Source organism: Hirundo rustica, chromosome 3 (genome assembly GCF_015227805.2).
Source record: "Hirundo rustica isolate bHirRus1 chromosome 3, bHirRus1.pri.v3, whole genome shotgun sequence".
In the NCBI taxonomy this organism is placed as follows: Eukaryota; Metazoa; Chordata; class Aves; order Passeriformes; family Hirundinidae; genus Hirundo; species Hirundo rustica.
The window spans coordinates 2,305,671-2,366,618 of NC_053452.1; the positions used below are offsets into that span (position 1 = coordinate 2,305,671).

The 60,948-nt window shown below is 42.1% G+C and overlaps 1 protein-coding gene across 4 annotated transcripts; it reads left to right on the forward strand.

Annotated features, from left to right (window-relative positions):
* Window positions 1-14,805: 14,805 nt before the first annotated feature.
* AFTPH (aftiphilin) lies at window positions 14,806-55,222 on the forward strand. Of its 4 annotated transcripts, none has more exons than XM_040058599.2 (10): window positions 14,806-14,922; window positions 23,977-25,753; window positions 33,975-34,126; window positions 34,594-34,720; window positions 35,023-35,079; window positions 36,630-36,752; window positions 42,504-42,564; window positions 44,210-44,293; window positions 48,132-48,255; window positions 53,950-55,216. In XM_040058599.2, the coding sequence occupies exons 2-10, from the start codon at window positions 23,987-23,989 to the stop codon at window positions 54,092-54,094; spliced, it is 2,640 nt and encodes an 879-aa protein (XP_039914533.1). In that variant the 5' UTR covers window positions 14,806-14,922; window positions 23,977-23,986; the 3' UTR covers window positions 54,095-55,216. The 4 variants fall into 4 exon arrangements, with proteins under 4 accessions (XP_039914533.1, XP_039914534.1, XP_039914532.1 ...); XM_040058598.2 differs by lacking the exon at window positions 14,806-14,922 and adding an exon at window positions 15,015-15,169; XM_040058600.2 differs by lacking the exons at window positions 14,806-14,922; window positions 44,210-44,293 and adding an exon at window positions 14,997-15,169 and having other exon boundaries at window positions 53,950-55,222.
* The last annotated feature ends 5,726 nt before the right edge of the window (window positions 55,223-60,948 follow it).

Here is a 60,948-nt window from a genome sequence, read left to right on the forward strand (position 1 = left end):
CACAGGAGCATGGTGACTATTGCGCTTGATAAAACTGGCAGAGCAAATAGCTCCCAGGCTTTGGCTGTGTTAACTGGAATGTGCTCTGGAGGACAGCACAAGGAATGCTGTGACTGACAGCTATAGCATAGCTGACCTCAGAAGCCCATTCAACAGTCTTGAAATTTATACTTTTGTCACTGCTATTCCAATTGGTGTTGGAGGCTATTTAATGCCTGACCTTTTGCAGGATCCTGTTACGTTTATGCATGTGGATATTGTTCAGGAATGGCAACATACTACACGCAAAGAAAATCCCTGTCTGCCTTCCATGTACCACTCTTCTGTCTCATTATAAGCCCTTTCATCCCCTAATAGCTGGATGAATAAAGAGAAGACCAGAACCTAACTTCTTAGTATCACTTAGTTTTCTTTCCACTTTCATCATGTTTATTATCACCTTTCTCAAGGTACGCAGACCTTTTCAACTTAACGACCAAATAACAGACTGGAAGCTTTGCTGAAAGGTGTCTTCAATCCACGCTGCAAGAATTAACAGTCACCAAAGTAAATTGCAGGTGGTGGTGAATTGCCTAACATCCCGATGTAAAGGTAAGATAAAGGCCAAATCTGGGGGTGTAGCGCAACACGAAATCCAGGTGTACAGACTTTGCATATCAGGTTTTATCTTCATGTCAGAAAAGCCTCTAATTATGCTGAAATGTGTGCTTTCAAGCTTTCCTACGCCTGGCCTTAAGAAAACTCCCCCCAACCCAAACTGGCTGTAGCCAATGACTCCTTCCATGACTTTCTCTGCCCACAAGGGATTTTAGACAGTGAATCTGCATAGCCATGTCACCAGACCAAACAGACCTCCACCTCCTCAGCCTGTTCCCACCTGCCTCTGGCCAGCCTCCAGATAATTTTTGTGTCTTCCTTTATGTTAAAGCCATTCTCTTCTACCTGCAGTGCTGGAAGGGAGTAGCCAGACCTGGCCTTTCAGAGGATACTGCTCCACAGAGAACATCTTGTTCTGGGGAGGGCATGGCAGGAAGAAACATCCTTCATAACATTGGGGGTGATGTGAGCCAGGTTTCAAACAGGAGGTCACAGGTTTCACTGCCAGGGACTGCCACCCATCTCAGGCACGTAGCAGCTCCATTTGCCATCTTCTAAGCTGCTTAGTTTAGAGCTCAGAGAGATTCAGAGGGAGATCCTGGTTACCTTCACAGGTGAGCTGCCATATAGGGCCACGAAGCCACAGGCTGTGCTGCCTAGATCAGCATGCCAACACCTCCACAGCAACGTGTAACCATAGACACAAACAATTACAGACGCATTTAGTGGGAGAGGGTGGTGGAGTGACTCCAACATGTGTCAACAGCTTCCTGGGGTGAGGATTTAAAAGTGCTATTTGGTGCAATAAAGACTGGTGCTTCATACACAATTTTCTGCAAAGACGCTTTTTAAAAAAATTTTTTTGCTTAGGTGAGCAGGGTGACTACATTTATGGGAAAACTGGAAGCCTTTCAAGCTTTTCAGTGGGTGAGTAGTAGCTCAAAGTCCAGGGGTATTTATGCCACCTCCTGCAGCATCTTATTTCATCTGTGGTAATTCAGTCTGGTCTCTGTGGGTTCTGTGCGAGATGCTTCTCCAGAGGATGATTTAGCAGGGATGATTTTGATGTCCTGAATGGTTTTCCAGAGGCCTTAGCTCCAGAGATTATAAAGGAACCTTGAAGACACTCACTTCCTACCAAATACCTAAATGTAGATGCTTTTTTCCACACATACACATCCTGTGTTTGAAGTTTAAAAAAAGAAATAAACCAGGTATGGAAACAGTAGTCCAGAGATAGGTGACTCCAGGTGTTTCCTTAAGTACCTAATAGGAAAGAAACTACCACCCTAAGAAAGCGAAAACCAGCAAAAGCTTTCAGTGCTGAAGGCAGAGGGAGGGTGATGCATAACTAACAAAATAAAGAAGACACTTGGCAATTTTGCTTCCACAGAGGTTCACCTGTCTTGCCAGGCTTGGAAAAAAATCTGAACCAAAGGCCCTTGAAGAAGCCAAGGCACTTAAAGAGCGGCTGCACAACATCCCTCGTTAGCATTCCACAGGCAGTGCAAGCATCTTCTACACAACAGAACAACTCAATCAACTAGAAATGCTAATGACGTGGGAAGGGCTCTGTAAAAGTGTGACCTTTATTTACTTTTAATTCTTTTTCATACTGCTGAGAGCAGTTTCTTATTAGTGGGACCCAAAGTAATTATTGGCTAATAATTAACCAATTAATTGGCTTTCAAGCAGGTCCTGCATTGCCAGGAACAGGTGGCAGTAGGAAAGTACTGTCTCCCCTTCCACTGAAAGTAAAGCCAAATAAAGCAGAACTGTGTTTCAAGAGAATAGATGTATCACTTTTCTTAGACTGAACAGGGTAATTATTTTTCCTTCATTGTCCTTTTGGAACTGTTCAGTACCAGCACATGTAGGAAGACACAGAACGTTGCCTTCTTGGAATGCAAAATATGCAATAGCTCTTGGCTGGGGTGTTTATTTACAAACAACACCAGAAATGACAAATGTCTCAGGATTGAGCCTTCATTCCTTGGTGGTCTCCTGCACTTGAATTTAGAGGAAACAAGGCTGGTACTCCACAGATATTGGGGAGGTTACAGCAGCAAACAAATCTGACCCGAGCTGCTTTGGGTCGCCACTTTTGTGTGTAGCTTACCATTTTGTCATAGAAACATAGAACCATAGAATATGCTGAGTTGGAAGGGGCACATCAGGATCATCGAGTTCAACTCCTGGCCCTGGACAGGTCACCCCCAAGAGTCACATCCTGTTGATGCCTTGAGAGGCTGCCTAGAACAGAGGCTGGACTGTGTTAAAGGAATAAAGTAGGTAGTTATTAAAAAGGCCTTCAAAGGACACACCTTGGGCAGTACAAGAGCCTGGTTGAGGCTACACCCAAGATGGATGATGGATCACACGTTTTCACACTTTTATAACTTTTGGTCCATTTGCATTTTGGGGTTAAATGTCCAATTACAGCTTCAGGTTATGAAGTCCCATCCTCCCAGATTGCTCTCCTCAATTCACTGTTGTTTGCACTTCTTGGGCCTGAAGCTGTAACAGTGTCCTTGGTTTTTGGGCTGGAAAAAGATTGTTTTGTCTGTCTGAACTGTGAGGAGAACTTGCTAATGCTTTATATGAAGTTCAGAGTTAGTGCAGTACAGAATCTGCAAAATATAAAAGCTAAAACTTAAGGCATCACTGCACCTGAGAGCATTGTACAAACACTTCTTGAACTCTGTCAGGCTTGGTGCTGTGACCACTGCCCTGGGGAGCCTGTTCCAGTGCCCAACCACTCTCTGGATGAAGAACCTTCTCCTGATATCCAGCCTAAACCTCTCCCAACCCAGCTTCAGGCCATTTCCTCAAGTCCTGTCACTGGTCACGAGAGTGAAGAGATCAGTGCTTTCCCCTCTGCTTCCCCTTGTGAGGATGTTGAAGACCCCAGTGAGGTTTCCCCTCAGTCTCCTCTTCTCCAGGCTGAACAGAACAAATGACCTCAGCCATTCCTCTTTTGGCTTCCCCTCTAGGCCCTTCGTCACCCTCACAGCCCTCCTTTGGAGACACTGTAATGGATTCATGTCTTTTTTTATATTGTGGTGCCCCAAATTACATGCAGGGCTCGAGTTGAGGCAGGACAATCCCCTCCCTCAATTCCAAAAAGGGCTGAACGCCAGGGATGGGTGAAGGATCACTACCTACACCAAGTCTGATTCAGCCTGACAGGTGTTTCAGAGTGCTTTGCCAAAATACACGCACACCAGAGATAAAGTGACGAGCTCTGGGTGAGTGAGACAGAAAACACTCGCTGGGCTCAGTCTCAGCTCTCACCAATGCTGTGTGTGAGCGTGCTCACCCTCCTGCAAGGCTGGAGCCTTTACAAAGGATGGGGAACAGGGCAGAGTGCCTGCAAAGAGAAAGGGACAGGCCTGTGGCTCTGCACAGAGACAACACCCCTCCAGCTGTTTATTTAGCTGCAGCCAGAATGCACCCTCTTTTGTGAACCTGCCAGCACACAGGAAAAAAAACATGGGACCGAAACTCCTTGCTCAGCAGATGCAGGACACAGCCTTTTTACTTTCTAAGACAATATTATTTTTATATGCAGTCTCAGCTAGACTCAGGAGTCCTGATGTGTTCTAACCCACTTTAAGTTCCTTGTCCACTTCATCCGGCTAAAGACTGAGCAAAGATTTGAGACTATGGACTCTCAACTGAGGGACAGTGACATTTTGTTAAACCTGAAGATTTCAGATGTACAGCACTTTGCATTTTCAAACTTTTTTAATTGCTAGTGGGGTTCAAGATGGCAAGGTCTTTGGTACATAGAGAATCAATCAGAGCTTGAATTTTTAATTTTTTTTTTTTTTTTTGCCTATTTTATAGTCTCCATACCCATAGTATCCCCCAGTGAAATGAGGAGAAAACCCTCAGATTCCTAATCAGGAAGAGCTATAAGAGCTATAGTACACCATGGGCAAAGATCTAGGCAAGGATGATCCTACTTTGACAGAGTGACAGCACTAAAGATGTAATTTAAAGATAAAGGAAGTCAAAGAATTAGAAGTCAAAGGGCTTGGACATTGTCTTCTCAGTTTTAATAGCAGCTGGCTGTTCTGCAGTATCCTCTGGAAGAGTCTTACAGGGGAGCTGCCCAGCAGCTGTAAAAGACCATGCATCAAAACCTCAGAGAAAGCAATCTTCAGGCAGACAAACAATATTAATCACCAAAAACCAGGCATCTCTTTTCTTTTTGTCCTTTGCACAAAAAGTGTAAGTAAATGCAGGCAGCCACACACAGATTTATTCCTGATCTTCAAAATTATTTTAACACCAAAGAGTCCAGAGCCTATATATGTGTTAGGCAGATATCAACACAACTTGTTGCTTTCTACCAATAGAGCAACTTACCCCCTACAGTCCCTTGGGACACCCCTCTCTTCTAGCAACCATTTTCTTGTTAAGAACAGTGATTCTGCTTTTTGTTAAGAACAGTGATTCTGCTTTTTCATAGCTGAGCACTACCAGTGCAATGGGAAGCACAATGGAGGTGCTGTGGTGGTCAGGCTTGCTTCCTGGGAGGTGAGATGGTTGAACTCAACACCAAGGTGCTAGATCAGCCTAAAAGATTTCACTGGAATACGGCTGGTACTCCAAAGTTCACACAAATGCTGCAGCTTTCCCACACGCTAGCTGCCACAACTGCAGAGATTATTTCCTGCTCTTCATGAAACTCACTCGTTCAGTATTATAATTTTTGACTTCCAAGAGGAACTTGGAGACCACTGCAGAGGCTCACCCAGGCCCAGCATTAGGCTGGGGTCCAATACAGCTCTGACCTACTCCTATCTGCTCCTTCTTCCCAGTTGTAGTGCAGAAAAAGAAACGCCAAGATGCAGCTTGGGGTGTAACAGTCCGCCCTATCCCAAAAGGAACCTGGCTCTTTTCACACATGAAGCTTTCCCACAGGCAGAAGTGAGCTTTGAAAACTACAGACATGAGTTTATAATGCAGTGATGAGTTGTTCCATACAATCAAGAGAGCAAAACACACCGAAGATACTTAATTGCACCAGGCCCTGGGGCACGCCTGCAGCTGTGCGAGGCAACCAGAACACTTTAGAAAGCAGAGCAATAACAAGGTAATAACTGTGAAAGGGGAAGAAACCTATCTGTTCCACTCTTAAAATGAATTCAAGGCAGCACAATAGTGTGCATATAACAGGATCTGACTCCGAAGAAACTGGTCTGGCTCTGTAAAAGCAAACCAGCTCCAAGGCAAAGCTGAGCATGCAGTGACTCTGTCATGTTTTGTAGGGGTTATCACCCTGGTTTTCTTCTATATGTCTGCCTGCATCCCTGTCAGCTCAAGAAAGGGGGACTCCCCAGAGAAGTGGCCTAGCTAGGGAGGGTGTATAAATTGTCAGTCAAACCCAGAGATGTGTAACTAACCCAGGCCTCTCTGAAGGCACGGCCTGTAGGATAATTTAAGCACGTCTTGATAATGTAGAGCTACAGAGTGGAAAGATCTGCTGAGTGTAACCTGCTGTCAAATTGCATCTGAAGACATTTATGCAGCAAAAAAATCAAAGATTCGTGGCTCAGCAGCCATGGAGTGGATACACCAACCATCCCTGACTGGCTGGCCACAAGCAAGAGAAGAATAGGCCAGATTGTGACAGCTACCCCAGCGTGTTCAGTCTACATCTTCCTCGCCCCTGAAGCAACTCTGCAAATGGCCATCTGATAGCAACTGGGTTCCATCAGCACAATTCAGCCAAAATGATCCCAGAAGGTACAAGAGGACATACTTTTGGGGGGCACTCGTGCTAAAATTCAGATGTTATTTTTGAACAAAAGCTGGTTCACATCCCACCGCCTCTTTGAATAAGAGGAACAAGCATTTGAGTGGTGGGAGATCTCTGCAGCCCTCCTGACACTCCTTCCTGCTCCACATGAGGATATGCAGAGGAGCCTTTACTCCTCACAAAACACCAGGCTATTGCCAACAGGTTCTGTACGATCTGGGAATGATCCCATGAACAGCAGCATTTGAGACAGGCTGCCAAGGAGCCAGAGGCCTGATCCTGGGACACAGCTGCATGCCTAGCAAGGGTCATGAGTCTTGGCCGCTACACAGAGGAGAACTTGCTGGAAACTCCACCCAGTATCAAACAGTGGTATACAGCCAGTACAAGAACAGTGAGTTGCTAAGGATATGTTCTCTGCCCATGAGATGTCTTGCCAAAGAAGACAAGGCAATTTGCAGCAAAATATGGATAAATATGGATAAAACATGGATTGTGGCCAAATTTGGAAATCTCCCCTGCTCCTTCAACATTCCACAACTGGGCAATTGGCCCAATGCCATCTCCATGCAAGCCAATAGGAGGTTGCCATCAGCCATTCATTTAAACCCGCTGAACTGCTGACCTACATCTGACCAAACAGGCAGAAAAGACCCTCTGGCTTACATTATAAACAACTTGATAAATGCAGGGAAATTGAGACAAAAGATTCTCCTTCAGAACTTTGGCTTGATGATAAGCTTGTGCTGGGAATCGAGGCTCCTTGCAAGAAACACTAGGCTCTATAAATTGAATTTTTTTTTAATATGTATTACACCCTTTTTTTCAGCTCAGTAATTAAAAACTGAAAACTGTGAGCCAAACTCACTGCTAATGCACATCCACTGAGTTCAGTAACTTTAGAGATAGGGTGACTGCAGCTCACTGCTCCCTCAAAATGCTTCAGGCTGCCCTTACACTGCATGTTTGGTGCAGAGATGAAGAGAATGGTGAGGAGACACATCCTGGCAAGGGCTCCTGCAGACCACATCAGTGACTGCTCCATGTAAGTGTGATGGGATCATATTTGCTTCCCAGAACCAAGAAGCTGCCTCAGAGATGGCAACCTTTTCCCACTGCTGAAACCCAGCTAGCCATGATTTAGAAAGAGGGGCCTGATGAGCTTAAACAGATTGCTCAGGTACTTGGATTTACCTAATCTCATCTTTCCTAGCTCTCTTCATGGGAACAGAGCTGGTTCAGCTGCTCTCCAGAGATCTCTGACTGATCCTGGATATAGAAGGGGTGGAGGTTGGACTTTTCATCTCCTCATCTGCCCCACAGTCTGTGCTTGTCTTTGCCATCCTGCTGTTTCCCCCTCTGTTCTCCACCCTCCACTCAGCCTGCTCTTGGTACAAATGTCAGGCATTCACCCTCTCTTCTTTCTGCCTGTGAGACAACAATGGGATGACAGAGACCAACAGATTCCTCCATCTGAGGGTCTCATCCCGACTGCTGGCGCAGCCAAAGGTTGTTGCATGCAGGACTCTGGCAGCAGGGGCTGACATTCTGTTGGCATTCAAACACATTTTGGAATTTCCTCTCCCGATTCTGTCTAGTTGTTTATGACAAAAAACTCGTCAGGTAGTTTAGGGTCAGGTACGGCAATTCTCACACATTTCTTGTGCAAGTGCTTTCAAGGAAGCAATGCTTTTTTTTTTTCCTGAGATCTAGCCTTCCTATGTGCCTACATCCCAGATGCTTTGCATCTCAATGAATGTAGATCAAGAAAGCAAAGCTATTACAGAAAAATATGAGAGAGGATAAAATTGGAATGTATGGCTCTGAAACAAGGCATCAGATATGAGTCTGAAAGACAATGAGGAGGTTTTTGACAAATAAACAAGGCAATAGATATGTGTCTGAAAGACATCGAGAAGGATTTTGACAAATACCCATAAAAAAAGCACTTTCCTTACATAGCAGTTGCATTTGAGGCATAAGTTGCATTAACCTAGAAAAACCTCTGCCATTTCCATTTTAAAACCTGGAATTGAATGCTACTATCACTTGTGTTTAATGAACACTTTGTCATTCACTGTGGAAATGAAAGAACATGACCTTTGCAGAGGTCATTGATTATTTTTATTTTAAGAGATTATTTCTGTTGATAAGTATCTCTGCCAGTCACACAACATCAGCTTATTAGGAAAACTTAATCAAAACATCTGAAATTGACACGTGAATTTCAGTGACTGTGTTGACATACAGAACTGAAATGAACTTGAGTGATTAAAACAGGATATTGCAGGTCTTCTTAAACATGTGTAAAAAACAAACAAACCAAAACAAACAGCGGCAGAGGCAAGTTTCAGCCATCCTAAACCTCCAAAAAACCCAACCAAACAAAATGTCCCCAAACCCTAAAATACTTTGGAAACGAAAATGCCTTGAAATAGATGTTAATGGAGAATACAGGAATGTATACTACTACCCTGCACAGGCTGGTATGCAAGAGACTGCTGTCACAGTGCCTATTACACACACAGAGTGCATAGTTTGTACCTTGGAATTTCCTATCAGCTGATCCTCAAGGGTGTTGGAGGCGCTTGACTCTTGCCTCGCAGTGACGCACCAGGGAGGAGGATGACTTTGGAAATCAGCTCACCTTTGCCCAATAAATAAATGAGACCATTAAAACAGAATAATTAACCACTTTTTTAAGCTCTTTTCATCTTAAACGTAAAAAGCTTGCGAGCCGTGCCTCTTAAAGGCAAGGGACTGTCTTGAAATGAATAATTTAGATTTCTTTTCTTATGGGCTTTCTGCATTTAGAGCCTGTACTAATAAAAACCAAAACAAAAATCAGCAAGGACCAAACCAAAACAATTAGTTGCACTGGAAAGCTTTGCTGCTGTAGGCACGAGAAATCTTGCTTTCCTGCTGACTCAATACCATCTTGTAGGAGAAGGAAGTATTGTCAGACCTTGGTTTGGTTATGGACTCTGCTGACAAGCCTTGTCACCATTAATATGTGCACACACTAAAATACACCTAGCACACCTTACTGATGAGTTATGTATGCAAAAATGTTGAGGCCAGGTGCACACGTAGCCTTGGCACACTGAAGTCATTAACTTGTGCCACTTGGAGGATGTGGTCTAGGCCACAGCAGGTAAAACAGGGCTCTTTAGACATTTGAGATCTGGTTAATCCACTGGGCAGCCCTCATAAGGCAAGAATGTGAGTCTTCATCTTCATCAGATGCTCCAAATCAGCTGCAAACGTGGCCAAGACTCAGAAACGACCTCTTTAAAAGAAACATATAACCAAACCAAAGAGCCAATCCCAAACAAAACACACACACACACAGAAAACCCCCAAACCAAAAACCAACCAAACAAACAAAAAAAACCCCAAAAAACCCATCAAAAATCAAACCCCATCACCAAAACAAAAAAAAAAACCCAGGCTGCTCTAGCAACAGTTCATTCTCTGCTCAGCTGCAGCTTTGTTTAACTCAGCTAACAGAATTTTTCTTTTATTGACTGATGCTTGTTTAGAAGCCAGCAGAAAGCACGTATTATTCATTCAGATGGTTTTCATAATGCCCACCTTATGAAACCACAGCCACACAAAACTTTCATATGAAGCTTTTGATGCGTATTGGTGAATTCAGTCAGAAAAGACCTTTCTGCTTGATAATGCAGTTGTAGGGGTTATTTCAGCTATGAGGGTCTAAGATAAATGCAGTTTTACTGAATTTAAAACATCCCAGAGAAATGCGCCAATTCAGTTTCATGTCAGAACGAGAAAAAGTCAAAACACTCTGTGAAGACGAAAGATGAATTGCAATGATTTCACAGAACATTAGAATCATAGAATATGCTGAGTTGGAAGGGACACGTCAGGATCATTGTGCTCCAGCACCTGGCCCTGGACATGACACCCCAACAATCACACCATGTGCCTGAGAGCCTTGTTCAAATCTTCCTTGAACTCTGCCAGGCTTGGTGCTCTGACCACTTTCTTGGGGAGCTGTTCCAGTGCCCAACCATCCTCTGGATGAAGAACCTTCTAAGATCCCATCTAAACCTCCCCCAATTCAGCTTCAGGCTGTTTCTTCCACTCATCACTGGTCACCAGCAGAGATTTGTGCTGCCCCTCTGCTGCCCCCAATGAGGATGTTGAAGATCCCAGTGAGGTTTCTCCTCAGTCTCCTCTTCTCCAGGCTGAACAGACCAAGTTCACTCAGCCACTCCTAATTTGGCTTCCCCTCCAGACATTTCACCTTCCTTGTGGCCTCCTTTGGACACTCTGTAACAGTGTGTCATATCATTTTTACATCGTGGCACCCAGAACTGCCCCCAGCACTCGGTGAGGCTGCCCCAGTGCAGAGCAGTGCAGAGCAGAGCAGGACAATCCCCTCCCTTGCCCAGCTGTCCCTGATGCCCCCCAGGACAGGGATGTCCCTCCTGGCTGCCAGGGCACTGCTGGCTCATGTCCAACTTGCCATCAACCAGGATCCCCAGGTCCCTTTCCATGGCACTGCTCTCCAGCCTCTCATTCCCCAGTCTGTACATCCAGGGTTGCCCCATCCCAGGTGCAGAATCTGGCACCTGCCCTTACTAAAATCCCTGTGGTTGGTGATCTCTAATTCATCAAGGTCTCTCTGCAGGGCCTCTCTGGCCTCAAGGGTGTCAACTGCTCATCCCAGTTTAGTGACACCAGCAAACTTGGTATTCCTTTGAGTCCTGCACCCAAGGTGTTAAAAAAGATGTTGAAGAGCACCTGGCCAAGGATGGAGCCAATAGCACAAATGCAAGCATCTGGCATTAATGAAATTAAACTATTTGGTGGGTTAAAAAAGACCATCTAAAATTCATTCTTCTATGGATAATATAAAATCTTTAAATGTCTGATTTGATTGTGAATTTAAAAAAAGAGAGAGGGAGAGAAAGAAAGGAAAACCAAGGATAATTTCCTCTCTAGTTTCTGATCAGCAGCATTGCCAGGCATAGCAGAGAGGGAAGAACACTGCCTGAATTTTGGAGACATATCTAGCCTTTGGTTATAGCAAGTTTCTTCCTCACCCAGTGGGGAAGCCAAAAAAGCTTGCACTGCCAGGAGCCATGTTGCACTGTATGTATTTTTGAAATTAAAAAGAAAAAGAACTGCACTCTCTACTACCAGCAGTATGACATCTTTCAGAAGATTTTCTGCCTCACACTACACATTAGAAGGTACAGCTTATATAAACCAAAATTTACATTCAAGAGCCATGTTGTCTTCAAAATGAGAAGTAAAACATAAAGTTCTTCTCTATAAATTACTACATACTCAATTTTTTTTTGAGAATTATGAATAAGTTTTACGAAAGACATGGATGTTGACCAGAGCAGATTCTTTCTGCAGTCCTTAATTCCCAAACCAGGAGGAGAGTCTGAGCCTCCAGACCACGCAGGGTTTTGGGAGAACCTTTCTGAATCATCCTGGGGCACCACAGTACCTTTTTCCATCTGAGACTTCTGGGAAGGCTGCGCCCTCTCCTGACAGTTCAGGACTCGGTAGCAGTGACTGATAAAGCCACTTTGCTGCAGTCGACAAGTCAAGGCTCAGCCTCGGAGCTACCAAGGCCAGACCAGCTGGACTTAAAACCTCTATTGCTCGGTGCAGAGGGGCTTCACGTTGAGATGTATAGATCAAAATTATAGTTTTTTTCACCGTGCTTTAAGAAAACAAATGGCTCGAAAGTATAAGCTTTAAAAACGCCTCCCTGTTTATTTGAAAATGGTTAGAACACCACACAATTCTGTAAAGGAAACTTTCATGTGTTAAAAATATAAGCTCGAAATTACTGTTGTAGCCCATGAATTCCGTTTCACAGAGCTAATACCTGATATGGCTAATGCTCTTATAAAGAGTCAGTCTGCCTTCACAAGCAAATGTAATCTCCTTCAGCCCGCAAAGCTCATGCAGGGACGACTGAAGAAATCCCACACATCTTGTCAATCATTCACACTATGCCCAAGTGAATGTTGCCTTCATTCCTTTATGTGACTTGCTTACCTCTCATCTGGTCTTGCATTCAAGTAAAGTGGATTTTACGGACTCAAAACTGCACTCTGATTAATGCTTCTGGTCCTGGGAACTTCTGAACGCCACCGAGAAAGAGAAGGAAATATTGTACCACGTCAGAGTGGCGGGGACTATTTGCAGGAATTTTCTGCCTTTCTTTCTAGCTTAGGATGTGAGTCACTTCTTCAAATCATCCGGATATTTTACTTAACAAATTTCCTTCTAATCTAGAAGCTGGTTACTGACATCCTTTTTCTTTTTGGTTCTTTTTCTGAGGCGCATGCTCGTGCTGTGACTCTGGGCTTTTGCACAAGAAGGGTTTTACTACTTTGTTTCTCTTTAGGGCTCCAGTGTTGCAAAACGTGTAACATGTAAAATTTTCTTAAGAAAGGATGTTCTTTAATGTTTGCTCGTCAAATACTTTCAAGCTCGATCAACAAGAAGGGAGATTTAATCCATTAAACAGAGATCAGCTAACAAGCTCTAAGTGACATACAAGTGTTAGAAAAACAAATTACCTGTGGGTAGAAGTGCCTCGTTAAGGTTTAGGGCTGGACATGCTTCAACGATCTCAGACCCAGGGGGAGGTTAACTAGGCTCGGGAGGAAGGATGTACCCCTGATGGTGGACACAAAGAATGCAGAATTTGTGGGCCCCAAGGACACTTAGCAGAAGTCCCAAGATAAGGAAGGAACTAATAAAGACAACTCAGCGACTGCTCTGAATCAGCTCTGCCTGGGTAAAAGGTAATTCCAGCAGGGACAGATCACAGCCACCAGCTGAGAACCCACGTCAGACCAAGAGAAAGCCTGAGCATGCAGACTAATTAGCATGAGAAGCGAGAGAGTTATTAAACAATAGAGGAGAGAATACTAATTAGTAAGAGAACTGTGTAACTTGTAGCCAGTGAACACTAATTCCTTTGTTTGCTAAAATGCATAAATAGTAAAAAGTTTTGAGAGTTGGTGTGCTTGGTTTGTGGAATACCACAGAGCACCCAGGCTTGTGCCACTCGGCTGGTTGCACTGGGTAAAAAATACGATTTTTTTCGGACAGCACTGGGGCGTTTACAGGTAGCACATTTACTTCATGTATCATTCAAATGTTTGATAAAGCAGATGTAAAAGAGAAGGTAATTATTATTCTACCTTCTCCAGTTGTATTATTTACAACAGGACGATAAACAGTCATAGCCAACGGCCACCAACTGAACACAGCTGGAAAATGATTCTTCAGGAAGTAGCAGAACACAGTAAGGGATACTTCGGGTCCCTGGAAATTAATGGCTACTGCCAGATATGGGGGGAAAGATCTCGTTTCTCTGTTGCTTTATAGCAAAGTGTTTCACCCTCAGGATTTGTAAATCACATTGTTGTACACTGGGGGGGAGGTCAAAGAGCACTGAGCGCTAAATTACCCTATTTCCTGTTCCCTCAGGCTTCTCCTTCTGTCCTGCCGGGTCAGCACAAGCTTCCCTCTGCGTTTCTGACACTGAGCTGGAAAAAGAGAACAGCCACCAGGAGGCGAAGTAATAGATCCTCATTAATAGTCACACAGACTCATTAATAGTCATCCATGATTATCCTCAGCTATTGTAACAGGATTCAGAACGTCACAGAAACATTGCATTAACAATATAAATCCTCCCGTGCTTCAAAAAAGCCTTCTATTGCTGATTCAATTAGCAGATTAATTGCAATTATCCTGAAACGCATTTAAGGTTATTTTTACTCCACGAACCTATCTGAAACGTGAAGAGTTCTATGAATGGCCTTGTTTTTTTGTTTTACGCCCTTCTCGGCCAAACTGCTGCGTGTTTAAGCATGGTGTGCATGTATCTCTGGAGGAACAAAGTCTCTGGGGTGATCTTACTGCTCTCTACATCTCCCTGACAGGAGGCTGTAGCCAGGTGGGGTCGGCCTCTTCACCCAGGCAACCAAGGACAGGACAAAGGCCGTAATCCTGAGGGGGAGAAGGTTTAGGCTGGACACTGGGAGAAGTTTCTTCACAGGAGAAGAGATCGAGCATGGGAATGGGCCGCCCGGGGAGGTGGTGGAGTCACCGTCCCCGGAGGCGTTTAAGGAAGGACTGGATGCGGCGCTCGGTGCCACGGCGCGGCTGACACAGCGCTGTGGGTCACGGCCTGGGCTCGCTGACCTCAGAGGTCTTTCCCAACCTAATTCTGCAACGAAGCTCTAACGTTACGCTCCGCTCGCCACTTCATTAGCGCAATTTGCCACCGCGCCGCTGTGACCGCTGTCCGGAGCCCCGTTAGCCACAGGACGAGCAGAGCGCGCTTTGCGCGCCGCTTAAAACGCCGCTCTTTTAAACGCCATTCTTTGCGATTTCAACACACGCTTGCTTAGGCTCGGGACTAGCTGACGCTTAGCGGCCTTTCCAAGCCCAAGCCGCTGCAGGATTCCGCGTTCAGCGGGACACACGGCGGCACCCCGCCGCTCCCTCACGGCGGGGCCGGACGTGACGCGGGCGGCGGCGCGGTGCGTGCCGGGAGCGCGGTGGGCGGTGGCGGCGGGCGGGAGGCGGCGGCCGGAGGGGGCCGGGCCGCAGCGACGCGGTTCCTGTCGCCCACGGGGGCTCCCCTCCATGGCGGTTGCCGCGGGAGGCCGCAGATAACCGGCCGCGGCCCCTCTCCCCTTCTTTCCCTCCTTCCCTTCCCCCCCCCCCCTCCTCCCCGCCCCGCCGCCATGCCCGCCCGGGCCCCGCCGCCCCCCGCGCAGCCCGCAGGTAAGAGACGGCGGCGGGCGGCTCGTTCTCGCCGGGCCTGGCCGAGGAAGGGCGCCGGGGACCCCTCGGCGATGCCCCCGGGGAGGCGGCGGCCGCCGGGGCCTGTGGGGGCAGCGCCGTCCTTCCCGTTGGCCCGCGGGGAGGGCGGCGGGGCCGGGCTCGGCCGGGCGGGGCGGGGGTGAAGCCCCGCGGCTCCCCGGGCTCGTCCCGGAGCGAGGGGGTTCGGCTTCGTCCTGCGGCGGGGCCCGCGTTTTCCTGGGGTTTTCAGCGGCTGGCAGAGGGGCTTAAGTGCAAGAAGTTAAGCTGTCCTGTGTGTTTGGCTTTTCCTGACGAGCTTTCTCTTCCGAGGGGCGTAAAGTGTGTCGGTTGCTAGATGCGTCCGGACGTGAGAGGCTGAACAGAGTTACGATGGTTTGAGTACGATTTGGTTGGGGTTTTTTTTTTTGTAGAAGAGGTAATGTAATTCTAAAATGGGGCGAAATTGCTCAGATGCTTTATTAGGTGCTGACTCTTCAGTCTGCCATGAAAAGTGTCTGCTTGATGAAGCAAAATAGAATCTGAGAAGAGAGTGCCTTAAAAACAACGATTAAACCTTGGGATTTCTTCAAAGTGTCGGTAAACTGGCCTTTTAATGGTGACAGCCCCTTCCTTCCAGCTTCAGCACAGAAATGGAAGCCTTCAGCAGCTTAATGCTCCTTTAGCAAACATCTGTTCATAAATGACTGGAGTGAGTAGGGAAACATTGTTGACAGGAGCTGTGCTGTGTCGGTTTTACAACTTTTGTTTCCATGCATGGTTTAGAGCCCAACATGGTTCATTAGAACGCACATTTCAGCTGTTGCATCCATTGTAAAGTGAGTTTGATGGATGCTGCTTTTTAGCTGGATTGGTCCTTGGAGGTTGAACAAAATTAAAAGTATTTCCTCCTTGTTTTATTCTCTGGACATATGAACTAGGCTTGGAAAGGCAATTAGCCTACTTTAAAAATAAAAACGTGCTGTTGTATTGTCAGCACGGGCAGAGATTTGCTCATGCAACACACAGGTAGCAGTTTCTCCTGAAGTTGGAGCTGTACCTGGAGGAGGGTAACATTAATTGTGAGAGCCTGGGGAAGAATTGGAGTACCTGTGACTGCTGAGAGCTTGTTCTGTTTGTTTTAAACACTCATGTCAGTGAAAATAAATAGCGTGAGTGTGAGAATGTGGCTTAAAAATATGTAGAAAAGCTAATGTAGCTCTGGTGTTTTCATTCTGCGTGATAGTTGCATAAAGTACACATTGACCTTTTAAGGTCATGTGAAAGTATGGCCTCTTGTTTTTACTTCCTTAATTTGTTTATAAGTAAGCAGTTGAAGGATCTCAGCCTCAGTTTTTTGGGTTTTTTTTAAAATGTACTTTGTTTTTGCTCAGTTTGCAGTTTTGTTTAGTAAAGGATTTAACAGACTATGAAATTTGGAGTTCACACAGTGAATCATATTTGTGTTACACACTGCTGGTGATGAAGGCTCTGTGTGATCTCTACATTTCTGCTTAAAAATCCCACCAGTAGCTTACCAAGCTAACAGGAGCTTTTTAACACCTTAATTACCCAAAGTGATACCCTGAAACTTTCAGCACTTGGAAATTACTTGTCTTTCGCAGTGGAAATAACAGAGCGGCTTAGATGGACCTCAAGTCAACTCTGCCTTTTCCTCTTGAAATATTCATTGAGCTGTCCTTGCAGATCTGCGGTGGTATCAGCTGGAGATCCAGCAGTACAGAAACTGATGCTCGATCGAGTTGTTTTCACTACACTCAGCAGCATAATCTTCCTGCAGATACCATTATCTACCTCGGCAAGAATGTTCATTCCTTTCTGTGCTATTGTGCTGTTTGACAACTTAAACTGCTTCTTTGTGAGCATTTCAGCGCAGTGACGTGCTAACCCTTTCACGGGGATTCAAAATACTTATAATTTTTCTGGATAGTCAGAGGAGTGTCTCAGATCCTGCTCATTCCTAAGTGCTGGAAATTTTGTCTGTTAGATTTTCTCCTTTGTGCAAAAAAAAACCCCACACTGAGTTAGCTGCTGCTGTTGCACACACAGACAGAGGAAAAAAAGCCTTGAAATATGCCTTGTTTGAAAACTGGCAGTCTCATTTTCAGTAGAATTTCTTTCATGCTAGTGTCTTCAGCAATTAAAAGGTTTCAATTGCGAGGTATATTTCTGTATTGGTGCCACTTGCAAGGTGAGCTCAGATATCTGCTCCTGTAAAGCAAATAATTTGGATTTTTCAAATCAAGCAGTCCTGTGTTGGGAGAGCCACAGGGAAGGGGAAATCCTCTCTTCACTTTAGTATGTTTGGAAGTAGGGTGAAGGAAATGTGAAACCTCAAGTTCATATGTCTATTGATAAGCGATGGAAAATAGATTTTATTCTTTGGAGTATTAGGTGTCCCTCCTGTATTGTGTTTTTAATATGAGGTAATGTCTGTAGGTGGGATAAATGATGAATAATGTAAGCCTGCTCACTGAAAAACAAGCAGTAAGTACGTTTGCAGTAATGGAAGGAAGACCCACGGCTCTTTTCCTTGTTCAGCTGTATTTCCGCTGCCAGACTGTGAGAGAACCTGTCACAGTTAGAGTGCAGCCCTGTAGATTAGTTCTGATCTCCTCTTTGCTGGAGTCTGTGTGAAGTTTGAAGGGTTTTTGTGTGATGGAGATCATACTGCTCTGTGAGGAACTCTCTGAGAACTGTTGACCCTAGGTAATCTAGTTCTAATACTTTCTAATCTACCATCTTTTTATCCTAATTTAGAACACATTCCCAGCTAGCATGTTTGAGGGTGACATCCAGAAATAGATTTCTTGCTGAGTTGAGCACTGTTTTAAGAGGAATTTAGGAAATGGTAAGAATGAAAACATCTCAGTTATTGTTACTTACGACATCTCTCTTTACACATTGTGTGGCTGCTGTATGTTGGGCACAAACACTGCATTCCACAGAGTCAGATTGTAACCTGACTGACTGTCCCAGCCAGTTGTGTTTGCCCATATGAATTTAAGATGTGCTCCCCCACTATCTGTTTACAGATTTAGGCACAGGCAGCATCTTCATCTGCAGCTGTTAAAGCACGTCAGTAGAATTTGAGTTTAAACATTTTTTTGCTTAAAGTAAATTTGGGGATAACCTGGTCTTTTAGGTTTCGGAAGTGATGCTATTCTTGGTTAAAAAAAAAAGAGTTTAATGAACCAACAGAACATTTAGATTCATATTTTCCAACAGCTCCTCTGATTCCTCAGCTAAGCCAAAATTAAACAGGGAGAAGTGAAGCAGCACATCTACTGAAAATACACGTTTGCTTCTTTATGTAGTTTAACAACATTTAAAATGAAAACGCTTATTTCCAAGATCTGTTTAAATTTCACATTTGTGCCACCTACCTTGGTCTTCCTGCATTGTCAGTGATGAGAGGAAGAGCAGCGCTGTCAAAGAGGTTTGAATATTGCATGGGCTGGGTTGTCTAGGGGTGCCTGGTGTTTAATGCCAGCCTGAGGAGCGCAGGGGAACAGGAAGAATGAGCTGCCTGAGATTAGTGACAGATCCCTGGTGAAACTCTCCTGAGTTCTGTTACTTTAATGTTCATTACACGTACAACACTTTGTAATAGAAGGTGGCCAGCAAATTCGGTGTTTGAAACCGCAGTAATGTACGGTGGAATTGATTAATTCCAAATGTTGGGTAGTGAGAAATAAGGCTTGGATATGTTTGCCTTACTGGAACTGGAGAACATTGTTTTCCTCAAATAATACCAAGAAGAGGTGCTCTGAAACTCTTGTTTTGGGTAATGGACCTTGTGGCTCTAACAGCATTAAGTTCAAAATCGAAAACATTGATTTCTTGGAGGCTTTATGAAGTAAACATTTTCTTGCTGTATTTTGTTTGCTGGTAACTATTTCCAAAAATAAAAGTAAGCTTATTAAACCAATTTAAGAACATATTGACTTCATCCTGGCCAGACTCCCTCTAGAGTGGATTTGGGTTGTAGAAATGCTGTTCTAACAGTCAGGCTCTCCTCATTTACAACCGCCATTCTAGAAATAGGTTCTCAGGTGCAGAGAGACTGGGACTCTGGTTTCCATTGTTCATAAGCCAAAGAAAAGGCAAAGGGATAAAGGAGAAAGACGGCTTTTCCTCCTGGAAGCCAACACTGTGCTGTAATAAGAAGTCTAAATCTGGTCATTACCGTGGTGTTTTTGGCATTTGCTAGAGGAATTCCCTTGCAGGAAGAGTTAAATGTTCTTGGAAAGACCAGATGCTAGCAGCTAATGCCTTGAATCCATCTCCTTGCCACTGCAGGGCTTTTGCTGTAAGGTATTTCAGTAGTGTTGTCATTTCTGTCGTGGAGATCTTGATTGTGCCATTTCTGATTATTGTGTTTCCTGTATGCTTTAAGGGGATGGTTTGCTTGACTCAGCTTTTCTTCAGAATAATCCACAGCTGAGAGGTTATTCACTGCTTTGCTTCCTCTCAAGTTGAAGGAAACATTCTGCTCTGCAAGGGGTTTCTTTTGAATTTGCGTGCCTCAAGGATTTCTTTAGAGAGACTCTTTGCGACCTCCTGATTTTTTAGGTCTTATGTAAGAGCCAACCGTGCTGTTTCAAGTTTTGCCTTAGAAGAAACACAGAGAAGGAACTATTTATACCTGCTTTTGTGTAGTGTAATTGCATTGTTCTCTTTGCCGCCTGCTCTTTGTTAGGCTGTTGCTATTACTCTGCAGAAAGGTAGTGAACAAGGATGTGATCTGTGTGTGAGGAAAGCACATATTGTTCCCTGTTTACTGCAAATAATAAGGTAGCCTGGTTTTGTTGTGAATGTTTTGGAAACCTAGTTAGTGATCATAGAAGAAGGATATGCATTTTCTCTTTCCAGTTCCTTGCCTATCAAAATTTTTCCAGCGTTACTGATTTCTGTTTTTTCTCTCCTTGTAATGTTTCAAATTAACTTGAATTGCATTCTTAAATGCTTGTGGCTTGAGAAAAAAGGTTTGAACATTGAATTGTAATAAATTAATCAGCAATTTTTTTCTTTGGAGTACAATGTCATTACGTACTTGTGAGTGTATTGGCGAATTGCATTTATAGTATGACTTAAACAGTGGTCTCCTGTTTGTGGAACTGAAACTTGTTTGAGAAATTCCTTGATAATGAATGTTATAATGTGAATATAAAGAAGCACGTGGGTGCAAGAACTAGCATTTCCAGTTAAAAAAGAAACCCAACAGGCAAATAGGTAAAAGACAGAAATGCAGAAAGTGGCATCCAAGAGAGAATACATTTTTTTCCCCCTAGAAAATGTTGGTACGACCTCATGCCATGAGCAAATGATGGAAATCTGTCTTCAGTCTAATCTTAAACTGTTGTGATCTGCAGCCATTACTGGCATTTGTCAACATCAATGTGTTTGTGACTAAAGGAATCCCCTAAACATGAACACTTTAACTGTGTCAGATTCCTCACCTCGAGGTGTAAGGTCTGATGCCAGAAACCTGGGTTGTTGCTTATTACAAATCACAGAAGTTAGACCTGTTATGCTCTGTTACACAAGCAAAAACTTATAATTTCCTTCAAATCACAGTCCTTATTATATAGCATACTGAAAAATGGGTGGTTTCTTTTTGTTTAAGAAATACATGTTTAGAGAATCTATGAGTGAACAGAGCATGTTAGCTTTATACTTGACTTTTGAATTTGGTAGCAAATTCCCTCAAAAATAAGATGATAAGTAAGTAATCCATATTATTGGTCATAGAACTTGTTCAAATTCTACTTTGGGTTAAATCACATTGTAAACATCACTTGAAATACCAGGTTTACAAAATAATGTAGAGGAATGTCTTGACCAAGAATATGTCTGAGTTGGGTAAAAGGACTACAAAAGATGAAGCCACAGTTCCAGCTCTATTTGAGATGCCAGACAAAGCAGGGATTAACTAAATGAAATAAGGAACAAAGCAGTTGTTCTGTCAGACCTGTGGGTTTTCACCGCAGGTTTCAATGAACAGTAACTACTTTGGTTTCTAGTTGGCATACAACCTTTTTGGAAGTCATGAAAGGGGGCCATAATGAAATTCTTTCTGAAGAGAACTACATTAAAGCTGTAAAATTCCCATGCTGTTTTATATTGTGAGGAGAATTTGGATTATGCCCATTTAAAAAATTTATCACTAATTAGTCAGGAGGAAGGGGAATACTAGTATGCCTTTTTTCCTTTTCTTAGAGTTCTGTAAACAAAATTAAATTGTGTCAACGTAGCCTTACCCTCATTTATAATGCAGATTCATACATTTTGGAGCTCTTCATATTTAGCTTCTAAAATGCAGCAGTAACATATCTGGAAATATCTAAATTAAAAAAAAAAAAGTATATACAAAAGCCTGTACAACTGGTTATGCAGTGGGTTCCTGTGGGTTAAACTGATTAAACATGTAGCAGACTATCAAACCTGTGATCAAATTTTTAAATGCACAGTTAGTGTTCCTTGCAGATCCTGTTTTTTGGCAACTGTGTTTGAAACTTAGCTGGAGCATTGTGCTGCTGGACTGCTGCTGTGTAAACGATCCCTGTGATGTTTTAAAAGTGCTTTGAAATGAAAAATTGAAGGAAGTTTCTTCTGCTCCATGTCAGAAGCTGCAGGAGAGAAAATTTTTAAGTGGTCAGACATCTTTCTACACGTTCAATAGGGCTTTGGTAGTTTGCTTCAGCTGCCATGCAGTTATCTTTGTCCTGTGCTTATCCTTATTATTCTTGTTCCTTGTCTCCCCTTTTTTATGTTAACTGGAAAGAAAAGGAGCCTTGTGGGTAAATTCCCTGTGATTGTGGTGCTTGCTCCTCTCACATTATTCAGTTTGTTTTCTGAAACTGCATATTCGGGTTATTTTAGATCATCCTTGCCTCCAAGGGTGTTCTCAACTCTATTGTGGTTTATTTTTGGCTGAGGTTAAAATAGTCATACAGTAAATGGTCAACAAGAAGAAAATGGGTTGAGTTGTTATGATGGATAGTATATGGATCTATGGCTGCTGTAGGTTAAGAATTGATTTTTCTTGGCAAAATAAAATCCACTAATGTAAGGTGGTGTAGTTACTAATACAGACCTGGATGTGATACTTCAAATAACTCAGGTGAAAAACCAACATATACGAGCCTATAAATCTGAAAAGATTCAATCTTTAAGCACATGGTTTTTGATGAACCATAGAGACAAATTTTTCTTTTAATGGGAAAGTTCAGAAGTTTAGAGCGAATGAAGCTCTTCTCTCAAATACCTTGTTAAGCAGCTGGTGCTGAGTAAGCCTATGTGGGAGCTTGTTGACAACTTAGGCTTTATTCTAAACAAAATTCCTTTGCAGTTCTCTTCAGTCTACATGTTATGTTGCAAATTACTTCATGGTTTCATCTGATAAGCATGATGTACTTTTGTAACTGCAAACTACCCCTTCAAAAAGAAATTGTAAGCGCGTTTGTCACCTCAAGGAAGCCAGTTTCCTGACAAATACCAAGTGCTTGGTATGTTGTGCTGGAGAAGAACTGCAGAGCTTTGTTTGTTGCTCTTTTATCCTTTGTTTGCTGCTCTTAAGGTGCTTTTACAGTGGACATAAGGATCACGTTTTTATCTGTGTCGCAGAACTAGTATTGTAAAGCCTGCACTTATTCTGGTGGTTACAAGTTCAAGTATTTGCTGATATGTATTAGGTTGTTTCCACTCTTTTTCTGTCGATGAGGCTTAGTGTTGTTACAGTTCATTCATGTCGAGTGTCAGTTGAAATGGAGAGAGCTTGGTGTGAGCTCTTCTTTGAAGGGTTTTAAGGTATGAGCTAGTTCAGTGATGGGTACAACGGTGACTCTATACACACTAGTAGTTATTGTTTCATTAATTGCACACAGCATTGAAAAAGTCAAGATCATTCATTAGGAAAGAAAATTTTCCATCCATACTTGGCTCGTTCCTGTAATGTTAAGACAGAGTGAGTCCTTAATCTGTTTCCTATCTAGGCCATGGGAATACTCTTTTGTTTTTTCTTTTCCCCCTGTGATTTAGTGATTTGTGTTTAAATATTTTGTGAATAATCGTGCTCAGCTCTCCTTTTGAGAAGAAGTTTTGATGAAGTGTGTTTGGCATCATGATGGCGTTTCTCAGCTGGCTCCCAAGTCAGAGGCAGGCTGGTGGCAGCAGCTCTGGAGGCAACATCTTGGTTTTGTGGAAATTCAGAGGACAGGGCAACCAAACAGAAACCTATGGACTGGTAGAAAGAGACTTAAACAGTAGGGCAGCAGATCCTAGCCAGTGGTTTTACCAGCAGTTCCTTCCTCCACGCCTTCACAATTTCAGAGCTTATGGAAACTCTTTTTGAAGTCTTTGATGCTGGTGAAGGTCCCTTATGTGGATGGCCTGAGCGCACGAAGGAGTGTGGCAAAACACAGACCAGGGTCACTGGCAGTTTTGTGAACTGCTGCTGATGGCAGGTAGAGAACTGATGAGAAAAACTGAATTTAGTTATGCCAGTTTGTTGCACAGCAGCTCAAGAGGATCATTTCAGCGCTGTCTGCTGACAGTTTGATCGTGTAGTAGATAGAGGAACTGTCCCAATAGATTCTTTGTCACTTGCAAAACAAATGGGTTTGGGGGATGTTTCTTTCTGATATCTTAATACAGATATTGACCCATATACGCACTTAAAAAATGAGGCATGATACTGCAAAAATGAAATACTTCAGAACACGAAAGCTAGCCAAGTTCTAATAAAGCTCTGTTTTCCCCTTGCACAGAAATACATTAATGTTGAAGCAGAACCAAACAATGGAACCAGACATTATTCGAATGTACTCCTCCTCCCCTCCACCACTTGACAATGGAGCTGATGATGACGATGAAGATGAGTTTGGAGGATTTTCTGGCGTGAGCACCGCTGGCGTGGCTTTTGCTGATTTTGATACTCCGGACTACAGTCATCCAAAGGAAGAGTTTATACCCACAAATCATTTCATCCCACTCTGTGATTATTCTGACAACGTAGCCAGCATTGCAACTTTCACATCTGTTAAAAATGGTAAAGATAAAGACTGCATTGCAGAGCTTCCTACTCATACGAAGGAGCTTTCTGATATGTCAGCCACTAGTACTATCAAAGAAAAATCTAAGTTTAGAACTTCAGGTGCTGCTTTAGAAGATGTAAACAGAAGGGGGGAACAAAGAGACAACACTGGAAAATCAGAGGGTTTTTCTTCTCATGTGGTTAGAACTGGTGTAACAGTCGAGAGCCAGGATGAGCAAATAGATGCTTGTAATGGTGAGAAGCTTCCATGTCTAGAGATTCTAACAAACGGATTTGCAGCATCAGACCCTGTAAATCCTCAGGGAACAGAAGATCTAGACAGTATTGGTGACTCAAAGGGACTGAAAACTGTTAGCACCCGTGGTACTGAGCAAAATTTGAACTCAATGCCCAGCTCAGGTGAAGATGTTGCAGATTTTGCTACTTTCTCAAACAGAACCCCAATCCATTTAGAGGGAACAGGGCCTACAATATGCAGTGTTCTTAATGAAAGAGACTCAGTGAGCATTCAGGAGAACAACAGAATAAACAGAGTAACCCATAGCGAAGAGGAGGTTTGCATTTCAGAAATTAGCTGTGAACAGGGTCCCTCAGCACTGGAATTTGCAATTTCTAGTACGTCTCAAACAACTGGAAGTTCAATATGTACTACAGAGAGTGGAGAGCACAGTGGGAGGAGAAGACAGCATCATATAGAGAATGGCAAAGATTTTAGAATGCCTGAGGATTCTTCAAAAGCAGCGGACATCAAGGTTGATAAGATCCAAAGCCTAAGCTGTGATCCTGCAGGAGAAAAGCTGGGCGGTTCCGAAGATCTCAAGAATGGTGGAAGCAGCACTGAAGCTTTAGCTTGCAGTGACAAACATGATGATGTGTTTGGGGACTTTGGTTCAGTCAGCAGTGCATCTCCCACCTTCAGGAATGCTCAAGACGCTCTAGATTCAGAAAGAACTTCTGAACAGCCTGCACATACTGGCGAACCTAAGGAGGAATTTGGTGAATTCAGGGACACGTGTACTTTTTCTCAGCAACCAGCAAATTTGGACCAAGCTGAACTAAATCAGGCTGCTGACACTTTAGAATGTGATGCTACCAGTAAAACTTCTGGACTAGACTTCCAGCGTACTACTGAGGTAGAAAATGGTGATGATACTGAATTTGGGGACTTTGATTCAGTGCCAAAACCTCAAGATGAGAGCGTCGCTTTCCAGGACTCGGACGACTTTGCGGACTTCAGTTCAGCAGGTTGTAACCAGGCTGCAGACTGGAATGCTTTTGGAGATGAACAAAAAGACAGCTGTTCTTGGGCTGCCTTTGGAGATGAGCAGGCCGGTGAATCTCATCACAGAAAAGAGACGTGGCAGTCACATAGGACAGACGTGTCCGCCGGGAGTGATGGCCCAGTGCTACACGAGACTGACAGTGTTGCTTTAGCATCTTGCCAGGGGACTATCAGTAAGCAATCCCAAGAGCTGTCACCTTCAGTTCAGGTAAGGCTTTGTTTGGTTTTCCTCGCTCTTGTTCTGCTCTTATGCTTACAGCTCTCTCTGGTTCCTGCTTCTGCGAACAACAAATATTTGAATAGTCCTTGTTTGCCTTTTAGGAGAGATTTAATGTGCTGTGTGAGACGGGCTGATAGGAAACATTATGCTGTGCTTGGATCTTGCAGATCTTTGCAGCGCTGTTACTTCCCACAGACAAACGAGCAGGGTGTGCTGGAACTTGTAGGAATTTGTTTGGATGATTACATGTGATCTTTACGTGAATTGATCAAAAGAATAAGCCGACATGAACGTTTCAGAGCCTGTGATCGTTTTTCCTTTTGTTTCATTGTTTACTGCCTTTTGGGGAGGCACTCTGTTGCCTTTTTGTAAAATTAATGATGTGACCGGAAGCTGGGATTACTGGTTCCCAAAATTTTCCATCACCATTCTCTATCAATGTTTTCAAAATCTGATTAAAAATGGTGATTTGATTTGTAAATAGCTGCAGTAATTCACTTAGAGCAGACAGCATGATAAAACACAAGCTGGGGAATTCCGTCTTGGGGATTCAAACTCCTGGGAAGTTAACTCTTTAAAAGTTCTTTAAAAATAAATCTCTGTTAGGTATTAATCATGGGATGCTGCACAGTATAGCAACATCACAAACAGAGGGCTGGTGATTTGTATAAACTGCTGCTATTTCTAATTAGAAGTTTCCAGGAGGGGGAAGTAAATAGGTTTACTTCGTACCTCCTCTCCTATGTTTTTTGCTTTCGTTGCTAAGTATTCATTAATTCCTAATTAGTTACTTCCTAAGCCTTTTTAACAGTCATTTTGAGATCTGTGGCTATTCATACAAAGACTTTTTTTTTTTTTTTGTTAAGCATTTAATAATACTTTTACATAATTCAGAACAACGATTTGAGTTGAGAATTTTCTTCAAAGCTTCTTTTTATTCACGTCATTCCATATGAGTAGTTTAGAGTGCGCTCTGTCCTTTTGAAGCGTGCAGCAACACCAGCAGTAAAGGATGTTAGTGGTAATATGTGTCTGAAAGGTTTGGATCTTCTCTGGCAATGAAAGGAAATGAGGTAAGTCCTTTCTTTCAGGGCCTTGCTCGGTGGCAGCCCTGCCTCTTCCCTTTTCCTACCAGTGACAGGTGAAATGGCATTTCAGAAGCTTGTGCCAGCTGGAGCTCTGCCAGCGTCAGCAAATGGAATGGAGCTTTTGGGACTTACCGCTGATTTCTTGTCACGTCAGAAGCTGTGAGCCTCAGGTCCTTACTCCTCCTGCTTGCTGTTCTCCAAACCTCAAAAGAGATTTCACCAGCCAAAAAAAAAAAAAAAAAGGGTTCCCAAGTAAACCTGTAGGTGGATTTTTGTGTCTGTGCAAGACCTTGCTTTACCACCTGAATGTGTTGGTCCATTTCTTAAGTTGAAAGCACAAATCTGCTGTTACCTGTTCACTCATCAAATTGGCCAGTACTAAGGTCATTAGTGCAGTTAATCTCAATTGTTTCTCTTGCCACTTGAAAGACTGTCCAGAATCTGAGAAAGAAATGTGGTGGGGAGATGATTCAAGTAAATCATCCCTTTTTTCTAGTAATTAATTAATTCTAGGGGATAGTCTGAAGGTTTCAAATAGTTATTTTCACTTCAAGTTTTCTGTAGTTTTATGATGGCTTTCAAATAGAAAACACTTCTGAATGTTGATGTTTATAAAAACAGAACCCTTAGAGGAAAATGAAGCTTTCCCTCCCCAAGTCTGCCTTAACAAAAGATAAAAGTCAAGTTCAATTGGAAGTTCCTTACTTAAAGTCTGCCATGAAGTTACACAGTAGTTTGATTAGATTGTAAAGCAAGTTTTAATACTTCAAGTTTTTTCATTCCTTCTCTTTATGCTACAGTCAGTTGTGACTGTTTAGATCTAAAGTGATGTTCTCCCTCCTCTGCCAGTGAGGAAGTACAGCTGAGAGAATGTTTTACACAAATAAACTGGAGAGGAAGTTGAGCTGGACGTGTTTTCTCTGCTGCAATAGTTTCCTTAGCCATGCAATGTCAATTGCTACATTTGTTTTTGAGTTAACTCTTAAAAACAGTAGTTATTTTGTAAGTGCTTTAAGCTTTGGAAGGATCCATTAAAAAAAATTCTTACATTAAAAAAAAACAAACAAACAAACAAAAAACCCAACAACTACTTATTTTAAGATGAAATAGTAATTCTGTTTATAATCCATTGAGCCACAGGTTGCCAAATTGCTGTTAGAAATAGAGATTAACTAATGAGTCAGAGTGAGCCAGCAGACAGTCCTGAGTGCAGAATCTTAGTAAAATTAAACTCAGATTTTGACCAGCTTCCTTGCTGTCATTTAAGAGCGTGTCACTGAGGTCAAAACACAAAATGTGGCATTTTAAAGTGGTTGCCAATCTTCTGTTTGCCATATATTAAACTTAGTTCTGCAGCTGTTCGATGCAAAAGCAGAAATACTGGCAGGCAAGATAAATCTGGTGAGAGGGAAGAGAACAAAGTTTTTATTACCCAGCCTCAAGGATAGGGAGGAGGGGATCACTTGCATCTATATATTGCTGGCAGATCTAAAAAGCTCTTGCTGTAGCAACACAAAGGCAGCAGGCTGTGTACAAGGGAGAAATACTGCATGTGTTAGACACTTGAGATAGATGGGAAAATTGAGATCTCAGCTTAGGCTAAAGGTGAGCTGGGATCGTTTACAAGATCCTGAATACACTTGATCAGTGATGGTGAGGCTGGGAGAGTCACTGTAGTGTAGTGGTGAAAGAATCCTGAATGGTTTGTAAACAGAATGATCCTAATGGAATTCTTTGCAAAAGCAGAAAATTGAAAAGAATCCTTAGCCAGCAGCACTGATGTTTAGATGTGGAAATGATGTATACAGCAATTTTCATCCATCAGAACGCTGCTTGAAAGCAAAGTTATTTATCAGTAGCTCAAGTTTCCATTGAAAAGGTCTCCGTGTATTTTCCTTTCAGTTTCTCAGTTTGTGTATTCTGAATATGGAGATGGCAGTAAAATATTTTGCTTTCTGAATGCAATCTTGATTGCACGATGCATGGTACAATGGGCAAACTGTTCAAAGACTCTGGGTTTGGTATCATCTTTAATTAAAAATGGGCTTTACATCAATTCAACTATTTCATCCAGTTTTTATTAGAAAATATACAATATAAAGGATGAAACTAAGGGGAGTGAAGTTCACAAAAATGACCTTATGCAGTGGCACAAAGATCACAAAGGTCTTTTCTTCCTCGCCTTTGGTGTCAGGCTCTCTGAGTCCTGCACACAGATGTACACTCATATTACTACCAGAACTCGTATTAATGCCACATATACCTTAATCCATTTAGTTTCTCTCTTCTGCAGAAAGGATGGAATGGCTGCAGTTTGCATTAGAGACGTGCCTTTGTGTTCATGAACAGATTTAGGATGCAGACGTGGGTGAACTGGTCGATCCAACCAGTCTTGAGCAAACCTGCTGGTGCATTAGTCCCTTTCATGCGGTCACATTGCACGCTACCAGGCTATGTTTGTGATGAATCTAAGGCCTGTAGCACAGCTTTTTCCATGAGGTAGTGCTGAACATTAGTCAGCTGAGGGGGTTACTCTGCTGCATTAAGATTATATATATAGGATTCAGCAGCGAGGCACAGGAGCAGTAATAATCCATGGTAATCGTGTGGGTGGGGAATGTGGCTGTGCCTGCCTGTGTGCAAGGAGCATGGGCATCTCCAGAGGAACAGGAGCTAAAGAAGGGCTTGGCTGGGAAGGCCAGACCTTACCTGATTTAGCTGAGAGTTAACAAATCCTGGAAAGGGATGAAGGAAAAGGTGAACAGTCCTCCAAGTGGGTTTTAAGGTTCTCCAGTTATTAGAGAGGCTGTGCTCGAAGGCTCTGCCTCTTCAGATTAATCAGCGTGGGCGAGGCACAGTTACTAAGCCACAAAAATGCACCGAGACAAAGAAAACCCTGGGATCACTGTCATTTGGAGTCTGCTCCATCTTGGGCAATGATCACCCTTTCGGAAAAAAAAGTAATTATGACCATAAAGACTTCAGCCCCTCAGTTTAGTGAGGTAAATTAAAATAGTATTGGTTAGTTATGTAAATATACCTTTCTGGAAAAGTTCGGGGGTTTTAAGTGTGCAGCACAGTTCTGAAGGATTTGCAGCAGAATAACAGTAAAAATCAGACTATTGAAAGTAGCCCATGATTGCTGTTTTTCAGAATAGACTGACTGAGGGGGAATCTTACAAAAGAAAATAGTTTGAGAGGGGTTTGTTTTAGCATTGCTATTTATGTATCCCAGGACAAAATTATTTCCCATTTTGTACACGTAAATGTCATCTGCCGTACTTCCTCTCAGAGTCTGACTGAAAAGTTAGTACAAGACCATAGATAATAACAACGTGACAAACTGAAATGGCCGGTGACTTCTGTGTAGTCACAAAAAAACCCTCTTAAACTGTACTTTGCCTGCATGGAAGATGCAATATTTGATGCATTCTTCAGCTGAGGGAGAATAAATGGTGAAGCTTCCAGCAGGAAGGAGAGAGACAGCTTCACATTTCTAGCCTGAACTTCCCTGCAGTTTCTAACTCTCTCAGATCAAGCAATAGAAAGAGCAGAGAAGTCTTAACCTTTTTTTTGTTTGTTTTCCTTAAGCCACTACATTTTCAGCTTTGCTTTGCAGCTGAGCTCAGAACTTCTCTAGTTACTCTTTAAAAATTGGCTTGGGACTAACATTGCCTTCTTTAATTCCTTAAATTATTTTTTAAAAAAAATCTGAGTCCTCATTTTATGTTGACGAAGGGGATTTTTTTTAGCAGAGTTGCTGTGGGATGTAGAAGATTTCCTAAGGGAAAATAAGGACTTGTGTTAAAAAATGGGGCTGTGCCCTCCCTCTGTGGAGAGAGGAGAGGGTGGGAGGACAAAGTGCCACTTCACTCTTTGAAGGGGAGCTCCCCTGGATGAGTTCTGGTGTCTGCTCCACTGGCCAGTGATCAGAACTGTGGAGAGAACCAAGGCTGTTTTTTATTTTCCACTCTTGCACTCAAGAGTTCCCCAAAACTTCCCCCACAGAAGCATTGCAGCAGTCATATGGTGAAAACTGCCACTTGTGTCCGCTGTTTGTGTAGTGGGGCTGTTTCTATGGCAGATTTTATTATCTGCTCTTTTCATGGCTCTGAAGAAAGGCAGTGACCTGTCACTGTTGGGTTCACGTGGGGGCAGCTGGGGAGGATTTGGTGTGCTGGGTGAACAGTGAAGGATCGCTGTGCCGAGGGAGATAATGGATTCTGTGGCCTTGTGGCGGAGAAAAAGAAAAAAACAAATGGTGTAAACCGAGTGCTTTGGGCTTTCAGCTCTGAGGGATGGATCTTGCCCCCTGTTTAATTGCCACAGAGATAAATTCTAATCCTGTGGTTATGCTTATTTAAAAATATCTCTGACATTTTCTTTTGTTCTGGCGGTGATTGCCACGTATCTTCTATGCCTTTGCAGAAACGATGGAGCTTTCAATTTATCAATAAATTCATTTATTTATTTATCAACTGGTTGGAGAATCGCAGTTAATGTTTAATGGCAGCTATAGCCTTTTGACATCTTCTGTAAGTGCCTTCAAGAATTATTCTTTTCAAATGGCCGTGGAGAAAATCAGGTATCAAATACTTTTAGTCACATGAAAAGTTGATAAAAGTTCTTGGTTTTCTGCCTTTTTTTTTTTTTTTCAGAAAGACATGACATTACTTCTGGCCATACACAGTATTTTCTTGCAGTCTGATTTATGCAATAATAGATTAAAGTTTGTAGGAGGTGGACATTTACAACTGCTTTAAAATCTCGGTGATGCCCTTTATACCTGGAAGCTGTGACCACAGGATTTCATCACCAATTAGAAGAACAAGTTCAGCTGCTTCCATTGCCACTGCCTGGAGATGTGTGTTTGTGCACTCATCCCTTTGTCCATTTGCACATACAGAATTAATTGCTGTGGTTTGCTATGGAAACCAGTCTTTGTCATATAGAAATAAGGGCTAAGCATTGCTGGAAATTTAGAAAAGATGACAGGAAGTGTAAAGAACGCTATAGTTAAACTGTTCCTGAAATTTTGGCACGATTCTTAAACTCAAATTTGAAATGTGACACTGACTGAGATGCTGCTTGGTTCTTAGAGATGTTGTGTTAATTCTTTCCTTACCTAAGCAAGCATATTTTTAGTCACTAGCATGTTCTCAAATGTTGATCCTTTTCAAGAAATGTGATGCCTTGCTGTTTCCATGATCCAGTGCCATTCATCTGCCTCTTGCTTTTCCCTGGGGATATGTACTCTTGCTGTATTACAGAAATGAAGAAAGCATCACCTGTTGATGTGGGATCACGGGAGGTGATAAATTGTAGGCAAAGTTAAGGTTTGAAATTGAAGCAGAGTATGCTTTTGTGTGCTGGAGCACTAGGCTAGAATCTGGAATACTGTTTCATTTTACTTCCTAAAAGTGTAAGTTAGTGTCTCAGTTCTGGTCAACAGACACAAAACAGCCTGCAAGTATTGCAACTCAGTGTATAGGCAGAATGACTGAGCGTTGAGAGATGACTGAAAGGAAAATTATATACTGTAGAACATGGCTCATTATGGTCAGAATTTACCTGAGAGGTAATGAAGAAGGAAGAAAAAAGGGTGAGTCAGGTATGCTCTGAATTCAGATCTTTGCACGTTTTTACATGATGGTTTGCAGGTGACTGTACCTGGTGGCTGTCCCTGTCAGGCATTTCTTTCTCAGGTAGAGAAACTGAAGAGCTGATGCTCTGAGCCAGTTCATTTTCCTGGTTTTTGCAGTTAGTGGCTGAATAGGAAGAATAGTCTGGACAGACTCAATCCCAATTCCTGACTCATCATCCCAGCTCCAATACAGAACCCAGATATCCTGATAACGTGTTTACCTCTGGTATGTTTGCTGGTGTACATGGTCAATGAGTTGCTTAGTTGAGATGAGAGACAAGGCAAATTTTCAGCTAAAAGGTGAAATGAGAAATGTTGTAGGTAACTCTTGGAATTGGGAAGCAGATATTTTGCCGCATGAAGCTTTATCCCAGCTGTATCGATTGGCCTAACTAAAATAGGTAAATTCCTCCTACAGCCTTGCTTTTCTGGACTTCGAATCATCTCAGTTGTAACAAAAAAACCCTCTGTTTTGAGTCTTATGTGTTTAAATTCAACATTGTTGCTGGAATATGCTGCATCTCCACAGGAGGGCTCTGCTGGCACAGCTAAAACAGCACAGGCCGTGGGATGCTCCTGGGATTTCCACCTACTCTGTTTCTTTTCCATTCTCCCCAGTAGAAAAGCAGGTGCTGGAGCTGCTGGATGCTGCCCTGTGTGTGTTGCAGCAGAGGACTGGGAAAGTTGTTGTTGAGGAACACTGAACTAGAAAGGTGGAAACGCTGCACCGAATGCCAGGCTTGTGCCTCCTTTCCTTAGCAAAGAAAAGAGAGTCAGGTGTTTCTGGCAGAAGTGATTAAAAAAGGCTTTAATTTTTACAAGCATACCTTGAAGTTGGTGTTTTAATAAATAATAAAAGCTTGATGCTTACCTGTTTTTAATGGGTTGAACTGGGGGGAAAAAAATTCCGTATCATTAGTACATCTGATGTCCAAGACCAATTAACAGAGCTACAAGAAGTTGAAATCCTGTCTGTATGGAAATACAAAAGACAAAAGAGGGAAGAACTTGAAAAGAAGGCAGCATACTATACTTGTCAGGAAAAAAAAAAAAAAAAAAAAAAGGAGGGGGGGAGATTTTTGTTTTAGTGAGGGCAGGAGATTGTTTGACTTTTGTTTCGTTTTTCGTGTTAGATCCACCTGCCAAGGCCCAGTGCATGCTTTGGAATTAAAATGTCTGGAAGCCATCTGTTCCAATATATGCTGTTTATACATTATCCTTACATAGCATAAATCTTGTTGAGTACATTTTCTGCTAATTTCTAACAGAGTGACTTTGAGCAAGATCCTTTCTGTTTTTTAGTAGCTAGCTGCCTGAATTTGGTGTTTAAAGAGTCTTGTGGTCCTCTGACAGTTAATATTTTGTGATAAGTGTAATCTTGTGTTAGCTATAAGTTCTTTTCCATCTTGCTGTAATATTGGACTTATCTTTATAGCAGTTAGCAAAACTTGACATAAATATTTTCTCTTTGGTATAGACAACATTGCTAAGTCGTCTGGAACGAGTATTTGAAGTCTGTTTTCCTTCCATGCCTGTTGCTGAAATTGAAGAAGAAATAAGTTCCTTGAATCATTTTTTGGAAGCAGGTGAAAAGCAGATAACAACTGAGGAGACCTTAGGAAGTACTGGGTAAGAAACCACAGTGCAACAAATATAGAATGAACTTGTACCACAAGTGGCAGTAATTTAAAATGAGGTGTTTGCTTCAAGCATTTTGAGGAGCCGTCGAGTGAAAATTAGCTGTCTGTCAGAATGCTTGTTTTCAGTGACTTCATACACCAGGAGTACTTCACTTAGCAACTCAGCAGCCTATCATCTTCTTTTCAATGATGTCTCTGAATTCACCAAATATGTCTTATTAGTTACACTTGCTATAAAGTGCTATAGTTATTTATGTGATGATGAAGTCTAAGCAGGCTTGGGGGACATCATTTTCCAGTAAGAAGTCGGAACTATAATTGTGCACTTCGAGTTCCCCTGGGTATTGTGCCTGGCCATAAGTTTAATTGGAATGTATAATAAGTCGCAGAATAAATATTCAAGGCTGCCAAGCTGTTTTTCTCAGTGATAACTTGATTTATTGCTGGGCTGTGCAGGGAGCTGCTGGACGTGTGGACGGAGCTGCAGGACATCCACGATGCGTACGGACTGAGATACCAGTGGGGTGGCTCCCACAGCAACAAAAAGCTTTTGTGCTCCCTGGGAATCGACACAAGAAATATTGTGAGTCTGCCAGTGGAACTGCCTTGCTAAATAACGGAGCTGCTTCATGTGTAGAATCAGATGGAAGTGTTGTGTGTGAATGCCTTCTCCTAATTGCATAGTTGCACAGAGCATGGTTGTTCATGACAGACCACCTGGCAACCTTTTGTGAGCCCTGTTAATACAAAAAAAAAATTGCATTAGTTTTTGACCATTGTGTTATAATTAACGTAGTATTTATGTTATGTAGCATTGAAAAACATTTCCACCACTGACGTAGAAACTCTCAAGTAAATTCTTTGTTGTTGTTGTTGTTTTATCAGCTCTTTACAGGCAACAAGAAGCAGCCTGTTATAGTACCCATGTATGCAGCAGGACTGGTAAGCTTTTTTTTAGTATTTTTTTTTTTGTTATGGTTCCAACAACATCATATAATGAAAAATATTAACTGACATTAAACACAGAGTGTGCTGAAAGGTATTTTTGTAAGTACAGTTATGGCTGAGGCACCAGTAGAAATGCTAGAAAAGAATTACCAAATAAATCATTTTCATTATGTGTGCGAGCAGATACTTGATTTTAAGTGAAGGAAGTATTCGGTAAAAACAGGGAGAAGATAAGGTTTGTGATTTTTGCTGGTCTGAGTGAATAAATGTTCTTTTTTTTTCTCAAAAAACAGTGCATGTATACGTATACACACATACAAACACACCTATGTTTTCATATGATCCTCCACAAATGAAATAGTAAAAAACCAGTTTTCTTTGGTTTATGTTAAACTGATTTAATTACGTAGGTTAATTTTCTAGAGTGACATCTACAGTTTTCTGTTGCATCAAGGTCAGATACAGATAGCTAAAACAACTCAGAGATATTGCTATTTTCATTCTGTTTGTGAGCATGACTATGTTGGCAACACACAGAATTATTTTTGCCATAGATTGTTGTTGCTGATTAATTATCTCCTAAATTTTTTATATACTTTTGCACACAATAAGCTGGATAGCAGTAATGGTAGGAATAAAGTGGCTTGTTACTTTCTGTTGCCACATTGCTTTCTGTGTTTCTCTGTTGTCCAAAAGAAATTATTTAACTGGTGGGTAAATTCAAAACTCCCCTAATATGGTGTAGAAACATTTTTGGGACAGCTGATTTTGACAAGTGACTCCCTGAAAATAGCTTAAAATGCTGCAGTTGCAAATCCCACACTTTTATTTTGGGGGTTTCTCATTGTTCTCGGGTGGTTGGCATGTCTCGTTGCAAACTTTGGGCTTTCTGTAGATCTTCTCAGCCTCAGTTTTTTTCAATATCGGATTTCAGACATTTTTCAAAATACTATCTGTATTTGAAACGTTTGCTTAAAATTGAAAATGTAAGTTTATTTTCTTAATGCTTCTTAATGCGTTTATTACCATCTCTCAGTAATTATCATTCTTGGTATCATTCTGAAAACTGATAATTTGATTTGTTTCTTGTGGATTACTTAATTGTTGAAATGGAATTAATGCACTTGTACTTTTGTGATGGGTCATTTGATATTTCTGGAATAGTCCACACACAATTGGGAGGAGAAGACATCACCTTATCAAGTAACTGTTTTCTCCAGCTTAAATTACATTCCTGAAAGTTGAAAGCAAGCTCCAGCTCAACACTTAGGTTTCTGTTACTGGCTCTAAGATGTTTTTTAGGCCTAAGGACTCCGGATGATTTTCCCCTGCTCCATCTACTCCTGCCCCTCAGGACACAGTGAAAGTGTCCCAGAGATACATGGTGACCCCCAAGCCCTTAGCTGAGGGTAGCACTAGCTAGTAGTGTGTTCTAGTTTTTGGTATCTGCAGTTCTTGAAATGTCTGTAAGTGCATGTGCCTGTGTGTGTTCAACTAATTTTTTTTTTTTTTTAATTAGATTATTTGTTTGTTTGTTCGTTCAGGGTATGTTAGAACCTACCAAGGAACCTTTGAAACCAATATCTGCAGCAGAAAAAATAGCTTCTATAGGACAGACACCTCCTGTATCACCAGAGATGAACACATGTGCATCTGATCAGTTCCAGGTAAAAAAACAGAGAAGGGTGAGGAGGGGAAAAGAGAGAATGAGGGAAATAATGTGATGCCTTGTCTCTTTCTTTAAGTTTAAAATACCTAGATGGTGTGTTCAAAGACACCAGTGTGTAAAAGGCAGGTGTTGGTTGTGTCAGATTGAAGTCCTGCTCTTGGATCTGCTTTTCATGTGTGACTGAGAGTCCCTGTGGTGAGGCTGTAGCGGTTGGTGGCCACCATTTCAGAGTCCTGATGGTCTTTATTGTCACACAGCAGTTTGCTCTCAAGGGCAGCGGGCAGTGAGACAGATTTTGTGTAATGTTAGACTCATCTGACCTCTGGCTAAGGTTCTTCATCTTTGCTTATCCTGGAGCTTGTTGTTCTAGGTGTTGGTTAGCCCTTGGTTTTCTGAATTATTCTATTTACATTTATACTGTTCTTGTTCATTTCCTTTTGCCCTTTCTGACTTCTTCAGAGTGTCGTGAAAAGCAGCCCAGCTGCCCCAAGAGAGATTTTGGGTGTGGTCATTACAAGCATTCATGTCTGCATGAATTCTCTTGGCCCTTTGTGCCAGATTTTATTGAATTATCTGTTACACACAGTTGTTTTGCTGGCTTCTCTGGCTTTAAAGTCTGACACAAAATGAATTCAGAGGAGTTTAGGAGTGAGCTTTTGAATTTCACAAATTCTCTGTTGTTGTTGTTTCGATGTAAGGATATTAGGAGAGCACTTGAATGCGTGGTTGTCAACAAGCTAATGGGATATGCAGAGATATTTCATTTTCAGTGTCATTTCAGTGATGCTCAGTACATATTCAGAGACTCAGCTGTGCCCTCCCTCAGTGCAGGTCTTGTTTAATCCACCCAGCATCTTCAGTTCCCTGCCATGCTCGTGATTCTGATTGAAGGCATTTCCAGAAAGAATTATTCTTGGACTACACCTAACCTTAGCAGTAGGTACTTGTGACTGTAGTGATGTTCTTGCAGTCCTCGTATGTAGTGGAACTGAGCAGCTGAACTGGATATAAGAAAAGGTGTAACAATAGTGATTGCTGCCAACAGTCTGACCTGAAGAAATCTACTGTGTGGTAAGAAAGCAGGAAATTTTCACGGTCTTTTTGCAGCATTCGATGGACCCTTTTTTACAGAGGAGAAAACATGAATTAAGCTATACACTGAGCAGTGTAGAGAGCTGAGAGGGCTTGAAGTAGCAACATCTGTGACAAGTGCCATTTTCTCGGTTGCTTGACAGTCGTGGTGCTGAAAATAAGAAACTCCTCTTACCTAAGTCTCTCTTTTTCTGTAATTATGAATTCCTGCTACAGAATTTCCCGTTACTTGTCACAGTTTGATAATCTTGTCCCACAGCTTGTTCTGCCAAGGCCATCTCTGTTCAGTAGTTGTGGTCCATGAATACATCTGAGAAGCTTCTGTCTGCACTGTTGGCCTTAGGTTAGCTTTTCCAAACAGACAAATACTAAAATGAGCTTTTGAGGAAGAGATGGGTTAGGGATTGTAACCATTCAGAGCTCCAGGAGGCTACAGTTAGACGACATTCCAAAAGTTTCAGGGCATGAACGATCAATTCTTCACCTCAGAGACCTCCTTTCTTTCTTGGTCTCATCTTCTGTCAATGATTGGTGGCTTCTGTTTCCTTTGGGGAAAATCCAGTTTCGCATCACATTGTGCAAATGGCTCTTTCAGAATATTGCAGATTGTCTTGGTAATAAGATGATGTGCCCAAACATTCCGTTAGGAACTATGCTACAAACATTGTTAAAATGTTCAGTGGAAATGCAGGCACTTTTAGTGGACTCTGAGACTTCTTACTCTAAAATTATTCTTATTCTGAAACTTCTTTGAAATGCAAGTGATTTAGGTGCAGTAATTCAAGTATTTCTTAAGTGTACCTGCTTAATGTGTAATTATTTAGTTAAACTTCTAAATTCCTCCATTCTCAGAATGATGATTCATCCCCATTTTCAGAAACTTCAGAGTATTGACAGTCTCCTTGGAAGGAGAGGCTCTGGTTGATGGATTCTTGTTCTTTGCTCAAGGAAAAGTTCTCCTCAGTTTGAGGGCTGGCATTTATGGCGCTTATGTACAGATCAGTGTCTGTGCATGTGTGTGTATGACTTTGGAGGACTGATGAGGCAAAAGTAATACTGGAAAGAACATCTGTAGAAATGCAGAAATGCCTCCTAGATGTTTTTGTTGTAGACCAACAGACAAAAGAATGCAGAGATTTAAAATGGAGAATTTTAGAGCTAATAGAATGAACTAAAAGGCAGCAAATGAGCTGCAGTGTTTCTTCCTAGTTATAAGCTCTGAATGTTTTGCCTTCATTCCCTGCAGTGGGTCTCATTGAGTTAGGCTGTGGAAATAGAGTGGACAAATTTCCATCTGAGACATTTAAGCTATATGGACAAGGATTTTGAAATTGAGTTCTCAAGCAAGTTGCTGACTGGTTTGTCACGTTAGTTTATCGTATAAAGATGATTTTTGTAGAGTCATTCTCTTTTATATTTGAAGGGAGCATCTAAATTCTTCTTTAATCTGTTGTTTATCTTGACAATTGAGGGGTTTACTTCTCTGTTCCTCTGTGCTCATAACTGTAAGGCAGTAAACAGAATATGAAATAATCCCCTGATTACTGTTGGCTTGATCTAAGCACGGTGCCTCAAAGACTTCCCAGGGCTGAAAGGCTCTGTCAAGGCACATCAGGTGTAAGGAGTGGCTGCTGAGATAGGCACCCTTTGATTGTGAGACCCAAGACAGGTGCTGCCTTCTTCTCTTTTGGACAGCTCTAGTGGGTTTCTATGTCACAGCCAAGTCTTCAGGCAGTGCGTGCAAAATCCTTTCCAGTGTTTGTCTGAAGGGTTGCTGGCTGGACTTCATGATGACAGCTTTCTCTTGGTTTGATACTGTTTTCTGGTTATTGTTGTTTTCTGCTTCTCTTAGGATTCTTTGGAAAAAAATAAAAAAAAGTTGTCCAGATATTTCTGCTCTTCTGCTATTGCTTCAAAGCATTCTCTTCTCTTCTTTCCCTATGTTTCTTTGGTAGGGTTACCTGCCAAGTTTTACTTAGTAACTTTTAGATTGGAATAAAAACCTGCACTGACCCAGACCTTTTGAGAAGAAAATTACCAGTGATTCTTTCCTGCAGGTGCCCGTTACAGCACATCTGCTTGCATGTAAGCCACTGAATTAGGGATCAGGTTCTAATAGAAATATACATCTTAACACTTGCTGCCTGTTAGGGACTGAACCTTAATTAAACCCCGTGGGGTGACAGTCTCTAAAAACACTTTTAATTACATAAGAGACCATCAGGACTTTCTAACAATGACAGATGCAAACTACCATATTTTTGGCCACCAGCCAAAGGCTCCTTCAGGAGCTGCTCTCCAGTTCTACGTGTGAGAAAGATCCAAGAGTGTCAGAGCGTGTGTAGCTTTGTTGACAGAGTAAGAAAGAAAGATTTGCAGGTAAGAGGTGCTACAGAACTTGCTGTTCTGTCAGATGGCAGCTGTGTAAAGGGGTTGTCTGAAAAGAGCAGCTTTCAGAACTGATATGATTTTGCCAATGAATACACACTGAAATGTATGAGTTACTTGCATGTAAAGCTTTTTCTGGAATGCATATGATGTTCATTTGTGGGATCCATCTAAATATTGGCCTTGTATTTGTATTACAAGTCCTTTTATTCTTTTTGCACAGCTTTGAGATAGAAAAACGCTTCATTTTTTAAAAATTTTGTTTAATTTTCCTTGGGTAATTATTGGCACAGACGCAAACATTTACATTTTACTCTTTCGGATTATAAGAGCCCTTACATAATGCATTCTAAAATTACTGTGTGAAAACATCTCTTGCTTGTATCAAAGTGAAATATGATGCAGTAAAACCAGCAGGCATTTTAATTTCCTCTTTCTTACTTCCTTAACATTCAGAGTAGTCCTCTGACAGCTGAGTATGATTTTTCATTCCTGTGCTGGGTCCAGTAATCTAAGATGGAGGCCTCGAGGAGTGAAAGCAGTGTGCTCCATTTCTCAGTATTCTCCCAGATTGGGCACTTTTCTTTAAGCATGTTATTAAAATAATAATTGCAGTAGCCTAACGACCTCACAATTTCAGAAAGGCTAAACTTTATATTCCCATTTGCAGGGTATCTTCCCATTGGCTGAGGTTTCAGTGCCTGTGTTCAAGTGTCCCAGTGTAGTTTTCTTAGGGCTGAGGTAATGAGAAGCAGAAAACTTTCTGTTTAATTTTGCTTTTTCCTCTGCCTTCTCCTTTCACTTTGTTTGCTGCTGTATAGACTGGGGCTTGCCAGCACCCTGGTGAGGTGAGGGCTGATTTACTTACCCTCTCTTGGGCAAAGCAGTCGAAGTCAGCAGAGTGGCCTCATCCACAGAGCAGTCCTCATACACTTGGTATATTCTTACTGATTTGGAGTCAGACTCATGTTTTTTCCCATTTTAGGAAGAATTCATCACATCCTTTGTCCTTTCCTTGTCAAATCTGAAAGTCAAGCCATCATTAAAGGCAAACATTTAGCTAGCCATCGGTGCCACTTTTTCCATGCAGCTCTGTCACAGTCCTCAGGCCTTTGACACAAATTCTCCTGGGTGTTTTCCTCAGTAGGAGAGTTGGCAGGAAGCCACTTTGTTGCAGTTTGGGTTAATTTTGCTCAGGGCAGAAAGCTCCTAATTGTCACACTCACTCTCCTTTTCTTTTCCTTACAAACTCCTTTTAATGTTAATATATTTTACGTGTGACAGAGTTTAAACAAACTACTGATGATGGTGAGCATTACGTCATCAGGTGGAGCTTCCACGCTGCTGACACTGTATCTACATGCAAATCATTTCAATGCCAGTAATATCATACCCAAAGCAAAGTAAAAAGTGAAGAATCACTTTCTTAACCTCCACGGAGAGAATGCTGTTCAGGCAATGCTCAGTACTGAAAGTCTTTTTAAGACATTAGATAGTAAATGCCTTGCTTAGAAAAATCATTCCTTTAAGTAAGTACAGAAATCTCCAGCTCCCTTTGTTTTGCTCCCTGTAAACATCTAGCACTGAGGAAATGCCTTTTACAGTGAACTTAATTGTGCTGCAAAGCCACCTCAGGTTGCTACAATCCCGATTAGTGAATCTGGTTTGTTTGTAGATCAGGATGAATTAACTGTGAAAGGACATCTATCATCTCAGGGCTTTTCTTTTTAAAGGGGGTGGAGTGGAGAGGGTGTTGATAGTTTGTCCCTCCTGTGTGGGGATTATGTTTCTTAAGAGGAAAATGAACCAAAAGAATGATGGGGTTGTTTGATGATAAATAATATATATGGTCAAGACAAAGCATGGATGCACAGGCAGCTTTCACTGTTCTGAATTTGCCCTGTAATTGTGTATACATAACTTTTTATGCTAAGTGCCTCATCTTCCGTGGAAGTAATAGCTTAATTTCCAACGATGCCTTAAGGTTTGTTATTCAATACATATGTTTTAGTTAATTTGCACATCCTGTTTGAGTTAGAAGTTACCTAATCTGTGCTGTTGACAATTTAATGGATTTCCTGTGGTAGAACAAATCTGCTTTGAATCTCTAGTGCATATTATGAAAATACACACCTCCCAAAAGTTGGGGCTTGATCATTTAGTTGTCTTTTTTAGTGTTTAGACGCTAAAGAATCTGTTGTTTGAACTGCTTTGCATTGTTGTAACCTGAACTGACTATAAAATCTGATTTCTGACTTTTCAACTCTAGGAATCTCTACCACCTGTCCAGTTTGACTGGAGTAGCAGTGGCCTTACTAACCCTTTAGATGGTACGTCTCTCCGTAGAGCCTCTAGCACCAGAGCTAGAGATAAGAAAGCTACAAAGTTCAGACAAACATCTATCTGCTGATTATTTTTTTAAGATATATACACACACACACATATATATATAAAGATATATATATAATACTTATTTCTTACTCCTAACTTTGGAAATTCAGGCTTTCTTTCTGATTAACAGTGCCCCTATGTGAAGTGTTGCATAGTTTGAAAAATACAAAGTTAAGTATTATTTTAGATTCCTGCCGTATGCTAGTGACACGGTGGCAATATTAACACTTCATTACGTGTGATTGCAGATTATAATGAAACTCTGAGCAAATGAGCATTTTAGGTTGATAAGTTTTACTTCTCTAAAAGTATTTTTCACCAGTCAGCTATCTCTTTAGACATCCTCTTGTGTATAGTGGCTACTTCAAAGCACAATATTTTAACCACAAACTGTTTGCAAAAGATACACTTCCCGAGCTGAAAGTTTTCAGATTTAAAGATAATTTTGTATTTCACAGAAATGTGACTTCATTCATTATCACTTTTGCTTACACTACAGAGCTAATTATAGCTGATATATTAAAGAGGTAGCTACTTATTTGTACCTGTAACTGTATATAGTTCTCACCTAAAGGACCCTTCACCTGTGTCTATTTTAATAGCAAAGTGAGTCGTGCCACTGCCTCCAGTGTCAGAAATGTAAGTGCATGCAAAGGAAATTAAACAAGTCCTGGAAACTTGTTTGATGGACAGACTAGAAACCCATCAAGAAACTCCTTTACAAGGAGCCTGCTGACAGCAACCGATTGATGGCACACGAGTTCAAAGGCAGGCTGAGATAAATTGCATCTCCTCCTGCACTGGTGTTGCCACACCGTGTTGCTGCAGAACGTGTGGGGATGCAGGAGTTTGGATAGCAATATCATGGTGCTGAAGGAAAGCCTGGATGGACCCTTTTGCTGTTGTCTGGTGTCTTACTACTTCAGTCAATCATCATGCTTTCTTTTTAACAAACAACTTTAAAATGTATCTTGGTTTGATTTCTGTTTTAGTACTAAAGGGGAACAGTATAATTTGCCAATGAGGAACTGGACGTGAGAGTGGCATTTGTTACCCAGTGGTCGCACTGCTTTAAGATAATGATAATTAATAGCTTAAAGCTGCTAAATAAAAATTTTTAATTTTTTTTTTTCCTTTTTGTTCTTTGCTAAGTTTTTCCTGATGAAAGAATGGCTTTCAATTTCAGTGAGGGGAGAAAAAACCCATTATATTTTAACTATCAATTGACCTATATATTGTTTCCCTTTAACTGGTCACATCTCTCTCTCTTTCTCTCTCTCTGGGTCGTGCTGGTTCTCTTTCATTTTTAGATCGAAATAAATATTTCTATTTTCAAGTTGCTAGTGTTGATTTCCTTGCTGCATTGTACATGAGGAAATGTGCACTGAATTAAGTTGTTAACATTTTAGAAGGTACAAACTAATACTTGTAAGCACTGTTTTCATGTCGGTTTTTAAATTGCGTACTGAGTACTAATTATAACTTGCATGTTCAAGTGTGTGTCTTACCCCTTTTTACACATAAACCCCTCCCTTGGCTTACCTTCTATATGGCTGCCTACCAACACGGTCACTGAATTTCAAGCTAGTGGAGGTTCCACTCTTCTGAACCTTGATTTCTTTGGGCCCGTGGATGACAGTAGCTCTAGCAGCACCACCACAATCCCAGGTCAGCAGAGTGTTAAAAACCACAAACTGTAAGAATTATAACGACTTACTAAAAGCATGAGCACATCACTTGACTTTCCTACAAACAAGGAGAAGTTTTACGTTGAGTTTTCTCTGCAATGTCTCTCTGCTGCGTTTTTTCCTTTAATCTGTGTTGCGTTTTCTGATGTTTTGTATCGAGTGCGAAGTATTGAAAAGGTACTGTCAGCTCTGTATTTGTCACCTGCTGAAGGGATGAATGGCTTTCATGCTCTTGCAAAATAAGGCGTTAAAACACTTGTTTCAAATTAGAAATTCCGGAAGCTAACTCTTCTAAGCGCTTAAGGAAATTCGAAAAAATGCTGTCATTCCTAAATGTGGCAATTCCTAAAATGAGGCTTGCCTCCGAATTACAGGATTGTGACGATGCTTGGAAGCCATGTGTGAATATAAATTTATCAAGCTTGATGCATCACAGCCTAGGAGGTCATGGACTAATAATCCAGTGAAAAAGGTGTTTTAACAGCCTTTATAATAGAAAAGGATCGTTGCATGTTTGTGGGGTATTAGAAGTTCATGGATGTTAATTTTGAAGCCAAAGCACTTTATCTGCAACTTACTCCCTTAAAAAGGAGATGAAGGTATTACTCTCTCATTGAATAATGCGTGGAGGTAATTGATTTAATTTATCACGTGGTTTTTACGTGCTCTGAGTATTTTGCACGAGCTTGTGCAAACCTACACTTTGAGTAAATTTCTGCAGGAATTTCAGGGAACGCTTTGTGGATTTGTTCCAGTGCACAGGTTAAGTTGATAAGGCAAGTACGCCTTCAATACAGTGCCTGAAGCCATGATAATCAATTTCTTCATAGGAAAAATATTTTTCCTCTTAGTGATTTTAGTTTTTAAAATCCATTCATGAGATGTTGGGGGTCCTCCCACATTTCAAATAAGTGATTATCATTATTATGTTTTTGTTTTTTTTTTTTCTTTTCAGAAACACGCTTTTTTAGTCTTAAAATCTAATCAGTGAGAGCAATTTTATGGCATGGCAATCTAAATGACTTTTTATTCCACCCTTGAGAAGTACCATTATCAGATGAAAGAGGGCAGATTTGTCATGGAAGTGACAAAGCTAGCAAAGTCAAGGTGCTTGAATCCTACAGATTGTTTTCTAAGTGTGTGCAAGTCCACTGCCACAAGTCACCAGTGCCCAGTACATTTATTTTTGCCTGAGCAGGAGGCATGCACACTGGAAGGGTTTACTGGAGGAATCCTCTGTTAGTCTTTTATTGCATTTTATTTTTTATGTTGTTGTTTCATCAAGTTACAGCACACCTGCTATGGTATGCCCTATAGTGCCTTTTTTTTTTTTTTTCCCCTTGTTTTTCTTTCTTTCGGTTTGGCTTTGGGTTTTTTGTTTGGTGGGGGTTTTTTTGTTTTGTTTTGTTTTTTCCTTACTAACTTGTTTCTGGGAAAGTCATTTGTTTCATGGCTTGCAGCTCGTGTGTTTGTGTGTGTGTTCAGGAGCTTTGTGTGGGGTTTGGTTGGCTAACTTTCCTTCAATATCTCATTAAGGTTTTGCAGTGGTTTCCTTAAATAGTCTCTCATCATCTGAATAAAATGGAGAATATGCAACTCTTAAAAAATACATAAAATAATTGAAAGACAAAGTGCCGGATTTTTTTTTTTTGCTTAAAGAAGATACTTTTATCAGTAGAAGTTTATTCTTTGGAGACTTAGTTTTACTTGCAACAGATTGACACTGAATTCTTCTCAGTCTGATGTCTTCTTTACTCAAAATGACTTTTTAATAAAAATTTTCATTCCACATTACGAACAGAGGGTTACTAATTTTTTAGTATTTTCCCACAGATTCGATATATTGCTTTATTTTTCATGTTAATAGTTTAACATAAATGCAGCTGAGTAAGAGGTGCCTAAAGAACAGTAAATTGAGCAGTGACATCCCAACACTGGACTGTAAATGGGAATATCTAAATGATGTAACTTACAAGGTTGCATTTAATGTTTGTTGCAGAGTTGCATGTCAAAGGGCTCCTTCCTTCAATTAGCTTCCCAATTTGTACCTTAATGGGATTTCGCAGGCTTCTGCAAGTCAAACTGTATTTCTTCAAGGCTTCCTCTCCCTGATTGAAAGTGGATATTTTATGGAATATTTGGGCTTTTTCCCACTTTTTAAGTTCTGTAAACATCTGACATTATTAGAAGTCTTGGTATACCGGTCTCAGGACAGTACATATTTTGACATTTTGCTCAAATTGACTGTGAAAATCCGGATGTTAAAAAACCACATGTGTTAAAAGGACAGCTGATTAACTTCTAATCAACTCATATTATACAGAACAAATCTTCCACCTCCTACAACTTAACCAGATGATTTTATTTCACATTTTGGTCAGCTTAGTTTCCTCACGACAAAAGAAGAATCGTGCCAAAAGGATAAATGATCTATTACAACACACAGCGCTGCAGTTACTGCTGGTAGAGGCAGGGCAATAGGCACTGGCATTTATTCTTAGTAATCTTTTGGTGTTTCAGGAGTACTTCTAAAAGCATCTTGATCCTGGGAAGCAAGCTGGATCCAATCCTCAGCAAACATTAATGAATGCTGGGTTTGTATCAGGGAGCTGCATGGGACCATCAGGTCCCAGGTTTTGCAATGTTTGTTCTGCAGTAGGATGAGGTGCTTTTGTGTTGTCCAACAGGCACAAGCGTGACACACCTGTTTAGCACAGAGGGTTCTGTAAATAAACACGGTGTTTATGAACCAAAATTCTGTGCTGTCTTTTGAAAAACACCTCATGGATGGCATGTATGCACGCTCCATGAAATCCGAGAAGCATGAAATGTCTGAAACTGTAACCAGGGAAGCATCAGCAATTTAAAATGCAACAGAATTTGTTGTAACAGTCTTTCCTCTTGATTTACTTTGGTAATTCTAATTCCTAGAGATTTTTTTTTTTAAGAAATAGTGTGTAATATTTAAAACTCCTAGAGCTACTTCCTATCGAGATGTGATGCTTGATACTAGACAGATAGGATTTAACTCATACATAAATATTTTTTGCATACATGTTTCCATTGCTGGCAGTGTTTTCAGAATGACCTCTGCTGCTAAAGTTTGAAATCCATTTGCAACAAACGTGATGTCAAATTTCAGCATCTGACCTCAGATACACCTGAAGCTGGGAATTCAAGACTGAAACATTCAGATTCTTAATGCACTAGAAATATTTGAAAGGCAAAAAGAGAGCACAGACTAAAAGTTTTGGTAGTCCTGTGCATATTAGCATGTAACTTTTTTTTTAATGCCATTCCACTTCTTTGTTTCATAAAAGCTGCTTTTCCTCACTTAAAATTTCAACACAAGCCCTAGTGAAAAGCCAGATCCTAATTGCACTCCACTGCATGCCAGTGTTGTTTGTAATCTCTAGGTGAAGAGTTGGTCCCTGTTAACGTGCAGTGTTCTTTTAACACAGGCAGGAGTTGAAGTAATTGAAACAATCCATTTTGACACAGCTGACATTTTTATAGAGGTTTCACTCCGAAAAGTCAATCAGACTGGTTTTGTTTACTCACAGACTGAGACCTTGTATGCCAGACTTGATCCAAGGTGTGTGGTTTGTACCACAACTAAAAAAGCTGCTGAAAAAAGGCTGGGGAGAGAAGGATGATGCTTCAGAAACGCAAACGTGTTCTGTCACGTTCTTTTCATGTGTCTTGAAATTATAAATGAATCAGATGTTTACAGAAAACAATCTCTAGCAAGTTGGTCTGTGACTAATTATGACTCTACTTGCCACCAACCATCACTGATTGTTATTTTATGCTATAAGGTGTGGATCCTGAGTTGTACGAATTGACAACCTCCAAACTGGAAACTTCCAATGCAAGCAGCAGAGTGACTGATGCATTTGCAAGGCTCATGTCCACAGTGGAGAAGGCCAGCACGTCCACAAGGTAAATCATCTCCATTGCACGTTTTTCTTCTCTTCCTGAGGGTGGTTTGAAATGTGAGGCGTGAATGTGCGCGCAGTTTTAGGGCGGAAGTTCCTGAACGATCAAAAGGCTTTAAAAGTTTAAAGCTGAAGTTCACTGCACTGTAGTTCTTACTTCAGATTGTCTCAGAACTCTAAAATGAGGCGGGTAAGAGTTTATGAGCTGAAGGAAAAAGATCTCCAGGACCTGTGGTGAAAAGGCAGGGCCAAAGACTGAACTGGAGGAAACAACTTTCTGGTTCCTGAGAGTCGCGGGGTAAACTGAATCAGTTCACTGACCTAGGGCTGAGACAGGAGCCTCTCCTTGGACTCTGTAATTTATAAGTACAGAATGTTTCACAAGTAAAATGATAACAGACTAATAATTGTGACTATATTTATCCCTTCACAAACATTTCTAACACCTGTCAGAACTTCAGTGACCAAGCATTAGTTGAAATGCTTAAACTAAAAGCATTGCTTTAATTAGTTTAAAATGATTAATTTTGCTGTTCCAGGTTAAGGATTGAGTGTGTGGTTGGTTTAGAATGTCATTTCTACACATGAAGTAGTTTTGTGCTTTTTTTAATGGGTAGTATCTATAGAAGAGCTTTAGAAATGAAATTGCTTTCTTGAAGTCTGGCCTTTTGATTGGGAACAGAATAATCTCTTCACTTATAAGCTTTTATTCTTTGGTTTTATTTTTTTAATGTGTATCTCAGCAGTAGGATCCTAGACTATCTTAACATATAATTAATGTCTGTGCCCATTAAAAGAAATCCTGAGGAATCTTTACCAAGTAAAACACTGGGTTTTTTGGAAGTGTGTGCCTCAACTTGGAAAAGTATTTGGTAACATTTCTTCACTCCCAAGTGAGCTTTAGTGTTTATTCAGCACTCTTAAACTAGATGTGTTTTCATGCAGCAGCCCTTAGGAGGAGGCACGGTAATGGTGGGATGGAGCCGGCTTGCTTAAAGTGACTAATTTGTAATTTTCAAGAGTTCCTTTAGAACATGTTCTTTTACTGAGAAAACTGTCTTCCTAGCTTTCCTGCAGTGATAATTTTGAAAGCGAACATGAAATCAACAAGCCGTGAAATTTCAAGGGAGAACCAGTAGAGGGAACTCCCCACTTCCGTGCTGATTTTTGGGTCTTTTGGATTGCCTCTTTTTCCATCCATGGGGTGCACATGTTCTTCCTAGAGATACTGTAGGGGAATTTTGGCTTTCAGGAATTAGAAAACATAGCTACAGTTGAAATACTTTTGTATTATATTCTAAGCTGGATTTAAAAGTAACCACAGCAGGACATGCAAACTCCAAATGCACCTTTTTTTGTGTCTGCACTCTTAGATTTGTACCTTGCTTTAAGATGTCTTAGCTTTTCGTTTACGAAGGAACTTTGCTTAAATGAATGTTGACCCTCACTTTCCTGCACTGTTTTTTTTTATATGAGGGGTTTGTTTTTTTTCTACAATGCACTTGAAAGCTCTTACTTGTCTTCTTAAAGCTCTTTATCCAGATGTCAGAGCTCTTCCCCTGTTCTGGAGAGTGTTGCTTACCAACAGGAATTGATTCTAGATCTGTGACATAGCAATATATCAAGCTGGGGACCTCAGACTTGGAGGCTAAGTTCAGGCACACACAAGGATTAGCTTAGTTTTCACAGTTTAATACATTTTGTATGTTCTTATCAACTCTGAATTTAAAAAAAAAACAAAAAATCAAGTGCTTTTTCTTCTTGATTTCATGCTCCCCAAAAGAAAAGCAGTCTGTTTTTTCAAGCTAGAAACCTTCTGAGAAAGAAGAAGCTACAGCCTCAGCAGTATGCCAAGTAGTGTGGCACAAGGTTAGCTTTTTGTAATAAATTTGGTTTCCTTTTCGATTTTTGTAATTCTTTTGTAACTAAGTGGAGCCTTTAAAATAGGAGTGGCTGGATACAGCCAGGTCGATGAGAATGAGGTTCATGCACCAGCCTGGAAGTGTTAACTATTGGAAATCCATGATAACTGACTGAGGAAGGCAAAACCAGTGGATTAGGATCACTTTGATGGCACCGTCGGTTGTGCTGAAGCTGTCCCATGTCTGTAACTTGGCTGAACTCGGGATCTTTAGGGTAAAGTTTAGAGGGAGAATTCCACTGTTCAGCTGTGGGGTGACATGTGAAGAGTCATCTTTGTCCAAAATAGCCCTGTCTTTAGTTGCAAAGCCAACTCTTGAAGCAGAAAGTTGGTTTCTCAGCAGGAAAGTATTGGGAGAGGAGGGAAACTCCCCCCTCGTCTTGAGCCCGAAACCTTGATGGCAGCAGTAGTAAGTGTTGAGGGTCAGGGATCCAGAGCAGCATTCCACAGAGACTCTCCAGCCTTGCCTAGTTCCATAGAATTGGCAGAGATCAAAAGTTCACCTGCCATCTTTTTGAAGGAAAGCAGAGCGCTGATACCTTTCCAAGAAAAGGCCAAACCCCTCCTCATTTAAACTGGAAATACTCCTTGGGGATGGTGTTGGATGGAGCAGGCTAACTCTTAATTACAGTGTTTTTAAAGTGCATTTCTCTGCTGATAAAGCCTGGCCTTGCTGGTGCTTTCCTAAAAACCCTTTGCAAACATGAGAGGTGACTGAAGCCCTGAAAGACTTGAATGCTGCAGGAAGGAGTTGGAATGCAGGACAGAACAGTGACGTGCAAGTGATGGATGGACAAAGCATTCCCTCTTTCTTGCCAGATTTTCTTCCAACAACTTTCCTGCCTGTCAGTCTGGTTCTTTTCTTGTGGCTTGGTGTTAACATGCCTTTGAAAAGGAAATTTGGTGCCTACAGGTAGAGGGGCTGCTCCAAACGCTTGGGTAGGGGTAATTCCTCCTGTCCTTCTTGGGAGGGAGTGTAAGGGAAGAGATGGATGGGGACAAAGTGGGCTGTAGAGGATTATTTTGAAACCTGAATGAGGCAGAGACCTTGTTTGGATCCAGGGATGGGCCCTTTCATGGTTTTGTAATCAAAAGCCCTGATTCCAAAGCAGACAGACGTAGTACAGCTGCCACTGACAGTCCACTCACTCAGGTGTCTGTTCTTTAAACCATGGCACCCAGGAATGAGGAGTGCATGAGCAGGAGAACCTCTGCAAGACGCCCCTTGACTGATCAGGGATCAGCAAAAGAAGCTCTTAGCAACAGGAGCATCTTCAGCAAAAGTGGTGCCTGAAGTTAATGCACAGTCATTTCTCTATTAAAGGACATCACAGTTTGCTAAGTTTTAAGGGTAAAACTTCTTTGCAGTGATGATGCTTCTTTGTCTTTTAAAATTAGAGAGTTAACGAGTAACTCTTTGGGGTTGATATACCAAAAGTGTTGGCTGTTACCCAGAAAGGGGTTTTGCAGTGTCCAGTTTTATTGTACTGCAGAGGAACCTGCCCCTCTGCATTGAGCGATGGAGAATTTTGGCCATCTCACCCCCTTCTGCACTGAGATGATTTCAAAGGAGGGTTTGAGTCTCATTACCAAGTGATTGTATCTGCAGTTCTGTCTTGATCGTGGTCACGCTGTGGTTGCTATGTTAGCTTTACAGACACCTTTTACATTGCACTGCAGCAGATGAATTATTGCAGAGGGGAACATTCCAGCCAGGAGGGGAGCAGTCGGTAGCTGGGTGAGGTTGGCACCTGCCTGGGCTCCCTGGTGTGTGCCTGTTGTGCAGAGAGAGCAGCTGGTGCAGCAGCAGCGGTGGCGTTGTCCTGTCATAAAGGTGCTGCACGTGACCCTGGAATGAAACACGGCTCTGGGACCCAGCAGTGCCATTCCTTGGAGTGCTGTAGTTGAGCAGAGGAGGAAGAGGAATATAAATAGCAAGGAGCGTGTGAGCTCCATCTCGCCTGATGAACAATTACAGGAACATCTCCAAGGCAGCCCTCTTCCCTTGGCTTCCTCTGTCAAACCCTCCTTTGTTAGCTCTAAGTCCTTGATCATCAGGAGTTTGTACCTTTAAGAGGCTTGTGGTAAGTGATTATTAATAGTGGCACCAGATCCTGATAACACAGTGGTGGGTGAGAAGCACATTTCAGCAGCTCAGAGATAGTCCTGTGAGTGCAAACAGAGCTGACTGTGAAGTTGTTAGAGGACGCACATTGGCTCTCTGCTTCTTCCTTCAGTAAATCCAGCACACAGCTTTTATCCTCCAGAATTTGGTAATCTGCCTAGTCAGTAGCTCGTGAAATTCCATTGCAAAAGAGGGAAAGAAAAAAAAATATTGCTGTTCTGTGACGGTAAGTCAGATTCGGTATTTAGACTGCCTCATCTAGAGAACTTCCATCGAGAGGGGATTTCAGGTAGCAAACAGAAGTGATGGTTCAGTGTCAGCACAATGATCAGTGATGGTGGTTGACACAATCATCAGATGTCAAGGATGTGTTTGACTCCAGCTCTTTTTTCCTTCTAGCTAAGGAATTCTGAGGCTGCCGTGGAAGCAAACATGTAGCCCCCTTGCTTTCCACTAGGCTCTGCTCAGCTGAAGAAACAATCCTCGTGGGGGCTGACAAAAAATACATGCTGCTTCATGATTGGAGTGGACATTGCCCTCTCATGGGCTTGGTTTAAAGTTTTACAGATGAGACCAGATACAGAAGGGAAATTCCTGAAGTGTTCTAGGGAAAAGCAATTTCTTTGGTTCAAGCGTTTTGTCTCTGCTTTTTCCACCCCCCACAAAGGTGAGGGAGCTTATTCATTTGGAATTTTTTACATCATTACAGGATTTAGCAGGTGCCTTTTTGAAACTGGAATAATGTTTGATGGAAAACAGAGTATTTCTGGTAGTAGGCAGTGTTCCTCAAAGATAATCCAGATGTGTGTGAAGTATGGATGTTTGGGCAGAGGAGAGGGGTCTGTAGCAGTCTGAGCCTGCTTCCATTTGACTTGGAAAGTGTGAGTTTTTTGCATAATAGTGAGAACCAAGCGACATGGGATTCAGATTTCTTTATTCATTTGTGCTCAGTAATTCTTGTGAATAATGCAAAAGGCAAAATAAACCCTAGTGATTCCCAAAGTGCTGTATGTATCAGGGCTACTCATACTCTTGTACTTCAAAGCAAGTGGATACACTTATTTGTGAGGCACCTTCTGCTGCTGCTGAATCCTGAAGGGGGAAAAAAGGTTTTGGGATCACAATGTAGAGTGGCATGATGTGCAGTCTGAGACCAGTAGTGTTGAAAACACAGCCTAAGTGCTTTTTTTATTTTAAAATGCTTGAGAAGTAACTTAGGAGTTTCTTAATGTCCTTTTAAGATCTTTTCCATTTTATTTTTGAAGGATTGTACCTGATTTAGGTAGTTTGGAGCTAATGCTCCAGCTGTTTTATCTCTAGAATATGGGCTCTTCAAGTGAATCTCTTGACTCTTGAAGCTGGTAAAAAAAGAAAAAGGAAAAAAAAAAATCTGTAAAAAATCATCATTTGAATAGGATTTTTTTTTTCCCTTATTGCAACAATATACACAGGAGCATTTTGCTGACTCTCTGTTACCACGTTATTGGTAGGCAGGTAGGTATTATAACATTAGACTACCTTCAAGTAGCTTACAGAAGTGCCTGTCAGTGGGAGACAAGCTGACAGAACATCGCTTCAATCAGTGCTTGTTTCAGTGATCCCAAGGATATCAGGTACTGGATTAATGCACTTGGTTCTTTTCTTCCCAACAGGAAGCCTAAAAAGGAAGAACATCTTAGTGAAGAGGCTGCCAAGGTGATTTCTAGCCTTCCTGACTTAACATTCATGCATGCCAAGGTGTTGATGTTCCCAGCCACATTAACACCTTCAACGAGCTGCCAAGAAAAGGTAGACTAAAGTGATGTGAATTGGACGTTTTCTATTGATTTTATTTTTTTTTTTTTCTTCCTTCCCTTCTGCGGGTCGTAAAAAGCAATCTTGCTTTAATTAAAAAAAAAAATATCAAGTTCAGATGATTTGTTGGTAAGCAGCACTAGAAAGGTATACATAGTAATGTATATTTATTTACATACTGGAGTCCTAAATTTATATTAGAGAAAAATGTAAATAATTGGGGGTAAATCTTTTTGAAGATCTATTCTTTTTGTTGTGCTGGGCTGTACACATTTATGTCTTTGTGAAATACACTGGTGGTGTCCTTCTTAAAAAACTTTTAAAAGTTCAAAAAAAAAAAAAAATCCTATAAACACATAATGAAAACTTCAATCTTCACAATCTGTGAAGTTCCCCCTTAAGACTTTCAGATTGCATCGAGCAACTTTTTCTTTCCTGCATCTATTAAAATACTTCTTGCTGGGAAAAAAAAAAAATCAAAAGGTTATGTTGTCCCTTTTGTGGGTTTTTCAGTTATTGTTTCTTTAAAACCCAGTAATTTCTTTTGTGTTTTAACAAGCTTAAGATGTGTTTTTCCTTTTCTTTTCCCCCCATCCCCTCCCCTTGTTTGATTGGTTGCCTGATCAGTTTTTATGTTCTTGAACTTCAATAGTATGGCTCCGTCACTATATAGCCTTTTGAAAGGTATGCTGTCAGTAACTTCTCGTTCCAGTCATGGATTACTGTCTAAACACTTGATTTTTTTCTTTCTTTTCTTTTCTTTTTTTCTTTTTTTTTTTTTTTTTTTCTGGTCATTAGAAGGTTGTCTGCTCTTAAATCAGTTTGATTTGGAAAAGAAGGACCAAAACAATATGAATGTCTTACAATGAAATATACCTGTAAAAATTTTTTTATGTTCTGTTGTACCACTATTCCTGTTTGATTTTGCACAGTGTAAAATGACATAATCATAGATTGCTATGGTTTTAGGCTGTATATACAGTAAAAAACTATGGGTTGTAAATGTCTGGGGAAATTCCTATGGAAAAAAGAGAGCTATGTCGAAGAACCTCTAAAAAGGTCAATATGCATGCCCAAGGTCTTTTGAGATTTAAGTGTGTAAATTTCCTTTTAGCTTACACAAAATAAAATAATTTAAAAGATACATATGTATACGGCCTGCTATCTTTTTTTAAAGAATGCCTCTATGTTAGTGGTAAAGTCGATGCTCTGCAGGATTTGTGTTTCTCAGTCCCACAAACCACACCTGCGGGTTTTCCTTCGATTCTCCTGTCTCTTTATCATGTTGGAACTCGTACTTGTGTCTCCAATTTCCCTTCTGGCTTGTAGGGCAACGTGGCTCATGATATTTGGGCTTAGAGACTTCTTCAAAGCCATGGCAATGCTCAGTAAGAAACACCAGTGAGGTAAGAAAGGACAGCTGGGTTTGCTGATTTCTTAGCTACAAAAAAAACCCCAGAAACACAGCAGTCACTGAAGTCTCCTCTCATGTTAGCTTGCACTGTTGCTCTCTGAGCAGCATCTCATCAGAGGGTCTCAGTGGACTGGCTGCAGGCAAGGCATGTTCTGGGTGCTGCTGTTTCTTGATGGTGCATGGACACAGACCCTTCCACGTCTTTACTGTGTGCACAGCTCTGCAAGTGCTCAGTAGTCGCCACCAGCTCATCGCTTAACATCTAGTTCTGAGAAATCTCTGGTGTGATTTTTTGATCTGTTATTTGAATTCTTTGTTGTCTGACAGCACTTGGGTCAGAAAAGCCTGAGTCTGGTGTCATCAGCCGGGTAAGCTGAAAGGTTGTCCTTGCAAAAGGAAGTTTTTTTACTTCTTGAAACGTCCTTGAGAGACCAGTGCTGGGTGATCTTCCATCTTTGTGAATGCAGGAGTTGCAGTGGTGCTCAGAACTGAGAGAGCGGCTCCCATGGCTATGGTAAAGTTAATTTGTAAAGGCCACGTTGTCTCCTTTGCCCTCCAATTAGTACTGCAGCGTACAATGTTGTGGTCTCAAACTGCACCCTGCTGTAGCAGAGGTTTAAGCAAAAGCCATCTCCTTTACCACGCAGCCCCAAACCCGCTCCTGTTTGCCGTTTCCGCAGGTTTTCGTCACGGCGCTGACTTCGTGCCTATTACGTGTCAAAATTGGCCTTGCTAATCCCCAGCTTTAGCACAGCATTCTTTATATGCATGCTTATTCTATCTTTCAGTTCTGCTCTAGGTTAAAATCGGTGCCTTTGTTTCCGTGGCCGTGGCGTGTCCCTCGCAGCCGCCGCGGTGGGATAGCTGCAGCACGGAGCTGTAGCTATTGTTTCAAGGAGAATATGTTTAGGAGCTGACTCATGATCCTTGTCTGGCAGCGAGTGGACTGAAGTATTAAGGAGAGGTGGGGGTGGAAGTGCCAGCTGCAAGTTGATCTTTAGTCTCCTCACAATTGCCTCCAGAGGCAGCTGCCCATTTGTCTTCCAGTCTCCGAGTGCAGTTCTGGTGGCCTGCCGTGGATGGGGGAGGGGGAAAAAGGAGATTTCTATTGTGACTGATGTACCAATCTGAAACTTTGTGAAACCTGGTAATGCCCAGAACGTCTTGATGGGATTTTTATGTTCTTTCTGCATCCCACGGACTTTCACACCGCTGAAAGATGTAAAGCTTGCATCCAGATTCAGCCTTTCGGGGCTAGATGCTGCCTGCCTTAAAATGTAGGACTGCTTTTTGTCTCCTAGCTTAAGGAGCCTCCTTTTTTGTTGTTGATGGTAGGATGGACAGACGGGATCCTCTTGCCTCTCTCCTCTGCCTTGTGCAGGCAGCTTTGTCCAGAACGCAGAAAGTTTTGGCTAACAGATTCAGCTGCATCGGGGTTGTCCTTCCACGCTGTTCCCAGTGACACAACGTGCCTTGTCTAGTTCAGTCTTGCCAGTGGCCCCATGGGCAGGATGGCAGCCGATCCTTTGTGCACATTTGTGTTGCTGTGCCTTGTCGCCAGACACGTCAGGGTGCGTCACTGAGGAGAGGGTGTTCGTGTGCCCATCCAGCACAAGCAGCAGAGGACACCTGGTTCACATGCAATTCCCTCAGCTGGCACGTGGCCACGGAGCAAAGTCCAAAGATCCCGCTGTGAGGTGAGCTGCAGGCTCCTGAAGGACTGCTAAGAAGGGCTGGGCTCTGCCTGTGTTACCTGAAAGACTCTGCTGGGAGACTTGGGGGTTCAGGTGCTGCCAGTGCTGGACTGCCCACAGCACCTGGAGCCTTGACACCTCCTCAGGATATCGTTAGCTCAACAAATTCCATTTTGAGATGGCCAAAAGTAAAGCTTGCAAATAATGCCTGTACGTGTTCTCAAATGCAGTGAGTGTGAAGTGAACTCTTCATCACGTGGACTTGCTGTACAGAATTTTGCCTGGTAGTTAAATCATCGTGTGGAAAGTTTTGTTGTTGAATATCTGGTGGGCTTTATAGGATGTGAGAGATGGAGCTCAGTGCGTGTAAGGTGAGCTACTCTTGGGCCAACCATCACATTTTGTGCCAGTTCTGCAACTCTGCATATTTCTCTTGTGAATTTCAGAGCATTTTGAAAATACAGGACAGTTGCAAAATACACTTGAATATAATCTATAATAGCATATGCCATATAATGATTGCATAGTACCTGCTAGCAGTGTCTGCTACAAAATCAGAGAAGTTTTTGGTCTTCTGGCCTCTGCCAAAGAGCACAGCCACTGCTAAAAGCAGCAAGCTCCCTCCAGAGAGCCTGGAATGTGGAAGGAGATGGGAAGAAATGCTTTTAAATTCAGAGGGCTAAAAACAAGGGGAGGAGGAGCTGGAAGAAAACACAAAGCAAGAGTTCAGCAGAAGCTCTGAGTAGGGGGAATAGGAAGGTGAAGCAGAACTCAGAGAACAGGCAGCTGGGGTAGCTGTAGGAGGAGCAGATGGTGGAGAAAGTGGGATACAAGCAGGAGGAGCAGGAGCATTTGGAGAGAAGGGAAAGCCTGGGCTGGATTGCAGGTGTACACACTGTGCCCACTGGCTGCTTTCCTCCAAAATGTGGAACTGAGCCTCGGAGATGCAGGGGTCTGAGTTCCTGTTCTGCAGAGGAAATGTGTCACAGCCATGGGGTGAGTGGGAGCTGCATCACCACAGCTCCGCTATTGCTGACAATTACTGGACTGCAGGCTGAGGGGTTTAAATGCAGCTGCCAGTGCCTGACGTAGCATTGATACAAGGCCAGATGTTAGAAGACCTTTTCCAAAAATTATTTTTAGATCAGGAGGTGCATCATAGTTGCTCCCTGTAGGTATAAAATCAAATCCTCCGAAGGAAAGCTCTGCCAGGGATTCGGAGCTGCAGCTTCAGTCCGGTCATGCGTCTGCAATGTGACAGTTGTTGCTCACATATCCTCCTGTCTTCACCTGATCCTTGCCTCGTGCCCTGTGCAGGTTTATTCTGTGAATCAGCGTAGTGCGGTGAAACTCCTCTCTGAAGGGCCCCAGCTTCCTGCAGATGGAGGGAACGGGTGGCCCTTGGTGGAAATTGCAGAGAAGGCACAGTGGAGTGTGATGCTCTCCTGGCTGGGAGCAGCTGGCCATGCCAGCTTGATTTGCAGGAGGTCACTCGTGCGCTTCTGTCATTTGAGTTGCCTGACTGGGATGTGCAGAAATGATAATTTCTCTGGGATGTAGCTTAAGCAGTGAGGAGCTTTGCTGGTTTGATACTCAGCCATGGCACTGGGGGTCAGGTGCGCTTGTGATGCCTCCAGAACTGATGGAGCTCTTGTTTTCACCTTGTCAACCTGTACTTAAAAATGTAATATATGTTGTTAACCCTGAGTTACAGACGGGTTGCAAGGATCAACTCTTTGTCAGCAATACCTGAGAAGGGCTGGCACAGGTGTCACACTCGTTTCACAGGCAGAGGGGAATTCTGACTCTTTCATGTCTGGATTCGCTATATGGTCACCAAAGTATTTTTCCTAGGGTCTCTGAGTCTTTCTCTGCAGCTCCACTGGCTCTGTCAGGACCTTGCTGACCTGGCACATGTCTGCAGAGGTTTCCATACAGTAATTGGATTGTGTGCCTCAACTAAGGCTTGGGACTGCTTCTGGAATATGAAGGGGCAAAAAAAAAAAAAATTTTCTCCTTGAACTGCAAAAAAAAAATATTTTCTCCTTGAACTTCCACTGGGATCCTGTGGAAAACAAAATAATTCAAATGAGAGTCAAATTAGGGTATTGTACGTATTTTTTTAACGTTTGCCTAAAAATCCTTAATGATTCTTCTGGCATGGTTTTCTATATGCCAAATGATCCCTTTTGGCATAATTCTGTACGTTTAGAACAGCAGAAGGTTGCCTTGCCTGAGCTGGCCTTCAGGAGACGTTGCACAAGGGGAGGAAAGCGAGTTCTTTGGATCAGACCTTGCAGTGTTGCCCGAGCAGGATACCTCACAGGAAAAGGAGTTGTCCAGGGTACCTCAGGGAGCTGTGGGCACCCCAAAGCTTGGTGCAGTACAAACCCCAAAGATCTCTGTGGTGTTCAGCCCCATCCTCGTGAGCCACGCCATCACAGCTCTGCACAGGGTTGAACCTTTGGGAAGCTTTGGGACCTGGACCTTGGGGGAAAAGCTCATCCCACCCCAAGCACTTCTGCTGGCGTGGATGCAGCACCTTGCACCACACTGGGGAGTTTGTCTGTTACAGACTCCAACTCCAGTGAAAAGGAGCAGACAAATTGGCCTCTCCATGCTCGTTCCACGTTGCTGATTGTCAGCTGCAGCTTATTGGTATAAGTGACCCAAAGAACCCCAAGTAAGGGTCTCCCCTATTGCTTGAGAGAGCAGCTAGTCTTGGCCACAGCAACACAGGGGAAAGGAGGGCAGTCCTGAGGCTCCTGCCACACAACTTCATCCCAACATGTCTTTCCAAAGCCAGTGGGCAGCTCCGTGCTCAGAGGAGCACGCTGAGGTGCAGTGGGATGTGCAGAAGACACGTGTGTGGTCGTGGCAGAACTGCTTCTGTCTAACGTCTGTGTTCTGGTGTCCTCCTGGGCTGTCACTCGGGCCTGCAGAGCTGTGATGTTTGTCTGAGTTGTAATTTTTGCTGTGGTTGGAGCTGGTTTTTCAGGTCTTCTTCAGCTGAGGAGAAGAGGTGTGTGAGGAGACTGCCTGGAAAGAACAAGTGAACGCTGGCAGCTCTGTGCAGACGCTCCGTGAGTAGCTGCACTGCTGGTTTGGGGTTTTTTATTCCTTTATGCTCACCAGTCCAAGGAGTTTACAGAAGACAAGGCAACAAGATTTGCTGAATCTCTCCCTAAAGCATTTCAGTTGTTCACCACGGTCTTAGAGAAGGATGTGGGAGCACCTCCCACAGGAATTCCGAGCAGGGTGGAAAGTACCTAACGGGCACTTCCAAAAACGCAGAGGCTGGCTCAGGATCCATAAGGCCTTTTTGGATCACATTTCGGCTTTTAAACTACAGGGAGCCTTAGAAGACTAATAGAAAACGTGGATATTTTGGAAACAAATCAAAAGCACTCGTGAAGTGTCCCCCTAACACCTTCAAATCCTCCCTTTCCTCTCTGTCAAACATTTTGTCCCGAGCTCGGCAACTTGGACCTGAAACCTGTTTGCACATGAACTCTACTACCAAAAAGGGTTTTATTTTCTCGGGGCTGTGTTATTTTACTGGTGCAGGGCCCGTGTTTTCATTAGGAGCACTAAAGCCTTTTGTCACTCAGTTAATGCTGGAGCAGTGAAGTGCAGCTGGCTGCGGGTGTTTTGCAGCTGTTCAGACCCTTGCAGGTTACTGTGCTCTGCCTTGGCCTGAGCTTCCTCCCTCTCACCATGGCACAGGGAGCAGTTGTGTGGCTGCTTTG

Coding starts and splice junctions, on each gene's coding strand:
- AFTPH (XM_040058599.2), top strand. CDS start 23,987: ATGTTGAAGCAGAACCAAACAATGGAACCAGACATTATTCGAATGTAC. Junction 25,754..33,974: donor AGCTGTCACCTTCAGTTCAG/GTAAGGCTTTGT, acceptor TCTTTGGTATAG/ACAACATTGCTAAGTCGTCT. Junction 44,294..48,131: donor CAGCACCACCACAATCCCAG/GTCAGCAGAGTG, acceptor TTATGCTATAAG/GTGTGGATCCTGAGTTGTAC.